At 45.9% G+C, this 70,850-nt stretch overlaps 3 protein-coding genes across 5 annotated transcripts; 2 read left to right on the forward strand and 1 right to left on the reverse strand.

The window, feature by feature from the left end:
• Positions 1-4,191: 4,191 nt before the first annotated feature.
• Positions 4,192-45,086, reverse strand: LOC101425597 (nmrA-like family domain-containing protein 1). Of its 3 annotated transcripts, XM_071217423.1 has the most exons (7): positions 44,839-45,086; positions 13,904-13,982; positions 12,291-12,334; positions 11,821-12,059; positions 8,115-8,364; positions 6,354-6,544; positions 4,192-4,886 (listed from the first exon to the last, which is right to left on the reverse strand). In XM_071217423.1, exons 3-7 carry the CDS (start codon positions 12,328-12,330, stop codon positions 4,707-4,709), a joined length of 900 nt encoding a protein of 299 aa, XP_071073524.1. In that variant the 5' UTR covers positions 12,331-12,334; positions 13,904-13,982; positions 44,839-45,086; the 3' UTR covers positions 4,192-4,706. The 3 variants fall into 3 exon arrangements, with proteins under 3 accessions (XP_071073524.1, XP_058157224.1, XP_004469734.2); XM_058301241.2 differs by lacking the exon at positions 13,904-13,982; XM_004469677.4 differs by lacking the exons at positions 13,904-13,982; positions 44,839-45,086 and having other exon boundaries at positions 12,291-12,425.
• LOC131279275 (MORF4 family associated protein 1 like 2) lies at positions 21,262-22,085 on the forward strand. Its single transcript, XM_058301246.2, has one exon. It carries the CDS (start codon positions 21,490-21,492, stop codon positions 22,054-22,056), a length of 567 nt encoding a protein of 188 aa, XP_058157229.1. The 5' UTR covers positions 21,262-21,489; the 3' UTR covers positions 22,057-22,085.
• A 19,535-nt stretch (positions 45,087-64,621) lies between the features above and the next one.
• On the forward strand, positions 64,622-70,137 carry LOC101445656 (MORF4 family associated protein 1 like 2-like). The gene is made up of 2 exons (XM_004465203.5): positions 64,622-65,220; positions 65,702-70,137. The coding sequence occupies exon 1, from the start codon at positions 64,846-64,848 to the stop codon at positions 65,203-65,205; it is 360 nt and encodes a 119-aa protein (XP_004465260.1). The 5' UTR covers positions 64,622-64,845; the 3' UTR covers positions 65,206-65,220; positions 65,702-70,137.
• Positions 70,138-70,850: the final 713 nt, after the last annotated feature.

The following is a 70,850-nucleotide window of genomic DNA, read 5'->3' on the forward strand; positions in this document are numbered from 1 at the left end:
AATTCAAAATAAAGGAATTTTCAAACTGTTCAACTTAATGATCCATTCCTTTAATGCTGGACATTTAGCTTATTTCCATTTTTTTGCTCTCATGAGCAACGCTCCCATAAATTCCTCAAAATTTTATTTTTATCTATATTTGCATTCATTTGCTTAAGATAGTTTCCTATAACTAGCATTGCCAAGTGAAAAGGTGTGCACATTTTTAATCCTCTGGCATCATTCAGCTCAACAGTCCTTCAGAAATGCTGTAATAGTTTACACTCCAGGTGTTTTATTAAGCTCTCGTATTTCGTGTGTTTAACAATTGAGGAGGAATAAGTTTTGCACACATTTTTTTCCACATTAAAAAATTGTGCAGTAAACATTTTGTTTCGTTTTGTTTTTTTCTCTTAACTTTCTTTTAAATGTTACATTCAAAAAATTTAAGAGGTTCCCACATACCCCACTCCTCCCACATCATCAACCTCTTCCATCATCGTGGCACATTCACTGCATTTGGTGAACACATCTTGGAGCACTGCTGCACCCCATGGATAGTGGTTTACATTGTAGTTTACACTCTCCCCCAGTCCACCCAGTGGGCCATGGCAGGACACACCATGTCCAGCATCTGTCCCTGCAGCACCACCCAGGGCAACTCCAAGTCCTGAAGATGCCCCCACATCATATCTCTTCTTCCCTCTCCCTGCCCTCAGCAGCTACCGTGGCCACTTTCTCCACATCAGTTCTACAATTTCTTCCATTACTAATCACAAGAGTATCACAGCAGAACAGCAGTTAAGTCCACTCTCATCCACACTCTATTCCTCCATCCTGTGGACCCTGGGATGGTGATGTCCACTCCATCTCTATATCCAGAGGGAGCTTAGGTTCCACATGGCTGCTGGATGCACTTCTCCTGCTTGCAGCTGTGGGCACTCTTGGCTCCCTGGTGTGGTGGTTGACCTTCTTCACCTCCCGTTAGCTGGCCGGGGCAAGTCCAATAAACCAGAGAGTAGGACTTGCAGGCCTGCTGCGGCTCAGGGCCTGGCTGTCACATGACAGTCCAGAGATTCCGGTCTCCTGTGTTTTAAAATCCATGCCATCGCCTTCCTGCACGCTTTTGCAAGGAGCCTAGGAGTTGATGTCCTTGCCGGGTAGCCGCCGCTTTGGAGCAGGGCTTTTGCTTGTTGGGGGCTGCTGGGCCTGCGTCTCCCCATTTCCTCCTCCTCCGAGCGCCCCGCTGCCTGCCGGGCCGGCCTTCTCCTCGAGCAGCCTCGACGCGCGTCCGCGCTGGAGCGAGGCTGGCGGCGGCCCGGCGGGGGCAGGCGCGGGAGAGCGGGCCGGCCCGCGCCCTGGGCTCGGCCTCCTCCGCCTCCGCGGGCCGCGGCTGGCCCTGGGCCCCCCTCTCCTGCCTGGGGCCGCCGGGGCTGGCCGAGGGGACGCCCGCGCGTTGGCTGAAGGGCCCGGCAGGGCGGCCCAGGGGCTGCGAGCCCGGTGGGCGGGCCGGAGGCGGCGGGAAGGCCCGGGGCCGGGCGCCCCCTGGCGGCGGCGGGAAGGCGCGGGGCCGGGCGCCCCCTGGCGGCGGCGGGTGAAGGCGCGGGGCCGGGCGCCCCCTGGCGGCGGCGGGTGAAGGCGCGGGGCCGGGCGCCCCCTGGCGGCGGCGGGTGAAGGCGGCGCCGGCTGCTCCCCGGGCCTAGCAAGGCCAGCAGGCAGCGCCCTCGGTGACACGGCCACCGGCCCTGAGCACCCACCGCCTGCGGAAGGGCGCCCCCAGCCAGCCCGCAGCGGAGGAAAGCCAAGGCCAGAGGAGTCAGCGGCGGGCCGGGGCCCAAGCCTGGGAAGATCTGACTTCCGGGCTCGGGTTTCTGGGAGCATGTCTAGGGCACAGAGAGAAGTCGGCATCCCTCCTGGTCCTTCCCCTCATCCCCCGTCCCCATCCTACCCGTCCCCGGGCCACCGGGGGCTGGGTTTGTGCCCTGCAGCGCGCACCCCTCTTCCGCTTCCTGGCCCTGGGATGGAGGGGAGGGAGTGGGACAGCCTCCTTTGTCCACTGTCAGCAAATACCACTGGTTTAGACCCGCTGTCACAGTTCATTTCACCTATGGTTGTGTGAGGAGGACAGACCAACTAGGCCCCAAAAAGGCACCTCTCATTTCAGATCTGCCACTGTAACGTCGGCTTCTGAACCCAGAAAGGGCTTCTGCTTTCCAGGAACCAGAGCCCAGGCTGGCCCAGGGCTAGCCCAGCTTGTCCCAGGGCCTGAAAGCACCTGCCTGCCACCCTAGCAAACACAACAGCTGCTTCCACCAAGGGAAGGCTGAGGTTTATTTGGGGACCAGTAGTCGTCCTTCCTGCCTGATCTCCCCAAAGGAGTAGTGGTAAACCATCTACTTTAAGTTCAGTGTTTTGTTTTTCTTTTCCTATTTCAGAAATTTATCCAGACCCATTTCTCAGTGTTGAGCGCTGGAGTTGCATGACGTTTACTGCTAAGGAGTTTTGCACTTGAAAAAAGGGAATAGTCCTCGAGTGCGGTTTGACTGTAATTAACTCTCAAGAATAAAAATTTGTCTGCAATAATTTCAACATCATTCATTCAACAAATACTCCATGCCTTAAAGGACCAAAAAGGCTGGCGTTTGGCGTCACCAAGCTCCTCCTCCGAGCTGGATGGAGACCCCTACCTCCTTTCGCCCTTCCCCTGCTCAGTCACTCCCAGCACTCCTCACTGCCTGCCCCCGGGCTGCAGAGCTCCTCTCCTCTCCCACAATTTGGCCACCTCGCACCCTTTGGGTATCAGCTGTTGTTTCTTACCGCTTCCCAGCACAGGTGCAGGTTTATTTCCCTTTCTTATAATCATGTGATCACTCATTTAGTTCATCAGCATTTATTGATCACAAATTATGTGCCACGCACTGGTATAAAGAGAGTTCAGGGAAGTGGATCTGGCTCAAGCGATTTGGCTCCTATCTACCATATGGGAGGTCCCGGGTTCGGTTCCTGGAGCCTCTAGGTGAAGGTGAGCTGGCCCGTGCGGAGAGCCGGCCCGCAGGGCGAGCTGACGCAACAAAAAAGACACAGGAAAGACAGTGAGAGATACAACAAACCAAGGAGCTGAGGTGGCTCAAGCAATTGGGTGCCTCTCTCCCAAGTTGGAAGGTCCCAGGATCAGTTCCTGGTGCCTCCTAAAGAGAAAACAAGAAGAGAAGACAAATAGACACAGAAGAACATGCAGCAAATGGACACAGACAGGAGAGAGAGAGCACAAGCAGCAAAGGGGGTGGGGGAATAAATAATCTTTAAAAATAAAAAAGCGAGTTCAGGTTGCTCTCAGCCAGGAGGAAGCCTAGTAAAGAGTCAAGCACAGCATGGTATGGAAAGTGCTAAGAGATGCACAAGGGGGCTCAGACTTCACCTTCTCTTTCCACCTCCCACCCCCTCCCCAGCCCTGGCCTCCAGCCCGCTGGCCTTCGCCCACTGCAAAGCCACAGGCAGCCCTTGAGGCTCAGTGGTTGGATGGACTCCCTTGCCCTGGAATAACACAAACCCCACGCTGGCCAGGGAGCGGGGGCAGCCAGTAGTGGGTCAGACGGTGCCCCCCTCAAATCCACGGCCACCCAGGCCCTCAGAAACGGTCTTTCCAGATGCAGTGGGCCAAGATGAAGCCCTACTAGGCATGCTAGGAATAGGGCAGACCCTAAAGCAAATGACTGGTGTCCTTATCAGAAGAGGACAGCAGAGAAGAAGGCCGGGGCGGGAGAGATGCAGCCAAGGAGCCCCGGGGGCGCCGGGAGCCACCGGTTGCTGCAAGAGGCCGGGGGCCCTGCCCACGCCCGGATCCCTGGCCTCCAGGGGGGGAGAGGACACATTTCTGTTGTTTAAAGCTACCACGTTGGCGGCAATTTGTCCTGGCAGCACGAGGAAGCAGTGACCAGCCCTTGGAGAGTAGACAACTCCAGCAAGAAGATGCAGAGAAAGGGAGAGGAGAAGCCACAAAGGCCCCGCAAGAGCTGGCACCACAAAGAAGGTCGTGGAATGGACAAATAAAGGATCGATGAATGAAAGCCCTGACCAGATGAAGAACTGAACGATGGACTCAGATGATTGAACGGATGACTTAGAGAATGAACTTGAGCTCTTACAGGAAAACTAAATCTGAGAGTTTCCAACTCCCGTATTTGTTCTTTGAATACCAGGTTCCTTAGAAAATTCTTGACACATTTTTATTTAAGAAATTAATATTTCTGAGTTCACTGAGAATTTTGCAATGCACCTGAGGAAACTGGAACTGCCTAGAGGAGTTTCAGAGACAGGACTCAAAATGACTCATCCAAGAGTTGAATATATCTTGATAAAACTGCTTTAAAAAAAAAAAAGATTAAGCTGACACCCCCTCCCCCCACATTCCAGTGCATGTTAGGAGAGAAGCCCCCAGGTGCCTGGGGCCAGAGCCCTTGAAGTGACCTGGCTGTTGGGGGACAGAGACTCGGGGCTCCTCACTTAACCAAACAGGTGTCCCACCCTTATCACCTGCTGGAAAATTAGGCGAGGAACAAATGCTTGTGTCAAACCACCAATGGAGTATTTCCTGCTGAAAAACGGACTGCAGAGAAACATTAGGTGTCACTGACAATTGCATCCTAACATATCTGTTCTGGAATCGTAGATACTGGGCTGTGAAGAAGAGGCTGAGAGGTCAGGGACCTCGCTGAATGGCTGAGTTTTTACATGCCCTTCAAGGCTCCTTGGTTCTCCGAGATAAACTGGCTGAAGCTTTTGACTTTGGGGTTCAGTCGGTGGGTGAGCTTCACATCACGCTCTGGCCTCGTGTGATAGAAACGACACATGTCAGCGATTTCCTTCGCTTCCGGGAATCCCAACTTCTCATAAGCTTCCGGGCTGATCTTTCAAGAAGAAATGAAAAGGCAGGAAGTGTTAGAGCCCCCATTTAAAATACTTTGAAAAGGAACCATTCACCTCTATCGTGAGACAGGTCCCCAGTTCTTTAGCCTAACTCCAAAATCCAAGAAACTTGGAACATTTTCTCATAGGCCATTTGGCAGTAAACGCTGACTTTCTGGATTAATTTGGTGGCAAAACCTGACCTGAACTTGGGTGACTCTATTTGGAGTCTTTAATTATCCCACTCAGTGGAAGTATTCGTATATTTTTTCTGCAGCAGTATTGATGTGTTCAGTAACAGATGCTTGCCCCAGCCCAGTCGGCGATGTTAGATAATTCGTGTCAATCATAACCTACCTAAAAGCTGTAAGATTCTGAAATCGGAATTGTTTCAGACCCCAAGGGTTTGGGATGAGACACTGTTCCTCCCTTCACCTGGACAGCACGTCTCGGTGTTTCATAGACATTTCCTCGTGGGAGTTTCCCAGCAGCCCCCTGAGAAAGTCTGTCCACCAGGCCCTCCGTGCAGCACCAAGGCCACCCGAATCTGGCCCTCTGTCCTTCCGCATGGCTGATGTTCCTTCCATCACACCTTCCCCCTTGGTTAGAGATGAGCTTGTGCCTTCACCACCCCGGCCTCTGCCTGGGCCGGGCCCAAAGAGACACACCCTGTTCCATACCTACCGAGCCACCTCCTGCCGTCGTCCTCCCCACCACTGCTTGAATCCATTCTGCTAACTACATCAATAGTTCTCCCTAGGGAACTACCAAAGACTATTTCTAACCTTCAAGCCCAATGGAATCTGTCTTTAGCTCCCAGAGATCAACGCTGACCTAGCGATTCCACTTGGCTTTAGGGAAATGTCACTAACGTAAGTGACTTAGGTCAAAGCAATTATTGTCACAATGCCATTTATAATTGTGAAAGATCAACAACCTATCTGCCCAACAAAAGAGGAATGTTACGATAAATTGTGGCACATCCATTCTAAAAACAGTGTGCAGCTATTAGAAGTAATGTTTTTGAAAATTTTTTGTGCCACACATTAAGCTAGGCCCTTCAGATATATTCTCCCCAACTTTCACTAAAACACCCCAGGTAGATCCCCACTTTACAGAGGAGAACTGAGGCTGCTAGAAGCTCATGCCTTCCCCGTGTCAGCTAGCCCTGGGGGACTTCAGTGATCGGCACTGAGTGCTCGTGGGAGGAGCTGGTACCACGTGTCTGAAAAAGTACGTTGGACGTCAGATTCTAAATTCTCTCCACTGAAAAGTAAATTTACTCTAGCAAGCTGATAAACCTTAAGCCGAAGAAATAAAGCCGTAAGGTGGGATTCAGATGCTCCAACGGGTGACGGCACCTCTGTGGATCCAGAATCCTCCTCCATTTCCTCCGACATCCGAAATTCAGCCCTCCCCAAACCTGAGGCAGCCTCTTACCACGGCCTTTGTGTCTCCTAAGAACTCACCTTTGCATCTCGGACTTCTTTCCCCAAACCCTTGGATAAAACCTCAGCATACTGCTGGACCGTTAGAGCCTCTGCGCTGAGACCCACGGCCTTGCCTAAAAACTCCCCCGGAGAATTAAAAACGCTAGAGACGGCAGCTCCCACGTCGGCCACGGAGATTCCATCCATGGGGATGTCCCCCATGGGCAGGGCTAGTGTAAAAGAGAAAAGAAACATAGCAAATTGCTTCACAACCTTGGCGGGTCCCCTCACCTGAATTAATCGACTGCTTAAACAAAACAGAAGGAACACACAATCGATGTACAATTATAAAAAGTCTAGTTTGAGGAAGTACCATGGTGCCCCAGAAAGGAGCCATTTGCTAAGCATGTGCTGTGTGCAAAATATGATCAATTATCTCTCCATCCCAGGCAGCTCGGCTAAATTCCAGACTCCCACGGCCAACTCGCTACCCAACAGCCTTACCTGAGGATTTAACAGACATTTTTTTAACTCAGTATTCCCAATCCCCTGATTCAGGGCTTGCGAAATGTTAGGTGAGCAGGCTTCTGAAAGTCAGTGGGAACAAGGAAGGAGGACGGGGGCTCGTGAGGAGATGGTCACATTCGTTCATTTAGTTTATCAACCCTGAGCTACTGCCCAAGTAGCCTGTGACGTACGGCAGACACGCCTGGCTGTGGCCGGGGTCTCCTGGCATGACCTGTAGCAGTTTGATCTAATTGATGAATTTCAAAAAGAAATACTGGATTATGCTTGTAATCTGATCTGTACCTGGGCATGACTGAGTTATGATTAGGATGTTGAATCTCCCCTCCTTGGAGGGTGGGGACTCACAGATAAAAGGCATGGCAGAGGACAGAGTGGAGGGCTTTTAATGTTAGAGTTTTGATGTTGGAGTTTGATGCTGAAGATTTAAACTGGAGCCCTGAGAAGTCAGCACACAGAGGAAAGAGAAGCCAGCCCCAGGAAGGAAGGAAGCTTGAACCCAGAGAAAAGCAAGCCCCAGGAACAGAGGAACCCAGGAAGCCTGAGCCCTCGCAGACGTCGGCAGCCGTCTTGCTCCAACACGTGGAAACAGACTCTGGTGAGGGAAGTAACTCGTGCTTTATGGCCTGGTAACTGTAAGCTCCTACCCCAAATAAATACCCTTTATAAAAACCAACCGATTTCTGGTATTTTTGCATCAGCGCCCCTCTGACTGACTAATACGGGGCTCCTGGTGAATCTTAATCACGTTTCAAGGCAGAAAGACTGAGTTGCTGCCATTGACACCCCCACCCTCCCCCCACTCCACAGAGGCCTCCCCTGACTGTGGCCAAAGGAAGTGTCCCCAGAGGGCAGCGCTGGAGTCAGCCAGGCTTCCCACCCCAACCCAGGCCCCTGGACCAGGCTCCCAGCGGCTCGGGGTTCCTCTAGAACTCTAATTCCGACCAGGGGACCCAGGTGAGGAGGAAGGACAGAAGGTCAAATGCACACGCTAGAAGGGACCTTAGACGTCATCCTGCCAACTGCCCCGTGACAGGTGAGGAAACTGAGGCTTGAAGTCACAGAACACGAAAGCGCCTATTTTAAGACTGGACCTGGAATCCCTTGGTTTTTTATCAAAATCCAGTTCCCAGCCCGCCCTCTAGAGTGTAACTGCCCCGGGAGAATTTAGGACGACTTAGCAGCCCTCTCCTCTGAACCTGGCTCAAGTCATGACGGGGAGGGAGGGCAGGAGAGGGAGCATCTGGCGGAATCCCACTACAGCCCCCCATTTACCCAACGTGTAGTAATCGCCATCAGGGGCTTTCACCGGCTTCCACATGGTGACAAAGTTTTCAAAGTAAGCTGCCACGCGGACGCTGGTCATGGGAACGCCGATGGCCCAGAAATACTCCTCCACCTCCCCCTTGCCGTCGAAGTGCGGCACGGCCAGCCTGCCGCCGCTCAGCCGCTGCACGTTCTCCAGGCCGCTGTACACCACGTGCTGCAGGCCCAGGCGCCGGGCCGCATCGGCCACCAGCTTTCCCTAGAAGCCAAGAATGCGTTCTTCAGACAGGATTTGCATATATGCATATGTATTTGCATGACATTAGAGGGCAGGTAGCTAGTCCTCCTCCCTAGTGGAGAGCTGGCTCTGCCAGCATCAAAATATATTCCACAGGAAGCGGACTTGGCCCAGTGGTTAGGGCATCCGTCTACCACATGGGAGGTCTGCGGTTCAAACCCCGGGCCTCCTTGACCCATGTGGAGCTGACCCATGCGCAGTGCTGATGCGCGCAAGGAGTGCCCTGCCACGCAGGGGTGTCCCCTGCGTAGGGGAGACCCACGTGCAAGGAATGTGCCCTGTAAGGAGAGGCGCCCAGTGCGAAAGAAAGTGCAGCCTACCCAAGAATGGCGCCGCACACACGGAGAGCTGACACAACGAGATGACGCAACAAAAAGAAACACAGATTCCCAGTGCTGCTGATAAGGATGGAAGTGGTCACAGAAGAACACACAGCAAATGGACACAGAGCAGACAATGGGGGGCGGGCAGGGGAAGGGGAGAGAAATAAAAATATATATATATATATTCCAGTTAAAAAAAAAATTCAAGTTACATTATGAGAGGCCACCAGCAAGCATGCTGTCTCTCATTTTGTTTTTTAAACACTTATTATTTATTTCTCTCCCCTTCCTCCCACCCCTAGTTGTCTCCTCTCTGTATCCAACCACTGCCTGTTCTTCTGTGTCCACTTATATTCTTGTCAGCAGCACCGGGAATCTGTGTCTCTTTTTGTGGCATCATCTTGTTGTGTCAGCTCTCCGTGTGTGTGGCGCCACTTCCGGGCAGGCTGTACTTTTTTCGCACTGGGTGGCTCTCCTTAGGGGGGCGTGCTCCTTGTGCGATGGGCTCCCCTACACAGGGACACCCCTGCGTGGCACAGGACTCCTTGCACACATTCGCACTGCCCGTGGGCCCGCTCACCACACGGGTCAGGAGGCCCTGGGTTTGAACCCTGGACCTCCTATGTGGTAGGCGGATGCTCTATCCATTGAGCCAAATCTGCTTCCCATCTCTCATTTTAATTTAAAGATTTTTAAGGATTCAGAACATAAAATATCCCCAAAGCATGATATTTCCATTCAAGATTATGGGAATTACAGAAAGGGAGCAGAAAGATGCAAAAATATGTGAACATTAAAGGAGTAACAAAATGAATTCAAGACACAGTAAGAAATGAAAGGGGAGCCCCTGTCAGGGGACAGTCAACTGTCTGAGCCGTTTCTATGGCCTGGCTGTGTGGCTCTGAAGTCATCATCACATTTCGCTGTATCCTTTGAAATGAGTTAAGTTTGTGCCTCTTCTCTGTCCCCATACCTTTAATGGGTAGGCTGCCAAGTGTCCAAGCCTCCCAATCATCCCCTCCGATTCCTTCACCTCATACCTGCTGCCAAACGGAATTATTTGCTAATTCCTAAACACACTCAAGTTTTCCAGTCTCACTGCCATTGGTCAAACCGGTTATTCCATCTCGGCTCCCCAACCCTCCCCTCTACCTCTGCCTGACGTAAATCCTCTTCACATGTTTGTGGGTGTGTCTGTGTATACACCTTCTCTTTTTTGGAGCTTTTAGTTTCTAAATTTTCCAAAGTACCCTCAAATCCCTCCCTCCCTTCTCACTGTTTCTTTCCTTCTTTTCCGGCATTCAGCAGGAAAGGAAGACCTAACTAATCTGGCTTAACAGATGCAGAAAGTGAAGCAGGGGCTATGGGTGACCCCAGGCTCTGTGGTGAGTGAGTATCAGACTTAGAACCCAACTCCTCCTAAGAAGCCCTGCTGGAGCCAAAAGACAGGCTCTCAAGAGTCTAAGAGCTCGAGGGACATTTACAGAGCCCTCAGGGCGGACACAGTGATCTAGGCTGGACAGACAGGAAAATGACCAGGCGTCATTGGCGTTGGCATTGTCAAGAAGCCTGCGGCCTGGTGGAGAAGGCAGATGCAGAAACAGATCCTCCCAAGCCAGATGAGGACGTATGCACGGGGTAACGTGCGAGTCCAAAGGAGAGGGGCCTTAACCCAGAGGAAGGAGGAACGAAGTCAGGCAGGCTTCCTGGAGGAGGTGATGCCTGGGCGGACACCACCTATGCAGGCAAAGGGGATCAGCAGTATGGCCTGAGCCAAGGCCCCGGGGCCAAGAGCAGCTGAGCTCAGCCCTCTGGTTCCTGCTTCCGTTGGGGAGAAAAAGAATGAAAGGATTAGGGAAGGCCAGGAAGAAACCTAGAGTTTGGTGTCCATCCTGGGAGTGTGAGGGCAAGAAACTGCACCCCCCTACGTTGTAGTCATTTATACATTCAGGTTGCACGCCAGGCACTGCACCAGGCTCCCAACAGCCTCAAGAGGGAGGCCCTGGCTGCTCCATATTTCATTCGTAGCAACAGACATTTAAGTAATTTGCCAAGTGCAGTCGCACTGCTAGCAAATGGAATCCTCCCAACAGTTAAGATAAAATGAATTGCCTTTGAGACAGAAGGGCCCTTTTATAGTGCTTTCAGCCAAGCCTTGGATTAGCACAGAGTGTTTTTTTATTTAGCCTCATACCATTGATTAGCTCTTTTCCTCCAGGAAGTGCAGCCAGCTCACTGTGTTTGGATGCTGCGTAGCCATGAAATGGCTCAATTCCACTCACCACTTTCGGAATTCTGCCATTTCTTCAAGTGGTGGATCTTATCTATTATATATTTTTTAAATGTAATCTACATTTTCTTCCCAATTTATACATAGACGTAGTTTAAATTTTCAAATAGTGCTGTCGTGGGTGGGGGAAGTAGGCTGGATAATGGAAAAGAAGTTCCCTGCCCCCATGCTAATTACGTTCATCTCCTTTAGCTGTTTATTTCACACACACAGTCCACCCCCACCCCCATCACAATAGATAGAATTCCCCTTTTTATTTTCCTCCAAATACCATAATTTTGTACTAGCTCAATTTTCAGCTAAGCCATATGACATCCAATGGTTAAATTTACTTTTTCTACAAACTTTCATTTTCCCTGGAGCTAAGAAGTGTGACTTTGCTTCTCTGCTTGCTTCCTCAGTCTCTGTGCTCATCACTAATCCATCACTAAATTCTCTGCCGGAAGTATGAATATACCCATTACTTGTTTATTCTCCTCATTTCACTCTCAGAGCAACCTTCAGTTGTGGGGTACCCTAGCTGCCTCCCCCAAAGGCCGCCTACCAACAAATGGAGAGAACTGGAGCATCTAATGACTGGGTCCATTAAACAGTCGCTCCTGAGCAGCCAAGGTCCTGAGCTCTAGGCAGGTGCCCCGATAACAAAAACTCAGACACCTCTCACAAGTACTTCAAGTTCATATATTTCATAAACGCCAGAGAGGCGGACCCTGGAGAGGCTATTTCTGCCCAGGCTGAAGACTCACAGGAGTGGCCAGGGAGGGCCGGGGGCAAGGGCTCAGGGTGGAAGAGTTTGGGTCGCACCTGCTGCACTTCCTTCTCCTTGCTGAGATGGTCCCAGAAGCTGGTCACCACGAAGGCCCCGTAGGCCCCTTTCAAGACGGCCTCCACCGACGCCTCCTCGTTCAGGTCGCCCTTCGCCAGCTCGGCGCCCAGCTCCTGGAGGGCCAGGGCGTTGGCTCGCGTCACGTCCCTGGTCACAGCTCTCACCGCAAAATTCTTGTCCTTCAAAATGGCCCTGGCCACAGAGCCACCCTGAGCTCCTGCAGGGGGGCAGGGGAGAGAAGACACCCAAGAAAGATGAGGAAGGAGGTTCGCTGAGAGCAGGTAGGCAGGAAGTCCCGCTATCCAGGGGGGCGCTGCTGGAGGGAGCCCCGCTGCCCGCAGATGCACCTGCAGGCTCTGGCGTTCGAAACGGGAAGCCAGGACAGCAGCCACGTTGGCACGCGCGTCTAGACTTGGGACATGGGTTTGGTTTGGTTTAGTTTTTTTACCTGTTGCGCCAAAAACTGCAATGATTTTCTTGCCGGTCATGGTTCTGGGTGAAAAGAAAAAGAGTTTCCTCCTTGTAGCCACAGCCGCTGAAATGCAGCTTCCTTTCTTCAGCACAAATTATAAAGCAAGTGTGATTGCCACACCCTTCACCTGGCCCCTCCCTTGTCAAGTTGTGATTGTAACCCCCAGCCAGCTCACTCACAGTGACAAGGCAATTTTGAGGAATGAGGGTTTACTCACTGACTCGCTCGCTTGTACAGCTAATGGGCATCGAGTGCCTTTTGTAGGCTGGGCAGAGAATGGAAGGCTCTGGTGGCCTGGCTCTTGTAAGGGAGAGAAACTAGTAAATGCAAAGTCCAGTCCAAAGGGATGGTGGAGGGACGTTGAGGCGATGTAGGCTATGGGGCGAGGGGGGCTGTTCATCTCTTCGTAGATAACCTGATCTGTATGTTTCCTGAGCTGTGCTTTTGGGACAGTGAGAACTGCAGTCCTGCCCTTGGTAACCACGACAACAACTCCAGGCCTGGAGAAACAGTTTAGCAATCCAGACTCTACAAACTTTAAATATTCAGGGAAAATGTGCTAAAAGCTCATCTAGAATGTATGAAGTCCATGCTAAGAGCTTACCTAGGAGGTGGAAGATACATGCTAACTCAAGCCTATTGAGCACTGAAACAGAGAACCATTTGGCCCTTCCTCGGTATAAAAGGAACTCAGAAATCTTGTTCAGCACTCGGATTTTGGAATGAGAAGCTCCGAGTCCGGCTGTTTGTAAATAAATCATTTTCCCTTCCCAAAAATTATTCCTGAGTCCTGGCCTTTCTATACACAAATAATTGAACATCTCGACTTCTACAACAGAGGGTCCTGGGGCACAGGGCCGGCCTGGAGACCACCGTGAAGGAGGGGCCACTGCAGGTGGAGGAATCACATGGAGCCAAGTTCAAAGGCAGGGCCGTCGGGACACATGGCTCGCGAGGGCTGCAGCTATGCTGGGGGAGAGGAGGAAAGTAAGAGTGTGGAGACAGGCAGTGCCAGGCCACAGAGGGCCCTGCAGGCATGTTAGATCCATCCTGACGGGGACGGGCTTATGTGACCCTCTGGTGACAGAGAAGAGGCTGGGTCGGAAAAAAAAAATAGACTAGACCGGAAGCAGGGACCCTCCTAGGAGGCTGAAGAAGTACAGTAAGCAATAAGGAAGGCTTGTGCAGAGGCAGTGTCAGTGGGGCGAAGTGAGAGATGTTCAGGAGGCAAACGGAGGACTCTGTGAGCGACTGGATGTGGGGGAGGAAAGAAAGCGTTACCACCCAAGCGGGCCCATTTGCCCAATATGCACAGAAGCCAATTCTGAGTCACCAGGATTTCAAGAAAATAAAGAGTTTACTGCATAGTCGACCAGCAAGGAGACCAGAGGCTAACCTCAGATCAGTCTCCCCAAACAAAATGGGAGCTGGAGTTTTATACCATCTGGCAAAAGCAGGCTTAAGGGAGGGGCCAAGGATGGGGTGAGATGACACAGGCCAATCCATTTTGGGAAAGGTACCTCGGTGTCATGGTTAAGGATGCTGTCGGGGGAAGTGGATGTGGCTCAAGTGATTGAGCTCCCACCTACCATATGGGAGGTCCTTGGTTCAGTTCCTGGTGCCTCCTAAAGAAGACAGCAAGCTGGCACGACAGGCAGGCACAGTAAGCTGATGCAACAAGACACACAAGGAGAAAAACATAATGAGAGACACTACAAAGCAGCAAGTGGAGGTGGCTCCGGTGATTAGGTGCCTCCCTCCCGCATCAGATACCAGGTTCAGCTCTCGGTGCCTCCAAAAGAAACAAGGAAGATGAACAGACACAGCAAGTACAAACAAGGGGGTGGGGAGAAATTAATAAATAAAATAAATCTCAAAAAAAAGGATGATGTGGGCCAACCCAGTTTGGGATAGGCAGGATTAACCAGATCATGCCCAGTTGCAAGTTAGGCTTGGTCTTAAGAAGGAGGAAGGCCTGGCGTGCTCAGGAGCTAGAACCAGCTTTTTAGCAGGTCAGTAAAGGGGAAAAGAAAGAGTAACTTATCTTGAGAGGCAGCAGTACTTCTGTGAATAAACATGAGGAGGTGGGCATTTGAATGAAAGGGAAGTAGAAAATTCTATAATTTAGGGTATGGAGAGAAATAAATAAATCTTAAAAAAGAAAAAGAAAAAAAGACCAAGTTATGATAATGCTCTTCAAAGTATAGCTTAAAAACAAAACAAAACAAAAAACCTGGGGGAAGCCGATGCGGCTCAAGTGGTTGAGCACCTGCTTCCACATGGGGGGTCCCAGGTTTGGTTCCCCGTGCCTCCTAAAAACAATAACAGACAGCAAGCAAATAAACAAGAAAACCAACTCAGGGAGGCCACTGTCGCTCAGTGGTTGAGCACCAGCTTCCCACTTATGAGATTCCGGGTTCAATCCCCAGTCCTGGTTCCTAAAAAAAAAAAGTTACTTGAGCCCCTCTGCCCATTAGCTATTCATGTGGACACAAAGCAGGGAGCAGATCATGGATCTGCAGTGCCTCTGCCCCTCTCCTTCCCTTTGCCTCCTCTCTCCCACTCACATTACCTGTTCTGGCCTGATTGTGTTTGCAGGACAAAGAAATTCTCCTAACTGCTCCACTCCACAGTGTAACCCACAATGAATCAGAGGTAAACTCTGTGGATTTGTAAAAACCGGAAGAGTCAGTTGTGCACATCTGTCCATTTCTTGAGAATAAAAGTGCAGCAGCTGAGCTGAACAAGCTACATTTACAATGGCTCAGGTAAGTGAGAACTGTATGTTATCATTTCTAAGATAATCAGATATGTCACAAGAAAGATACACAAGGCCTCTGCCACCTAAACTACACACAATCCTACATCAACCATCCTGAGAATTCCCAGGACCATTCCAAGAAGAGGCACAAAAGAGACATTATATTCAAGCTGGTTTAGCAATAGCATAATTTGTATTAAAAATAATAGCATTATTTGTATTAAAAATAACCCTAATTATCCACAATGAGGGGATGAGTTAAGTAAATAATTTCATAGCCATAAGACAAAATGGTATACTTCCATTAAAAATTATTACACTTTTCTAAGAATTTCTATAATGTGGGTACAGCTCACAATATAAAAGTATGAAATCAGTAATACAGAGGACACTACCCACATAGTGTTGTCAACCAAGAAATAGCAAACCGAGCTGCAAGGCAGCAAGGTGCTTGCTTATTGGGATCTTAGAGTTGCAATTCAGGGAGCACATATTCAGGTTGTAATCCAAATCGTGTCCCATTCTGGTGCTTCCAGGCAAAGATTTATAAAGAAAAAGAAGAAGATTAAATAAATTGCTTGTGATTCGTGCATATTTGGGGTGCTCCAAATGTCCTTCAGGTTAGATAGTTTACTGAGAGCTTTATCTTGTGGTTTGTTTCTGATGTCCTTAAGGTTTTGAGGAACAACTCAAAGTGTTGCCAGAGACTTTGCATACTTTGGCTTTTTTGTGTGTATGATATCTGGCTGAGACATACATAAGAGTTATCGCTAGGATAACCCCCAACTCCATTTGAAATCTCTTAGCCATAGAAACTCTATTTCTTTTAACATTTCTCCCTTTTGGTTAGTATTTTTCTCTGAAAACATTGTTGATCAACATTCCAGGCTTATCCCCGGAAATCATGTCCCACACAGAAGGGAAGGTACTGAATTTTTTACAGAATTTGGCTTAGAGAGGGCCATTTGAGCAACAAGGAGGTTTTTAGGGATTGACTCTTAGACATTAATTACAACTAGGCTTAGTTTCGTCATTACAGCATTATAGAAATAAGTTTCATAAGTGCAAGCTTCAAGATTCAGGACTTAGCACATTAGTATGACTTGGGAGGTACTTCCCAGTGCCTCCTAAAACAAACAAAAATACAAAAATACAAGCCAATGAACAAACCAACTTGGGAAAACCAATGTGGCTCAGTGGTTGAATGCTGGTTTACCACATACAAGGACCCAGTTTCAGTCCCCAGACCCAGTACCTCAAAACAACAACAACACATATTTAGGGGAGCATATGTAGCTCAAGTGGTTGAACACTGCTTCCCGTGAACAAGGTCCTGGGTTCAATCCCTGGTACCCCCAAAAACCATCAACAAAAGATATTTATATCCTTGGGGTGGGTGTAATTGAATAAAACTCAATTGCTAAATTTTAAAAGGTACAGTTGATAAGGGAAAATGTCCTTGAGAGCAATGGAGAGGTTTCCCTGTATTATGTCTGGGACAAATTAAATAAATGTGATATATTTTCATTGCTGTTTTAGGGGGCGGCTTCCAGAAATATTGCTCTCCCCAGCTTACCATTTTATCAGTATTCCAGTGAGTCATGTTATGAATAATTTCCAACACTATGTCCTGGAGGCATTTACAGAGGATTAGTTTACCACTGGGCTGAACCATGAATTAACTGCAAGCTCATAAATGCAACTTGTGCTTTTCCATTTTTCTATCTCCTGTGGAGGAACATTTTCCTGAGCCTCAAGGAGTAATTTTTTTATGTTTCCAATAGAGTTATTTGGTTCAAAAGTCAATAGAGGAACAGAATAGGATTACAATTTGTGGCTGCCCTTTTTGTAGCTCTATCTGCCATGTGGTTGCCAGATACAGCTTTCCTCTGTATTTGCCCAAGAATGACCAGGAAACTTGGACAAGCAGGCATCTCTGTAACGTAAGATATTTTTGGGGTTTTTTCCCCTCCAATATGGCTAAAGACCTCTGTTTCCATAACATCACCAAATCATGAGCAATCCCAAAGGTATACCGGCTATCAGAGTATGTAGTTGATGTCTTCCTTTCTACAACTATACAGGCTTTTGTGAGCCCACTGGGCTGACCTGGCATTAGATAAGGACTTTGCTTCTATTATTTCATGGTTAGAGGTATTGGCACATCTGACCAGATAGATTCCTGAGTTATTTTTAAGGGAGGAACCAGCTGTGTACCAGATAACATTTGCATTATCAATCAGGGGGTAGCAATTGGTAAGTTAAAGCTGTGCAGTCATGAGGAGTTCACTCAGGAGTAGGGAGTAAAGGAGCAGATTAAGATTGTGACAACAAACAAAGGAGACTCTGGGAGAAAGGAGAAGTAAGAGAATTTTGTAAGAAGTTAATCTATTGCTAGAAAGGGCTTCAACAGAATGAGAAGTATAAATAGTTAAGGGAGATCCCATAATTAATTCTTCAATTGATGCAAAGTTTTGTCTTCATAGCACTGGACCTCACGCAAGGGGAGAGTCCCTTGACTATGGCACCCAATTGCTGGCTATGATATCCTAGAGATCTACAGTGGTCTCTGGCATTTGTGTAAGGACACCTAAGGTATTCCCTTCTTGTTAGTGGACAAAGAAGAAAAAGGGGTAATTTGTAATTAGGGTGTCATAGAATGGAAGTGTTGAACAAACCATGATTTATTTCCTTAAAGGAATTTTGACTAGTTTCATCCCAAGTAAGGGTACAATTCATTCAGATTTAGCAAAGCACATGAAGGTTGAGCCAAATAAAAATTAGGACTCCAACTTCTACAATATTCTGCAAGGCCTAGAAATCCTCTTAATTGATGTTTGGTCTTAGGAGGGAAAGTTGAAATGCTTTGGATTTGGTCAAGGTCTAGGAGGAGGCCCTGCAGGCAGGGATAGATGGGGCAGAAAGAATGGGGCCAATATCAATAGGTGATGGGGACCATAAATGAGTTGGAATAGAATCTAAAAGAGGGTGGTGTTTAATTTTATTTTTTAACTGGAAAGACAGGAACACAAGTATGGGGCTTAATTCCTAATCCTAGTCTACTGAATCTGATTCTAAGAGTTCCAAATTAATTTCCCCATTTTAAGAGAAGATATGTGTTTAGAATAATCCAAGGAAATCCCTTCCAAGAAGGTAAATTGGGGCAGAGAGGACTAATAAAAATTGCTGAGAGGGGAGTGAATATGGTTCAAGCAGATAAGCGCTTGTGTCCCACATGGGAGGTCTTGGGTTCTGTTCTGGGTGCCTCCTAAAAACAAAACAAAACAAAACAAAACAAACAAATGAAAAAACCCTGCATGGGACAGGAGTCCCAGTGGTGAGCCTCCCTGGCACCAAGGGATTACTACCAAGCACCAGCTGGTGATGCAAGTAGATATTGGATTATGTTTGTAAACTGGTCTATCCCTCCAGGCATATTAGATTATATTGGATTCAGAGGTTTCACTTTTACTTTATTAAATAATGATTAAAGCTTTGATTGGGCCATGTCAGTAGGACATTGCATCCCCGCTCCCTTGGTAGGTGGGGACTCATAAAGAAAAACAACATGGCAGAAGAGTTAGTGGAGTTTTGAGCTGGAGCCTGGGAAGTAAACACATGGGAGAATACAGAGCAGCTGAGCCAGAGAGAATCAAGTCCTGGGGAGAAAGACAGAGCCATTCACCTGATAGTCTACAGCTGGCCTTGTGGAGAGAGCAGGGCAGCTGAGCCCAGAAAGAAACAAGTCCTGGGAAGAGAGGACCCAGGAACCCTGAACTCTTGGCAGATGTCTGCAACCATCTTGCTCCATCACGTGGTGTGGGAGAAGATGGACCCAAGAGTATCGGGAATGAAAGATAAAGAAAGACTGGGTTCAGGGGATCTGCGAGCATTGAAGCCTCAAGTTCATCAGACAAGTTTATTAATCTCAGGGGCTTCTTTATATACCCCAAGCAATTGTGAGAACCAGCAACTATTCTAGCTAACTATTCCCATTACCTCATTCTAAATAACACAGTGCACAGTGGATAAGATAGTTACTAAAACTCATAATGTTCTATTATATTATTAAAACAAATATACTCATTAATCTTGTTGCCCAGGTTACTTGAAATATCAAGTCTGGGTTCTGCTGGAATGTTATGTTTCCCAGAGAGATTAGCCACCTGCACGTACATCTCCAGGGACAGCATGACCCAGTGGTCAGAAAGTAACTTGCTTCCATGGAAACAATATGCCTTTGTTTCCCACAACGTGGCAACAGACTTTGGTGAGGGAAGTAATTTATGCTTTATGGCCTGGTAACTGTAATCTCCTACTCCCAGTGAATACCCTTTATAAAAGCCAACAGATTTCTGGTACTTTGCATCAGCACCCCTTTGGCTAATACACAAGACAACAAAGGGATTTCTGTGGGGTCTTCGAATTGCAGTTGAGGGAGCACAGATTCAGGGAGCAAACCAAACCATGTCCTGCCTTGGCACTTCCAGGCAAGGGTTTTTAAAGAAAAGGATTACATAAATTGTGATTGGTGGCTAGCCCTGGTGCTTCAAAAGCCCTTCAGCTTGGGTAGCTTCCTGAGTTCTTTCTCCTGTGGCTGGTTTCTGGTGTCTGGATGCCCTCGGGGTTTTGAGGAACTCTGTTGCTTGAGCCTTTGCATACTTGGGCAGTTTGTGACATCTGGCTCAGCCATGCATAAGAGTAACCTCCAGAATGAGCTCCCAACTCCCTTGGAAATCTCTTAGCCATAGAAACTATTTTGTTTTATGTCTTTTCACACTAACAACAACAATAATAATAATGCCACTTACACCTGCCTGGTGCTTTAGCAAGTTTACAACACACTTTCACACTCATTTTCTCACATTTTCCTCTCAATAATCCCGACAGGCATTCAGAACTGGTACTACTGTTTCCATTTAATACACAGGAAAACTGAAGCTCCAATCTGCAGCACTTGGACAAGCAGATGCCCCAATATTTACAGGTAGTGTGTCTGTGGGGCCCACTATCCTTCCGGGGTGGTAGACCTTCCTAAGCCGCTGCTGGGTGCCAGAGGTCAGGATTCCACCTGCAAAGAGCTCTCCTGGTGTTGCAGCAAAGCCAGGAGCACTGAACTGTAGAAGAAACCCACGACCGGCACTCCCGAGAGATGGATGAACTATTTTATTACGTGCAGGCCCAGAGGAGAGTCAATCTCAAAATTCTGAGCCCCATTTTTCAGTTTTCATAGGTTTATACAGGATTTCAGGTAGGATCAGCATAACTTTCGCTCACTGGCTAACGCGTTGCTAGGTGAAATTTTGCAAGCAGCGGGTTACAGAGGCAGAATGCAGCTGCAAGGCTGTGCTTTTGCAGGCTGATTTACAGATGCGGGGCCAGGAATTACTTGTTAGGTATCTTCCTGCTCCTCTCTTGTTTTCACGTGCTGATTTACAGAAGTGGGGGCAGGAGTGACTTGTTAGGTATTTTGTAAGGTTATGCATTTTATTTCTCAACACTGGGAAACACAAGATTACAGTTTGGCAAAGGTTTTGTCATTTTAACAAACCTCCCTGAGTGAGGCGGGCTAGTCTAGGGAAAGAGGGAAGGCAGGTGGAACCGGCAGAGAACTTGGCCATGAGGACCCATCCGGAACTCTTTCTGGGGTCAAAGTGAAGCCCCAGACAACTCCAAAAGGCCTCCCTTTGGGCCCCTGAGAGCCGACAGCGACAGCGGGGACTGTAAGGCCGTCAGAACAGCCGCCGGGTCCCTCCCCCACTCTGGGGAGGCTTCCGAGGCCTCAGCCCGGCGCTCCCGGGCGTCACCCTGCGCCGCGCCGCAGCGCACGTGGCAGTGGTGCGCTCTTCCCTCGGCTCCTAATAAACTCCCCGCCCTCTTGCCCGCCCTGGGGCGCGTCCTGAAATTCTTTTGTGCGACAGAGGCAAGAGCCAGAGGCCCGGAACCGGCGCTCCGCTAACCTAAGGCCCCGCCCCGTGCCAGGCGGGCCTCGGGGAGGCAGGCGCAGCCAAACGCAGCCCTGCCCTTCTCTTGGCGGCGCTCCGGGGCGGTGGGGAAGGCGGTGCGGCGTCGCCGCGGATTTCACAACCCTTTGGGCCCCGTACTGGGTGTAACCATTACCCGGGTGAGAAAAACCCTTTCGTAACTCCGTGTTTAAATCCCAAGCCCTAGAAACTCGCTAAGTGGCTACGCCACAGGCCTGTCCCTGGAGCGGGGCGGGAGGATGGGCTGGAGAGAGGGGCCCCGCGCCGGGCGCCCCTCGGGTTTCCACCAGGGGGTGGCCGTAAGGGTCGGGTCTGTCCTGGGGGTAGGAGGGTGGGCTGCAGAAAGGTTTTAAAGAAATGAAAAAAAGAGTTTTAAATAAATAGTTTTTTAAACCTTCGAGGACCAGTTGCTGGGATATTGCCAGGGGTGATGGCGCGTCGGGCCCGGCGCAGCCCCGTGTGCGCTGGCAGGGGACCCACCGGGCTCCCGGCGCGGGGACGAGGACGCAGGTGGCCGCAGGGGCAGCGCGTGGACGTGGACGAGGTGCGAGAAGCCGAGGAGGATTTCGAGAGGCTCCTGAACCCCGTCCTCGATGCCTTCCGGGAGGACATCGCTTCCCTGGAGCGCGAGCACGTCAGGGCGCACCTGAGGGCCAGGAGGAAGCTGATGGAGATCGAGAGCCTGCTGGACGAGATCAAAAGCGAGGTGGAGGCCTCGGAGGAGAGCGCCATGGGCCCCGCCCGAAGCCCGGGAGGTGAGGCCGAGGAGCGAGTGATGAAGCTGTGCGAGAAGGTGGAGAAGAAGGCCATCGAGGCGGCGCTGATGGGGAAGAGGATAGTGGAGATTCACCAGCAGATCGACCGCTACGAATGCTGCTGCAGGAGAGGAGCGTGGGGAAGGCCGGAGGAAAGGCGCAGCCGGGGGCCTGGCCACCAGGAGAGCTGGACTGCTGGGAGAGTCCTTTGTAACATCCCGCTCTGCGTCTCCAGTTTCTAAGGGTGGGTTTCAGAGGAAGAGGGGGAAAGGGGAAGATAACTTAGCCAAGTTTTTAGCTTAGTGGATGCATTTTCCTTCTTTATGTTGGAAATTAGAGAAAATAATTTAAATTTGAAAAAAATAATACTTAAACAGAGCAGCAGAGTAAGGAGCTCCTGCAGTCAGCTCCTGCTACAGGGCAGTTAGTAAACACCCAGAGCCATCTAAAGCATCTGTTTGGGGGCCCAGGAGACCAAAAGAGCGTCCTGCAACATCCTGGAAGGAATGGAAGGCGGAGACTGCCCATCTGCAGAGAGATCTGTGAGTAGAGCGCTGTGCCACGAGGCCAGTGCCGACGGCGCAAGCTGCCTCGGGAGCTGCTCTGCGGCTGGAACTGGAAGACACATTTCCTAAAAACAGGGAAGGAGGACACAGTTGGGCACCGACTTCAGCTACTGATGAGTAAATTTGGCGGGCTAAAGTGTAATCCTAAGAACAGCTGAAGTTTAAACCTGTCCAAGTCAGAAAGTGGCTGCTAGTGGCCTTTTTAACCTCACCCCCAGCACGAGGGGAAGTGGGTGGCCTGAAAATCACAGTGCTGGTGGGGACCGCTTCTTTCCACCAAGATCAGCTCCCAGCCCTAGCTCCACTTCCGGCAGGGAGGAAGCTGGGAGGACCTGCACCGGCTTCTCCGGGTAACTTCAGGCATTTTCAGCTGGCACCGACTGAATAGTCAGACACCTGGGGCTGTATCCCAGCACCCCAATAGGATAGGAGGGGAGCTGTGTTTCCTCGGCCTCTCCGGGCAATGGCAGGCACTTTTGGCCTACATGGCGGAACTGTTGAGCACCTGTGGATCCACCCTCACCACCCAGGAGGACGGGAGGAGGCGGTGTTTCCTCAGCCTCGCTGGGTAACGGCAGGCACTCTTGGCCTACACAGACTGGACTGTTGGATGTCAGTGGTTCTGCTCCCAACCCCTAAAGGGCACAAAGGACAGTACTTCCTCAGCTTCTCAGGGCAAATGCAGGTGTATTCGGCCCACATGGACTAGCTTGTTGGGCACTCCAGAGGGTCCATTCCCACCCCCAGTGGGGGCAGTGCAGTGCTGCATCAGCCTATCCGGGCAGCTGCAGTCATTTTGAACCTGCATGGCATAGATCGCTAGCCACACCTGCAGCTCCATCCCACGCACAGGTAGGGAAGGAAGAGGTGTGACGCTTCATCAGTCTCCCTGGGCAACTGCAGACAGTCTTGTCCAGTGTCACTTGGATTATTACACACGGCTGCCACTCTGTCCCTACCCCTGGCAGAGGAGAAAGGTGGGAGAAGCGTCATCAGTTACTGGGGCAACGTGGGCAGCTTCAGCCTCCACAGCTTACAGCACCAACTACATCTCGGCTTTACTACACAACCAGCAAGGGAGAAGAGGCAAGAAAGCCCTTGACCAAAGAGAGAAACTCTGCCCAGAATGAATACAGCTTGTAAACCAGATGTCAAGACACCAACAAAAAATTACAATCCATACCAAGAAACAGGAAGGTATGGCCCAGTTAAAGGAACAAGATGAGCCTCCAGATGACATAAAGGAGTTGAGAAAAATAATCATAGATGTTCAAACAAATCTCCTTAGTAAATTCAATGAGACGGCTAGAGAGATTAAGAATATTAAGAAGACACTGCGTGAGCACAAAGAATAATTTGAAAGCAACATAGAAAAATATCAGATCTTATGGGAAGGAAAGGCTCAATAAATGAAGTTAAAAATACACTTGAGGCATATAACAGCAGATTTGAGGAAGCAGTGTGCGAAAAAAGCACAGCCCACCCAGGAGTGGCTCTGCACACATGGAGAGCTGATGCAGCACAATGATGCAACAACATCAACAAAAAAACAACACAGTTTCCCAGTGCTGCATGACAAGAATGCAAGTAGACCAGAAGAACACACAGCAAATGGACACAGAGAGCAGGCAGACAACAGTGGGGGAAGGAGAGAGAAATAAATCTAAAAAAAAAAAAGTAAGAAAAGCAAGATTTTAAAAAATTATTTATCATGATCAGGTGGGTTTTATACTAGGCATGCAAGCATGGTTCAACACAAGAAAATCAGTGTAATACACACATTAATAAAGAAGAAAAATCACATGATCTATTGATTGATACAGAAAGGGCATTTCACAAAAATAGCATCCTTTCTTGATTAAAAAATATTTACAAAAGATAGGAATTGAAGGAGACTTTCTCAACATGATAGTGGCCATATATGAAATACCCACAGCTCAGCTTGTACTCAGTGGTGAAAGAATGCAAGCTGTCCTGTTGAGATCAGGAACACAACAAGAATGTCACCACTGTTGTTCAGTACAGTGCTAGAGGTTCTAGCTAGAGCAGTCAGGCAAGGAAAAGAGATAAAAGGCATCCACATCAGAAAGGAAGAAGTAAAACTTTCGCTGTTTGCACATGATATGATCCTATGTCTAGAAAGCCCAAAAAAATCTACAACAAAGCTGCTAGAGCTAATACACTATTTCAGTAGAGTGTCAGGATACAAGATCAATATGCAAGTATCTGTGGTGTTTCTATACAACTGTAATGTGCAATTTGAGGAGGAAGTCAGAGAAAAAATTCCATTCACAATAGCAACTAAAAGAATCAAATAATTTAGGAATAAACTTAACCAAGGATGTAAAACACTTGTGTTCTGAAAACTACAATGCATTGTTAAAAGAAATTGAAAAAGACCTAAATAGTTGAAAGAACATTCCATGCACATGCATTGGAAGACTAGCTATCGTTAAGATGTCAGTTCTACCCAGATTGATACACAGATTCAATGCAATCCCAATAAATATCCACAAGCTTTTTTTTAAACAAATGGAAAACACAATTATCAAATTTATTTGGAAGGATAAGTGGCCCTGAATAACCAGAAACCTCTTAAAAAGGAAAAATCAAAGCTGGAGGACTCTCATTTCTGCACTTTAAATCATATTACATAGCTACAGTAGTAAAAACGGCATGGTGTTGGTATAGATAGACAGGCTTACCAATGGAACTGAATTGATGGTTCAGAAATAGACCCTGACATCTGTGGTCAAGTGATTTTTGGCAAGCCTGTCAAACCCACCCAGCTGGGCCAGAACAGTCAATTCAACAAATGCTGCTGGGAGAACTGGATATCCATAGCCAGAAGAAAGAAAGAGCATCCCTGTCTCACACTTTATACAAAAATTAAATCAAAGACTTAAATAAAAAGCATGAACCTTAAAGTTCTTACAAGAAAATGTAGGAAAACACCTTCAAGAACTGGTGGTAGGTGGTGCATTCTTCAACCTTACATCAAAAGCACAAGCAATGAGCAATGAAAGAAAACATGGATAAATAGTTCCTCCTCAAACTTAAACACTTTTGTGATTCAAAGGACTTTGTCAAGGTGAAAAGGCAGCCCATTCAATGGGAGAAAATATTTGGAAACCACATCAAACTGACAAGATTTTATTTCCATTCTATATAAAGAGATCATGCAACTCAACAATAAAAGAGCAAGCAACCCAATTTAAAAATGGGCAAAAGATTTAAATAGATATTTTTTCCAAAGAAGAAATACAAATGGCCAAAAAGTACATGAAAAAATGTTCCATATCACTAGCTATTCGGGAAATGCAAATCAAAATGACAATGAGATATCATCTCACATTGCATAGAATGGGCAATATTTTTTAAAAAAACAGAAACAATAAGTGCTGGAGAAGATGTGGAGAAATAGGAATACTCCTTCACTATTGGTAGGGTTATAAAATGGTATGGCCTCTGTGGAAGAAAGTTTGGAGTTTCCTCAGGAAGCTAAATATAGAAATGCCATACGATTCAGCAGTTCCTCTACTAGGAATATATCCAGATGAACTAAAAACTGTGACATGAATAGACATTTGCACACCAGTGTTCACAGTGGCATTATTCACAATTGCTAAAAGATAGAAACAACCAAGTGTCCATCAACAAATGAATGGATAAACAAAATGTAGCATAGTATGGAATACTATGCTGCAGTAAGAAGAAATGGAATTGGGACACATATGATAACATGGAGGGATCTTGAAAACATATGCTAAGTGAAGTAATCCAGACACATAAGGACAAATATTGCATGGTCTCATTAATATGAACTAGATGTGAAGAATAAAGACATGGAGTTAAAACCTAGAGTATAGGTTATTAGGAGATAAGAGGAGGGTTGAGAAGAACTACTGATGCTTGATCAGTATGTAGAAGCTTTAATTAACTTGACTGTAAAAGTGTGGAAATGGGTAGAGTTGATGGTAACACATTATAGAGAGTAGCAGCTGGTTCATAAGTGGGATTGTGACTGAAAAGGTTAGTCTAAGGATGTAAATATCAATTGAAAGAAAGCTGGAGAATAATCTAGGGACTGAATAACACAGTGAACCCAGAGGGGGATGAGAATTGTGGTTGGTGGTCCAGATGCAAGAGTGTCCTTCTGTGAGCTAGAGCAGATGTATATCACTATTGCAGGGTGGTGGGAATGTGGAGAAGCATGGGAAAAATATAGCTGGTGTGACCTATGGATTGTGGTTAACCATGATATTGTAATATTCTTGCATCAATGCCAATTATGTACTGTGGTAATAATGGGGGAATATGGAAAAAGTGTGCCAAATGTACACTATGGACCATAGTTGGTGGTAAGAGTATGATGATATTATTTCATAATCTGTAACAAATATTCCACTATGGTGTGGTGAGTTGGTGAAGGGGTGTTGTATTGGAATTCTACACACATGCATGATTGTTTTGTAAGTTCACAACCTCTATAATAAAAATACATTTAAAAAATATAATAGGATGGGTTGGGGGGGGGGGAAATAGACCAAATGTGAGATATGAACTATAGTTAATAGTAAGGCTTTGACAATGCTCTTGCATAGTTTATGACAAATGTTTCCCAATAATGAAAGTTGTCAGTGGATGGGTGATGTATGGGACCCCTGTATGATGGTATACATGTTTACTTTGTAACTTCACAACTTTATACTATACACTTATTGTTTATGTTCATGTATGAATTATATACTTCAATAAAAAACATATTTTTTAAAAATCAATATGATGCCCCCCCCCAAAAAAAAATTCTTAAAGGTCATTAATGGAAGAAGAATAAGGAGGGGGGCGTAGATCTGTCAAATTGCTAAGGGGGTTAACCCAAAGAAAACCCTAGGTCATCAAACAAAATGCAGAGGGAAAAGAGCAAGATTTATAAAAACGTAAGGAGAAGGCCATTGTTGAAAATTCTAAACTTTGCTAGGAGGTTGGAGCTTCTCACTTGACTCTTTCTGCAAAACATAGCATTTCTGCAGGGGCAACTGCAGATTTTACCCCAGGACTAGGAACTCTGACTCACAGGTAACCTCTTGATAGTAAATTTCTCCCAATTGCTAGGTTCACCTCTCACCTGTTACACTGTACCTGCTGGTGTTCAGTTAACCTGTTTCCCTTGGGAAAAATCTGTTTCCCTAGAAATCATAACTGCTGACTACAAGGTTTTCATTACAAATGTTACTTTCATTTGCTTCTGTTCCTTTACTTCTTATGTTTTACAACATTGTTGTAACTGGTAACTATATATTTGTCAAGCGGGCTTTTGTCAATCTTAGTTTCCTTGCTTGCTACCTTGTGTGGATTGAACTCTTTTTTTTCTGTCTCTATTTATTTTTTCAATGTTACATTCAAAAAATATGAGGTCCCCATATAAACCCCACCCCCCTCACCCCACTCCTCCCCCCATAACAACAACCTCCTCTATCATCATGAGACATTCATTGCACTTGGTGAATACATCTCTGAGCACTGCTGCACCTCATGGTCAGTGGTCCACACCATAGCCCACACTCTCCCACAGTCCACCCAGTGGGCCATGGGAGGACATACAATGTCCAGCAACTGTCCCTGCAGCACCACCCAGGACAACTCCAAGTCCCGAAAACGCCCCCATGTCACATCTCTTCCTCCCACTCCCTACCCCCAGCAGCCACCATGGCCACTTTCTCCACACCAATGCCACATTTTCTTGGATTACTAATCACAATAGTTCATGAATAGAATATCAGTAAGTCCACTCTAAACCACACTCTATTCCTCCATCCTGTGGACCCTAGAATGGTTGTGTCCACTCCTGTAAGTAACCCTAAGTATTGCCTCAGCTGGGCTTTGTCAGTTCTTAATGGTCTCATTAGTTTAGCCTACTTCATTTCTTTGCTTGTCATCTTATGTTAAGTAAGAGATTTACAACCATGTGTGCCCTGTAACCAATGCTTACCCCAGCTGGCTCTTGTCAGTCTTCTAGAGCAGCTTTTAGTCCTGCTTACACACTTCCAATTTAGCAAATCAACCAGTACCTCCCAAGGTCACGATCTCCACCTCCCTTTGTTTGAATCTCATTAAAATCTCAGTTTCTCTAATTTGGGGAGACAGGTCGGAGGCTTGGCTTTTGCCTCCTGTTTCTTTACACAGCACTCTAATAAAGCTCTTTCTCTCTTTGAAACCCCGGTGTCACAGATTCTCTTTTGTGCACATCTGGTAGTGAAACTGATTCAGAGACCCAACTCCGGTACAAACAGTTCAACTAACACCCTGGAAAAGCTGAAACCAGAATCTTTTCTTCTCACCCTTCTGTTTTCCTTTATATGTCCTTTCTCCAAACAGCACTACATCCTTATATGGTCTATGTGATGACCAATATATGGATTTAAATTGTCACACTATTCAGTTCTGGAAAGAAAGTCTATTTTGGGTAAGTCTTTTAAGGGAATTTGAGTCTAGACTGTAAATTTACGAAGTGGCCACATATTTTTTTCCTGGGACTTCTCATTATTTTCAAATCTTATTATCTCATAGTTGACTTAATGACTTCTGGAAACTTTGGAACTAAACAAGTGTCGATCTTCAAACAATGGAGTTGTTGAAAGAGTTCTACCAGTGTAGACCTGCGATATTGACCAGACTCAGACTTTGAGTAAAGTTCCAATTGAGAGCTTTATTAGCCGCGCGGCGACAGCCTCATCCTACGCAGAGGAGAGAGCAGCCCCGTGTCTAAGGGAAGGGGTGGTTTTACAGCCTTTCAGGAGGGGGGGTCTACGAGTAAATGAGCAAGCGAGCAGGCACAGAAGCGCAACACTGCGCTTAGCTGAAGACAGCATATCTATTTTTTCTTTTTTAAAAGCCCTTTCTTGGGAGCAGCCCTAAGTTATTTATTTATCTGAAGGCACTTGCAGTTCTTATTTTTTATTTATTTATTTATTTTAAGATTTATTTATTTATTTCTCTCCCCTCCCCCCAACCCTGGTTGTCTGTTCTCTGTGTCTATTTGCTGCGTCTTCTTTGTCCGCTTCTGTTGTCGTCAGCGGCACGGGAATCTGTGTTTCTTTTTGTTGTGTCATCTTGCTGTGTCAGCTCTCCGTGTGTGCGGCGCCATTCCTGGGCAGGCTGCACTTTCTTTCACACTGCGCGGCTCTCCTTACGGGGCGCACTCCTTGCGTGGGGCTCCCCTGTGCGGGGGACACCCCTGTGTGGCAGGGCACTCCTTGCGCACATCAGCACTGTGCATGGGCCAGCTCCACATGGGTCAAGGAGGCCCGGGATTTGAACCGTGGACCTCCCGTGTGGTAGATGGACGCCCTATCCTCTGGGCCAAGTCCGCCACCGCAATTCTTATTTTTTAATGTACTTCTATTTCTATTTTCCCAATACGGCCTTACCCTTAGACCAGTTTCACTGGGAGATGTACTGGAAAGAGGGGATGGAAGATGATTTTATATGCAGTGTAGAACTTTCATTTCTCTGTGAACACAAATGAGATTCAATCCACATACCCCAAATTAAGTCATATTATTTGGTCTACATCATGTGGCCTCTTGGGTGAATTTGGACAACCTAACTAGGTCTAATTTGACTTGAAACTAGAATATGGTTGGGTTCCTTTTATATTGTTGATTCAGGGGTCAGCTTCATGGACCCTCATCATCTCTGGCCCTGCAGGGAATGAAAGAAGCAAAATCTGCAAAGGACATGAGGGCTGGGGAAGGAACCCGGGAGCTGGCCACTTTGGACCTAAATTGCTTCTTCACATGTTCAGAAATTGTCCAGTTAAGTTTATTTGAGTAGCTGAACTGACAGAGACCTGAGGTTAAAACAGTATATATGATAAGTGTTCATTTGCCTAGGAAAATGTAAGACCTAAAAACCCACATGTTACATTGTCGTAGAAGTCGAGAGAGAGGTTCAATTATTTGCATATAGAAACTCAGGTATGATGTTGAGAAGTTAAAAATGATTTATTGACGGCCAGCCAGACTCAGGAGCTTTCTATTTCAAACCCGAGCCCCCACCCCCAAACAAATCTTTGAGTTCCTTTTATACAGAGAGGAAGGGCCAAATGGTCCTTTTGTTTCAGTGCTCAAGAGGCTTGAATTAGCATATATCTTCCACATCCTAGGTAAGCTTTAGCATGGACTTTATTACATTCCAGAAAAGCTTTTAGCACATTTGGTTTGCATTTTCCCTGAATATTTAAAGTTTATAGAGTTTGCACTGCTAAACTGTTTCCCAGGACTGGGGTCGTTGCCATGGTCACCAAGGGCAGGGCTGCAGCCTCTCACTGTCCCACACCCACAGGTCAGGACAGACAGCTTAGGTTATCTAGGAAGAGACAAACAGCCTCCCACCCATAGCCCACATCAGCATATCTTTATCCAAATAAACCAAAGCCCTTTAACTTTGTCAGGGAAAAAAGATAGTAAAAACTGCTTCTCAGGATCATGGTGTCTGCTTTTTGGCGTCATCATCAAGCACGGTAAGCTGCTTGTGGTTTATAGACACTCAGGAAGCCTGAAACTGGAAAGGACAACTAAACCCCAGGCAGCGCAAGGGGATTGGGGCAAGCGATGAGTAGGCACGATTCTTAAAACAGGAAAGGAATCCTTGCAGCAGGGAAGGTCCTCACAGTCTCCTCTGGGCCAGGCTTCTGGCTTCAGAAGCTGGAGTACATGTGACCAAACTCATTGGCCACATAACGTGCTCCGGACTCCGGGGTACGAACACAGAAATGAGACCTGGTGAAGACATGTCAGAAAATAATTCTAATACGTGTACCAAGTGGCACACATGTAAGCCTCAACTATTGAGGGCATACTGTGTGCCAGTTATAGTTCTGAAATAAAACAGACTCTCTGCTCTAATGAAATTTGCATTTTAGCTTGGGGAAAGAGAAAACTATATAACATGTCAGAAGGTGACGTGCTCTATGGGTAAAAAACCAATGCACAATGCTGGTTGGCATGTACGATTCCGGATGATGGTGGGCAGCGGGGGTGCTCTGGGCCAGGCTGCTTGTGATTGGACCCCAGCTCCACTGCTGAGCACCCGTGTAACCTTAAGCAGGTCTCCACCTTGCTATACCTCATCCCTAGAATGGGTACACTTCCAGTATCTGCTGATAGGGTTACTATGAGAATTAAATGAGTCGCCATGCTGTAAAGCACTTAGTGCCTGACACAGAGTAAGTACAATTTCAGTATTGTCTGTTATTGGAAGTAGAGTACAAGAGAGGACTCACCAAGGACTTGAAGGTTTTTCGCCTTAGCAACTGTACGTGCCATGTCTTTTGTGGGTTTTTTGTTGTTGTTGTTGTTTTAAAGATTTACTTTTATTTCTTTCTCTCTCCTTCCCTGCTCCCCTCCCCACCAGTTATCTGCTCTCTGTGTCCATTCGCTGTGTGTTCTTCTGTGTCTGCTTCTATTGTTGTCAGCAGCACCAGGAATCTGGGTCTCTTTTTGTTGCATCATCTTGCTGTGTCGGCTCTCCGTGTGTGCAGCGCCACTCCTAGGCAGGCTGCACTTTCTTTTGTGCTGGGCAGCTCTGTTTACAGGGCACACTCCTTGTGCATGGAACTCCCCTACATGGGAGACACCCCTGTGTGGCACAGCACTCCTTGTGTGCATCAGCACTGCAATGGACCAGCTCATCACACAGGTCAGGAGACCCTGGGTTTGAACCGTGGACCTCCCATGTGTAGGTGGACACTCTATCCATTAAGCCAAGTCCACTTCCCCATGCCCATGTCTTTTGGAAGTACTGAGGAGCATGTTGGCTGTGTGGGGGTATAATCATCTGGGAAGGCTTGTCAGAACAAGCACTTCTTGAAATGGACTCCTGAAGGATGAACAGAGTTTCCCAAGGTGGAGAAAAGGGTTTCTAGGCATAGCAAACAGCAGTAGAAAGACCAAGGGTTCAGAGCTGGTGTGAGTTTCTGCAGTGGGGAGGGGAAGCCGGATAGAAAGATAGGGAATCAATAGATGAATCTGGAACTTGGCAAGAAGTCCACGTGGACATCAATAACCCCAGATGGCTGCTGGAAGACCTTCCCCAAGATTCTGCCACACCGTACAAGAATTCCTCCGGAAGCCAGGAGAAGCCCCAGCCATTCCCCGTTGGGAATATCATTGGGCCCTCCTGGGGGATTGATGGGTGGGGTGATCAATCAAAACAGCGAACAGCAGGGACTCCTCCCCTGCCATTAGCAAAGAGGTGGAATAACTAATGGTTCAAAAAGCAGGCACAAGGCCTGAACTCACTTTTGCCTTTGGACCCCTGTTGCTGCCTTCCAAGCCCTGCTCTTGCTGTTTTTCCTCTGCCATGATGGCCACACAAGTAACACCTGGGCATTTATAATCTATAATGGGAACTGTAGTCCATAAATCAGTCTGCTTTACCACTTTTCAGCCCCTTCCTCTTCACCTGGGACCTATCCCAAGGTCTGTTATTTTCTCCCATTTCTCTTCCCTCCCTACCTGAATAAATAACTGGCCTAACTCACCCAACATGCTCTTGAAATCCATTTCTGCAGCATAGTCAAGAACCTAGACAAAATCCAGTAACAGGAAGCTGGTGGTTGGATCATAAACCACCAAAATACAAAGATTTATTATTTGTAGTGACTATTGGCTGTGCCCTGTCCCCCAGAATGTTTGTTTTAAGTTCTTCTGTCATTAAAATTATTTGATGGAAAAGTGCTACAAGCACAGACATTAGGCTACATGGAAAGGTTTTGAGCTGAAAAATGGTATATTCCCATCTGTGTAGCCCTTTGGGGCAGTAGCTCTATGTGAGTGTCTTCTATTAGAACAGACTCAGCATACTTTTTCCACAAAGGGCCAGAAGGTTAAATATCTTGGGCTTTTAGGCCATAAGGTCTCTATCATAACTATTCAGCTCCACCATTATAGTTCAAAAGCATCCATAGACAATATGTGAACAAATGGGCATGGCTCTGTTTCTAATAAAATTATTTACAATAACTGGAAATGGGCTGGGTTTGGCTCATGGGACGGGCCATAGTTTACTGGCCTCTGTATTAGACAGCTGTTGCAGCAAAGCTTTCTCTGAGATGTCTGTTGGTCAGCAGGAGGCTTACTAATGAGCGCTCTTGGGATCAACACCTGTCGAAGGAAGGGACAGAGCAAAGTTGGGCACAAGTCTTCCTGTGATGCAGACTCAACCACAGCCTTAGCCTGCTCTAGGGAGTTCTGAAGACAGTGTGGCAGGATCCCCTAAGATGGCCCTTAGTGATTTCTGCTCCTTGCATTTACACCTTTGTGTAATCCTTTCATTTTCAGTGTAGGCTAGACATAACAACTCAGTTCTGATGTATAGAATTCCACAGAAGTGGTGGAATGTTGCCTCTAAGTTTGAGTTATGAAAAACCATGACTTCTACCTTGGGTGCCCTCTCTTCCTCTAGGATTGCTTGTCCTGGGGGAAGCTGTTGCCAAGTTGTGAGTTGGCTCCAGACAGAGGCCCGTGTGGTAAAGGACCAGAGCCTGGCAACAACCAGGAGCTTGGAAGCAGATCCACCCCTGTGCCCCAGCTGAACCTTCGGATGAGACTGCTGCAGCCCTGGTCACCTGCATGACTGCAAGCTTGTGAGAGGCCTTTAGCTAGAGGCAGCCAGCAAAGCCATGCCCAGACTCCTGACCCACAAACTGTGTGATAGTAGATGTTTATTGTTTCAAGAATCTACATTTTGTGTTAAATAACTAATACAGATTTGATGGTCCTTCAGAGCCCCAGTTGGGCCCAACTCTTAAAACATCTCAGACTTGTGCTCTGCCTTGTCTGCTAACATTCCATTGGCCAAAGCAAGACACAAGGCAATGGACATGGATACAGGGAGGAATGGAGAATTGGGATCGTTTATACAAACTACCATAATTGGTCACATAGCCACAATTTTTTGTGTGCCTCCCATTTGCAAAATTTGCTTGCCACCATCTAAGCACACACACCCCTTCTCAGATTTCTTCCAAACATAGTATCAGGCTAAAAGTTCAAGATATTGTGATCCACATCAGTTCCGTATGTGGCTTACCTTGGTCCTGAGACCTGTGTAATAAAAACACAAATCAACTGCCCATACAAACCCAATGTACAGTGGTGAGAGGGGGGGTAGATATGACAATACCTGTTTGAAAAGGGAAGAGTGAGAGACATAGCAGTCACTGGATTATAACAATTTTGATGTTCTTTAGAGATAGGGACTTTTCCTTGATTAGGGCTCTATTATAAAAGGGAGGTTATCTGGATGGGCCTAATCTAATTATAGGAGCCCTTTCAAAGAAGAGAGTTTTTTTTGGCAGGGAGCAGAAGAGAATGTCAGAGAGATTGGAAGGATGAAAAGAATGTTGTACATTCTTGCTGGCTTTAAAGACAGCAGGAGCTGTATGCAAGGGCTGGGGAGTGGCCTGTAGGAGCTGAGAGTGATCTCTAGCCAACCAGCATGGAAACAGAACCTCAGTCCTACAGCCACAAGGAACTCTGCCAACAACCAGAATGACCTTGGAAGTGGATTCTTCCCTAGATCCTCTGCTAAGTACAGCCTGGTAGACACCTTGATTTGGCTTTGTGAGACCCTAAGCAGAGAACCCAGTTGAGCCTGCCTAAGCTTCCGACCTACAGAACTGTGATATAACATTGTTGAATGGGTGTTGTTTTAGGCAGCTAAGTTTGCAGTAATTTGTCATGCAGCAATAGAAAACAGAGCCCTTTGGTTCAGGGGAGATGATCTACTTAGGCACCAGATTAATTCTTTCATATGTCTTAACAAAAGGTCTGAACAGCCACAGCCTTTTTGGTCTTGGCCCTAAGGCCACATTTTATGGGTGTCAAGAACTATTCACGGTCTGAGATTTTATCTGACTTTCGAGGTAACTAATTAGCCTATAATTATTTCACGAATGCTGGCAGAAGACATGAGATTCCTGGGTCAGAGACAAAGGACCTTATTACTCACAGCAAAAGCAATAACCAGAGCTTCATGCTCATGTCAGCTCCCCAAGCCTTACAAATCCCACAGGGGTGATGCAAGGGCCCATCATAGATGCCTACACACGTGGAGGGTTGCGTTCCAGAAGAGCACTGAGCTTGGGGGACACAACACTGTTACCATTAGTGAAAGCAAACCTGCTCTGTGTCTCGTGGGAGATGTTACCTTGTCCCGCAAGATAACTCACTGAAAGCACAATTCTAAGGAATGACCTGAGTAAAGAACAGTTAGACCTTGCTTTCTTGGCATACGCAAGAAGAACATGCAAGGATACTCAGAGCCCACACAAGATTGCCTCTCCCAACAACCAACAGCACCCTGCGTTTGATCTTTGCTCCCAGACTGTATTTTAATTTGAAAACCTTTTCTGACTGGAACAACTGGCAATGAGAAACTTAACATTTTACATCTTCAGCAAATTTGGGACTCTGTTTTTGGTGGTTTTAAAATACTTATTTCCACATATTATTTGGCATGCCCCCATTGAAAAGCGAGTATCTAATTTCCTATGAATATGTGGGTTTTACTTTCCTAGGCTGCCCAAGCAAATACCTGGAAATGGTTCGGTAATTTATTCATTCATGGTTTTGAGGCTGGGTGTTCTAGTTTGCTTTGCTGCTGAAAAAAGATACCATAAAAGGCTTTAACTATGGTAATTTATTAGCTTACAAGCTTACAGTTTAGAAGCCATGAAAATGTCCAAATCTAGGCATCACCAAGGTGATGCCTTCTTCCTGAAGCCAGCGATCCTGGACTCCTCTGCAGCATGGCAAAACACGTACAGGGGTCGGCTGGTCTCTCCCTTGTCTTCCAGGCTTCATTCAGGTTCCTCGCTCTCTCTCTGTCTCTCTGTCTCTGTCTCTCTCTCTGTGCACGTGTATTCATCCTGTTTATAAAGGACTCTCATAAGAAGATTAAGACCCACCTTGGCCACACCTCACCTGAAGGAAGCTATTCAAAAGCTCTTACTTAGAATAGGTTCACACCCACAGGAAGCGATTAGCTTCATGAATATGATTTTCTGGGGGTTCATATAGTTCCAAACAACTACCACACACTAGGAAAATGTCTAAATCAAGGCATCATCCAGCCATTACACTCTCCCACAATGACTCTTGTGTTCTGGGGTGGCTGCCAGTGACCCTTGGCTCCTCTTTCACAAGGCAAGGCATTTGGTGGTGTCTCCTGGTCTCTCTTCTCTTCCAGGTTCCATTCAAGCTTCTTGCTTCCTGTGGCTTTCTCTCCCTTTGTCTGAATTTCATTCTCTTGTAAAGGACTCCAGTAAGAGGCGTAAGCCCCATCCTGGCTGAGGTGGACCACATCTCATCACAAGGTGCTACTTGCAATGGGCTCATACCACAGGAACGAATTAAGTTCAAGAACACGTTTTTCTGGGGTATATACAGTTCCAAACCATCACAGCAGGCTGCACTTAGTGACTCACTGGTAACAGAATGCAGTAGAAGTGACATATGCATGTTACCATCTTCCTTTTATAAATGAAAACACCAAGATGTGCAAAATGTTAACCTAACCCAAGATAAAACATCCAGCAAATCCAACCCTGACTATCTGAATCAGGTGCCCACACTCTTCTACGATGCACATCCTCCCTACATGTGGTCCAAGACATCATCATCAAATTTTCTCCTTGAGGAAAAAGCAAGCAGACATCTTTAATCAGTTTGCCGGTACCCAATTTGGTGTGTGTCCATGTGTGTGTGCACAGACTGACTCCTGAGCTTCATGGGCTGCCCTTGGAATGAGCACCGTATTGTGTATCACCTGAAAAATCTCAGTGGGTACTATGTTCTTTGAATGTGAGAAGAAAGAACGATTTCATCAAATCCAATGTTTTAGAGGGCTCCCATAAGTTTGGCTTTTTTCCCCCTCAGTCACAGAATTTTTTATTGCAAAAAAATCATTATCACCTACTGATTATACAATGCTTAGACCTGAGGTTCTAAGGATTCAGTGGTAAACAACAGAGTAAACTAGTCCCATCACGTCATTTCCTAATAAGAGTTGAAGTCCACAGAGGCTGAGCACCCTGCCAGAAGTCACACAGCTAGGTAACATCTTTCAATTAGCCCATGCCGATATTTGAAGGTCCACACAGTGTCTGAGATGGCTCCCAGGGTGATGAGATTGTAGGAAAGGTGGTTGAAGGCCAGAGGTATCTGAGCTCCTGAAGTCCGTTCCTGGGGCTCGAATCCAACCATCGTGGCAGAGGCAGGTCCTACTTCCCTCCTAAATCCACGTGAGCTATGGCTATTTGCTCTTCTACGAAGTGTCCCACCCCAGTGGTCCTGAACCGACAGAACGCTGGAGGTGGACAAGGTGCCCCCGAGGGGGCTGTCAGTTGCCTTGGCGATTCTCCATGGCTCCTGTGCCCCGCAGCAGTGTGCAGGGGTGGGCTGGAGTCCTAGTGCCAGCTCAGTAGTGCCCGCTGTGCACGGCTCTTCCCAGCTCCACCTTCATGACGCCAGATCGATAGCACAACATCAGCCAGGGCAGGAGCACTTACACCACGGAAAATGACCAAGGCTGCATGTTAGGGCTTTCCTCACCCCCCCCCCCCCCAAATAAAAGCCAGTTGTTAAACATCTACAGCCATGCCACTGGTCATGGGTGACGGAGTCAGAAGGTCTGAGATTTTGGCCCTCAGAGAGCAGAAACAGAACCTGTGCTCGTACTTCTCTGTCAAAGGAACAGCAGTGTATACTGCACAAATGGGTACTCACTGCTCTATAAAGAAACCCTTTACATTTTCCATAGTGCTTCAAGGTTTCAGAGTTTCTGATTTGTTTTGTGGAAAAAGCAAATAATTGTTCGTGTGGGCCCTGAATCTCATCTATTTCTACATCCCCAAAGGCTTCCCTCCGCATAACTTAACCCCTGCTTCTTGGCTGGCATTCTTTCGGTGAATACCCATTCCTAAGAATCACCCGCCTTTTTCTTATTATTTGTATGAAGACCCTCTCGACCTTCAGAGCCAACTGTTTTCAAACTCGCTCATATCCTTCACCTCCACTCGAGCTTCCCCCACTCCTTACCACCCACGCCGGCGGTCCTAAGGTCGCAGTTGGCAGAAGACCCCAATCAGCGGGCAGCTCAGCCCTCCTCTGACCTGATGACACTCCCTCTCTGTAACCGCCCGGGCAATCTGGATTCCACCCCCGTGGTTCGCCTGCCCCTTCTCACACATGGGGCTCTTCTTCCCATCAAATATATTTATGTAAATGCAGAGAAGCGTCCACTTTAGATACCTCTGGAGAGTCAAGTAGTACCGGGGTGTGAACAAGGATACCCCTTTTATTCTGTAAAACTTATATGTTGTTTGACTGTTCCATAAAAATGTACTAATGGATTACTTACCGAATTAAAAGAAAAAGTAAGGGTTCCCCAAAGTTGCGTTCTGCTCTTCAAAACAACCCACACCTACACACAAAATCGCAACCTTCATCGTGATGATGGACATTGGCTCACAGGCCTCTAGCTGCTCTGGCAGGCTGACGTCCCCCAGGACTGATCTAGGCCAGGCAACTCCAGTGAGCTCCAGGTGTGACTCCCCAGCGGCCTATCAGCCACGTCCACCTGCCTCTCCCCACACACCTCCAACTCGGTACCTCACCCCACACCGCCCCTGTCCTCCTGCCCTCTTGGCGCAGGGCACCGTCAGCACACAGGCACAAATCAAATCCCCAAGACATCCTAGACTTTTCCTTAAATCCTACACCTAGTCAGTCGTGTTGCCTTTATGGCCAAATCCCTCAAGTCTAATCTTGATCTCCAAAGCTACTTCTTTCATTCAGGCCCCCATTTCTTACCTAAGTTAGAGCAAAAATCTAATTGCTCCCCTGAGTTTAATCTCTCTTCCCCTCCAAGTTACCCCCTAAACTATAACCCTAAAATTCTTACTGAAATAAAAACTGGAACACATCACCCTTCCAACTAACTCTCCCTTAAGTCATCACAGCATCGAAGATAAAATTCCATCAGAATTCAGAGCCGTTTGTGATCTTCCTGCACCCTCAGCTCCCTCCTCCAGTCAAGCTAAATCATCTGAAGTTCCCAGAATGCATCCTGTCTCGCTCAGCTTGTCAGAGGTCACCTTTTCTAAGTAGCTGTCTTGGAATGGATCTCTTCTCCCTGAAGGCTGGGCATGGATGTCCTTTCTGTTTTCTTTGTAAGACACCAACCTAGGCATGGCACTCATCACCCTACTACCATAGTCAGCTTGTCTGTGTAATAAACTTCTAAAGGCAAAATGCCTCGTTTCTGTACCTGTGCTGTTTATTCTATTTTTTTACACCTGCGCTATCTGATGCTCGGGGAGGTGGAATAAATATTAATACACTCTCAGTCTTGATCTCAGAATTAATTCTGCTTCTTTCCCCAACCCTCGATCCTCTGTCTATCATCCCCAGTAAGCACCTTACCAGGTGACCTCCTAGCCTCTTGAACACCCCTGTGATGGGGAAATCACTTATTGAACACGACACCAAGGCCTCGTGCTGACATTTTACACGCTGAATGCATACGTTCCCCTGGACGCAGCTCACACGCTCTTCCTCGGCACCTTATTGGGCAAGGAGACCAAGTCCTTACTGTGTCATGGTTGGAAGTTGTTGACTTCCAGATTACACAAGTCTAAGACACGAACGGCAGAGGAACACTGATGGGCTGTCATCTAGGAAGGAGCTTTGGGAAGAAGAGCCCTTCCACAGGCAGGAAAGAGACAGGCTGGCCTAAGTTTAACACCCACAAGTTAACTGACACTGAGGGGGCCATATTCAACCAAACAGGGAGGAAAAATCCACTAAAATGAAAATCTTAAGCAAAGATGTGATTTTATCAATGTTAATTAAAATGTTAACCTTTTAAAAAACAGCTCTTTAAAAACAATAAAGTTTGTGGAAAGCAGATTTGGTTCAACTGATAGAGCGTTCACCTACCACATGGAAGGTCCAGGGTTCAAACCCCGGGCCTCCTTGACCCGTGTGGAGCTGGCCCATGCACAGTGCTGATGTGTGCAAGGAGTGCCCTGCCACACAGGGGTGTCCCCGTGTAGAGGAGCACCATGCACAAGGAGTGCACCCCACAAGGAGAGCCACCCCGTGTGAAGAAAGTGCAGCCCACCCAGGAGTGGCGCCACACACGGAGAGCTGATGTAGCAAGATGATGCAACAAAAGGAGACACAGATTCCTGGTGCTGCTGACAAGAATGCAAGCAGACACAGAAGAACACACAGTGAATGGACACAGAGAGCAGACAATGTGTGTGGGGGGCGGGGAATAAATAAAAATAAATAAATAAAAACAATAAAGTTTGGGAAGCAGATGGGGCTCAAGTAGTTGGGTACCTGCCTACCACATGGGAGGTCCCAGGTTCAGTTCCTGGTGCCTCCTAGAGAAGACAAGCAAGACAGCAAGCTGATGCAATGGGCTGGTGTGGCAAGCTGACACGACAAAATGATGCAGCACGATGATGCAATGAGGAGACACAATGAGGAAACACAATGAGAGACATAACAAGCAGGGAGCCTCAAGCAATTGGGCACCTCTCTCCCACATGGGAGGTCTTGGATTTGCTTCCTGGTGCCTCCTGAAAAGAAGATGAGCAGACAGGGAGAGCACACAACGAACAGACACAGAGAGGAGACAGCAAGTGCAAACAACAAGGGAGGGGAGAGAAATGAATAAGTCTTAAAAAAAAAAACAGCCAATAAAGTTAAAACATTTTCATGTAGTTAACATGGATGTGATTTCTCTACAATTCTTTTGCCTTAGCATGTGCCTTCAATTTTTTTTAAAGATTTATTTTCTTTATTTCTCTCCCCTTCCCCCGCCCCCACCCCAGTTGTCAGTTCTCTGTGTCCATTTGCTACGTGCTCTTCTTTTTGTCCGCTTCTATCCTTATCAGCGGCATGGGAATCTGTGTTTCTCTTTGTTGCATCATCTTGTTGCATCAGCTCTCCATGTGTGCAGTGCCATTCCTGGGCAGGCTGCACTTTCTTTCAAGCTGGGCGGCTCTCCTTACGGGCGCACTCCTTGTGCGTGGGGCTCCCCTACGCGGGGGACACCCCTGCGTGGCAGGGCACTCCTTGCGTGCATCAGCACTGTGCATGGGCCAGCTGCACACGGGTCAAGGAGGCCCGGGGTTTGAACTGTGGACCTCCCATGTGGTAGATGGACGTCCTAACCACTGGGCCAAGTCCGCTTCCCCCTGCCTTCAATTTTTAAGCTTCAGAATCATCACACTGTCATAAAGGGAAGCCTGATGGCACCATCTTGCCCCAATTCCAGGACAGAGAACTGGAGGAAATCTGATCCAAATACATCGTTTTATTGAGGGAGATAAGTTACTAGAGGTGAACTGGCTGCAAAAAAAGGGAAGGACCGTGTTGGGGGTCGGGTCTGATAGTAGGAAAGAGATGCTGCTGCTGCTACAGGCTCTGCCCCGCAGGAATCCAGGGCCCAGGGTCCCTATATTACTCCATGGTTCAAAACTGCATCCACTTTCAGGTCAAAGGATCATAGAGACCTACTAGGATTTTTCAGCTATCAACCAAGAACCTTTCGGTCTTCTCTCAGCCAAGGCATTCAGTGAGCATATAATTTATTTTTTAGATTCCTCTGGAGGATTAAAAAGTCTCTTTCACATCACATTGCCAATGCTCCCTGCTCTTGGTTCTCTTCGCTACACACTCATTCTTTAAGCATTTTCTCATCTCCCAATCAGGATCATTGCAATGATGAAAAATTTCAGCATGCTGTGATTTTTGCGACATTCCTTTAGCAAGTTAATCAAGATGTTTCATTCTTCAGTGTGCAAGTGTGGAGGTAAGTTGGGATGCATCTTTAGAAGAAGGTGGTGAATCACAGCAGAGCCACCCAACCTGCAGCCACCCTGGGATCTTTAATCTCTTAATGGACATTTAATGTCTGGTTTAACTGTGAAACTCCCAGGCAGGGCCATAAAATGAGGCTGCTTAATTAAAAAAGCCAGCCCCTTTTCCTAGAAAGAATCCCACAATCTGGGGGCTTCGGTTGGAGGGTAAAATCTCCCAGCATCTCCCACAAACGTCGGTCCGACACCCAGGTTCAAGCGTCTCTCAGGACCTAGTTCTGCCATAGGGACGCCCATTGGCACGGCTCCGAATCCTCAGGATGCTGGGATCAGAGCAGCTGCTCCAAACGTCTCCCAAAGCCTAGGCAACCCCTGAGCAGTCAGCATCTCCTAACTTCTTAGAGGGACAAGTATTTGGGGGGGGGGGCTTCAGTTTGGAGGGTAAGAGTTTAGTCAGACTTGGACTCTGGGATGCCAGAAGAGTTGACAAACTCATCTTCATTCTTCCTAGAGTAATGGGCATGGTGTCTAGCATTCCAGCAGATCCAGCCCCAGGGCTGTCTTCTGAGGAATCAGGACAACCTGCCTGCTGATGGTCGACATGGCCGCAGTATGGCTGAGAGTGGCCTTTGCATGGATGCGGAATTCCAGTTAAAGCCGTGTAAGAGAAAAGGAGAGGACAGGCAGATTTGAGAGCCAGAGACCACATGGTCATGCCCCCTTAAAGAGATAAGGAAATGCACTACCAAAGCCAGCGGATTTTAAATCAGCTCAAAGAGGGAAGCAGACTTGGCCCAGTGGTTAGGGCGTCCACCTACCACATGGGAGGTCCAAGGTTCAAACCCCGGGCCTCCTTGATCCATGTGGAGCTGGCCCACGTGCAGTGCTGATGCGCGCAAGGAGTGCCGCGCCACGCAGGAGCGTCCACCGTAGGGGAGCCCCATGCGAAAGGAGTGCGCCCCATAAGGACAGCTGCCCAGCATGAAAGAAAGTGCAGCCTGCCCAGGAGTGGTACCACATACAGAGAGAGCTGACACAGCAAGATGATGCATATAAAAGGAACACAGATTCCTGATGCCACTGATAAGGATAGAAGCGGTCACAGAAGAACACACAGCAAATGGACACAGAGAGCAGACAACTGGGGTGTGGGGAGAGAAGGGGAGAGAAATAAATTAAAAATAAATTGAAAATAAATAAATAAATCAGCTCAGAGAAATTACAGAGGCAGAACCTAGACATCTAGCCAGCCTGCCTCAGAAACCCATAAAAAGCTGTGGAAACTTTCTCTAGGCCCTCAGGCTGCCATTATCTCCCTTTTGGAAACAGCCTTCCCAGCTTTCAACAGTTGAAGCCATGCTGCCTAGTGTGGAGTGACAGGCATACGGCCCTGAAGCAGGCTCGCGTTTTCACACGGAGCCAGGTACTCATCCTAGCCCGCACTCCAGACTTTTCTAAACTCAGTTGTGCCTAACGGGAGTGAATGGAGATCAAGATCAAGCCCGTTGGCAGGGAAGTGGACTTGGCCCAGTGGATAGGGCGTCCGTCTACCACATGGGAGGTCCGCGGTTCAAACCCCGGGCCTCCTTGACCCGTGTGCAGCTGGCCCATGCGCAGTGCTGATGTGCACAAGGAGTGCCCTGCCACGCAGGGTGTTCCCCGCATAGGGGAGCCCCACGTGCAAGGAGTGTGCCCCGTAAGGAGAGCCGCCCAGCGCGAAAGAAGGTGCAGCCTGCCCAGGAATGGTGCTGCACACACGGAGCGCTGACGCAGCAAGATGACGCAGCAAAAAGAAACACAGATTCCTGTGCTGCTCACAACACCAGAAGTGGACAAAGAAGAACATGAAGCAAATAGACAGAGATGGGGGGGCAGGGGGGAAGGGGAGAGAAATAATAAAAGGAAAGAAAAGAAAAAGAAAAAAGAAAAAAAAAAGATCAAGGCCGTTGGCTAAACTTCTCTCCTGTAAAAAAAAAAAAAAGGAACCTCCTCATGTTCCATTAATTAAGACAAAAAAAGTTTCTAGAAAATGGCTTCCATCAGGTCTTCATCTATGCTAAGGGTATAAAATTCTCTCTTTGGTTCTAATCTGTGCTTAACTTTGTGTTTAGCTTTTAAATCTGTGTTTAACTTTGTCAGTCTGCCCATGCCTAGGAAATCAGATTTGGGGTTCGCCTGTTACAAATTGGATAACAGTGAAAGGTACCCTAAAAATGAGTCTTTAGATGTGACTACTGTCTTGCAATTGGATGTGATGTATAAGAGAAATCACATGAAGTTAGTTCAACTGCTGGAAAAACAATGTTGTTACTAGTAAAATCATTTTGGTTATTTAGTTAATAAATCAAAGTGCCCAATTTGCTTTAAAGTAAAAACTTACTGGAAACTGTAACTAAGGGTTAAAGATCATTATATAGATGGCAATGTTATAAAACAGGGGAAAGATAATATCTGAAATTGCTATAACTGGGTGAATTTAGCCTAGAACTTACTACAGTGATAATAATTGTAAACTGATTTGCCTTTGCGTATGGGTATTTCAGGGCAGGACTCACCTTTCGTGGTGACTCTTCTATTCCCCAGTTTGCAGCTTGTAGCCTGGCAGCTTCTGCCCACTATGACTTGAGACACCCCTATCTCCTGTCCTTCCCTTTGTGCCGATAACCCTGCTTTCTCTCATGACTCCAGGCATGAACTAAATTTCCGCCTGGTTGAATTCTCAAGCCTCAGTGCTGAACGTCTCCTCTTCCAGCCCAGCGGCCGCTGAAGTCCTGTTATCTCCAAGGACTGGGGAGTGGGGGGGGCGGGGCTCCCACCTCGAGTGTTGACGTTCCTTAAAGCAACAATTCATGAGAAACCGGTTTCCCTGAGGCTTCAGTGACCTCAGTGAGTATATACTAGAATTAGTGTTTTTTTTTTTTATCAAAGGTCTGCCAAAGCCAAAATGGGAAATAAGCAAAGTTCTGGAGTAAAGGAAAATTGTATTTTAAAGCATTGGGAACATTTTGGTTATAAGCCAATAATTAAAGAACAAAATTCTTGTGCAAAATTGCGTGGTCCCAGTGTAGATTAAATTTAAATAGCCTTCGAAGAGATCTTTTAAATGTTGTGTTACAGTTAAACTTATTTTGTAAGAGAATGAAAGTTATAAGGAACATTAGTGAGTTCAATTTTTGTGTCTAACTCTCTATTTTCGAGTGCCTATATCTTCATACATCGGATGGTAATATCAAATTAACGAATGAAAATTCATAAAAGAGCTCTATTCAAGTTGTAAAATTAAATGTGCTTATATATGTGAATAAGTATTCCAAATTAGGTTAAGCAGGATGCAAAGGTCATATAGAAATCAGGATGTGGAAACCATTGAGAATGGAAAGTTTTTCCTAAGCTCTTTGACCTACCCAGCCCCACTGTCTTCTTTTTTCAAAGAGCTATAGGGGGAGAGGGGAGGTGTGACAGATTAAAACTCTATCTTCTAGGCTGGTGAATTAAGAATCATCGCTTGTCCCATAATTTCCCAATTTAAAACTTTTAACAGCCTTAAAATGAGGTTGGTTAATAATCCAATTGTCAAATTTCAGTAAGTAAAGGAAAAGCCCTTGAAAGCTATGGAAAGATCTTTTCTAAATTATAATTCAAACAAATTAAACAATTATAATATATATTCCAGAACCTAGCAGTCAGTGTGCTTTTAAAATTATTCACAGTTTTAGAATTTTATTATGGAGATTTTATTTTATTTTTTTTGTTTTTTTTATTTTATTTTATTTTTTTATTCATTTTGTAAAAATATTACATTCAAAAAATATGAGGTCCCATTCAACCCCACCACCCCCACTCCCCACTACCCCCCCCGGCAACACTCTCTCTCATCATCATGACATATCCATTGCATTTGGTAAGTATATCTCTGGGCATCACTGCACCTCATGGTCAATGGTCCACATCATAGCCCATACTCTCCCACGTTCCATCCAGTGGGCCCTGGGGGGATCTACAATGTCCAGTAATTGTCCCTGAAGCACCACCCAGGACAACTCCAAGTCCCGAAAACGCCTCCGCATCTCATCTCTTACTCCCATTCCCTGCATCCAGCAGCCACCATGGCCATTTTTCCCACACCAATGCCACCTTTTAACTGTGGACCTTGGATTGGTTGTGTCCATTGCACATCTATGTCAAGAGGAGGCTTAGATTCCACATGGATACTGGATGCAATCCTCCTGCTTTCAGTTGTAGACACTCTAGGCTCCATGGTGTGGTGGTTGACATTCTTCAACTCTGTGTTAGCTGAGTGGGGTAAGTCCAATAAATCAGAGTGTAGGAGTTGAAGTCTATTGAGGCTCAGGGCCTGGCTATCATATTGTCAGTCCAGAGATTCAAATCCCCTAGATATATCTTAAACCCCCGCACCAACAACAATTCCAGTAAAGTGGCATGAAAGCCTTGTGAAAAGAGATCCCATCTGAGTCCAGCTCCATCACGCAGAAACACCAGCTCCAAAGAAGGGCCAACTGACATGGCAGTGAACTCCATCTGCCATGACCATAGAACCTGTGGGTCTCTTTAGCCCTCAAAAGAACCAATACCTGGGGTTGTATCTACTTTATCTGTCTCTGAGACTCTGCTCAGGTGTGCATAAGGGCAATCCTGACATCCTCCAGACTCTTTTTTAGAGACTCATAGCCATATAAACTCATTTGTCCCTTCCATTTCCCCCTTAATTTAGGTCAAACAGCATTTTTATATTATGGAGATTTTAGCCTCCTTTGTAAAGGAAGGAAACAGAGCATTCCTTACATAAAATATAATTCTTTCAATTTTATTTAGCTTGGTGTAATATCCCTAGGTTTATATACTAATAAAATAAATCAACATTATATGTATTAAATCCTTAAGAAAGTTGTAAGTTCATGTCTACTGTAATTAAGTTAAAGAAAGAAATGTAGATCTGCCCTCTCAAGTGGATAAAGTAAATTTCATTGGTTGCTAACTGTAATTTAAGAAGCTTATTTTCAAGTAAAGTAACCAGTCACTGTGATTATAGTTAATTATAAGGAGTTTGTAAAAGCATTGTCTAAACTGACGCATTTAAATGACTAATTCCAGGAAGCCATTATTAATTAAAAACCTAAATTGATGGTAATAATGAAAAGTACTTTCATAATAGGGAAACCTGTTAGAGGTCACTCAATCTGCATATTAAAGTAATGAGTCTAACTCTTTTACATTGGGGAGCATATATTCCAAGTAAGACCCACTGCAGGGTGCCGAATTCCTGAGATTGCCTGCCCTACCCACAGTGTCTAGATGTCTCTAGAGCCCTCGGGAGCCCCACTATTCGAGGCACTATTTACTGTGGCAGTCGGTGAGATCCTTCTGAGACGTGCATAAGCATAACCTCTGGAATGACCTTCTGACTCAATTTGAAATCTCTTAGCCATAAAAACTCATTTGTGTGGGAAAATAGCTTGAATTTGAATGTGGGAACCTGGCTTGAAGTTGAAACGTTTCCATAATGCAGATAACAAGTGTGGGCTTAGGAACACCGGCCTTCACTAGATGGAACACTGTCTGGTCAGCACGAAAACCGTTTGCGTGTGGAGACGTTTGACGTTTGTATGGCCTGCTCCCTAGCATTGCCAGTGCTACAGTTTTAATAACAAGCAGTCTGGAAAGTAAACATAGATAACTGCTGCTTTATAATTTCTAATAAATACAATGTGGAAATTAGGGTCGAGGCTCTCAGTTCCAGAAGCTGTGAGTCCCCTGGTCCCATCTTTATTTCCTCTCTTGTGTCTTTCTGTCCTTTTATTTCTTCAGTTCTGCATCATCTTCCCTTCATGCAAACCTAGTGCTGAGCTGGTCTCAGCAACTGACATCCGAACAGGGACTCGAGGGGAAGAAGAATCGCTTCGAGCGAAACTGAAGGTGTCACGGCGCAGGGTCCCGAGTGGTTTAGCAGGCCTCCCAAGTCCTGGGTGAGTAAGGACACTCTCGGACATTCTAGCAGGGTTACGATGGGAAACGGAGACAGTTCACCCATATGTCTGTCTCCTAAAACAACTCCTCAAGGCAAGAGGAGCCAAGGCCAGTGAGCCTTGTATTTTAGAACTCTTACAGATTATAGAAAAATATTGCTCACAGTTCCCAGCAATAGGAAGTTTAGAATTAGGAGATTAGGAAAGAGTAGAAAAAAGAGTTTAAAAATTACATGTACAAGGTGTACTGCTCCCTCTAACTATTTGGCCCACTTGGACTATTATTAAATCTGTTTTGATACTAAATCTAAAGTTTTGCCTTCAGCTCCTTCATTAACTGACTTTAGAAAGTCACTTTCCCCTCCACTGACGCCTCCTCCCCCTCCTATACCCGGAGACACTCAGTCAAAGTTGTCAGCTCTACAACAGGGCATCTTGCAGGCTAGAACGGAGGGAAATCATGTGCAGCCGCTTGTGCAAGGAGAGGTTAACTCACAAATACAATGTCCTGTGCAGGCAAAAGTGCTAAATAAGGCTCTTGTTAGTGAAATCACTAACTTGAGCTTGTAAGAAAGTTCTCTGTTAAAGTGTTGACTAAGGTAAGGAGAATATTCTGGCAGCAAATGGCCCCCTGCTGCCTACCTGATAATGTGGCTGTGGGCTAGTGGGGGTTAATAGAATTAAGTTGCTAGAAGAGGAGGAAAATATGTCAACATTGGTGTTCTGTTTTATTTCTGATGGGCCTATTTAGCCAAATTAATAAAATTTGTATAAAATTTTTATCAAGGTGTTCAAAGGAATTTTTGGTTTTGAATCAATAGCTTACTACTGAAATTCAAGTCTTAGTGTAGTCTTCAAGAGTAGTAATCCAAAAAATGTGTGTTAACTGTCTAAACTGCTGAATAAGAGCTTAACTGTATTTATGCTGCTCAAGTTATCCTGATTGCTGATTACTAATAAAAGTGTTTCCAAGAACAAGCTTGCATGTTACAGGCAACATGGATTCCAAAAGAAATCTTAAAAGCAGTATAATCTAAGAGGTGAAATGATGAAGAACTTAAAAAACAACTATACCATAAAAGTAAGAATTATGAGTTAAATTGTAAACTTTATGTTTCTGTTGGTGTGTTGTAATTGTTTTTGTGTTTGTCTGTTCAATGTTAGTGTATATTTTGATACCTCCAGATGGTAATATAAATTAATAAATAAAAATTTCTAGAAGAGCTCTATTCAAATGGCCAAAAATTAAATAAGCACTTACAGTAACACATAAGTTTAAATGTTAATAAGATCTCTACAATGATAAAAATTGTAAGTCTTGATTAACAAAATTACTATGTCTTCATAAAAAAATAATTCTTGCCTAAATTGAAATGAATAGTTTATTTTTCTTCACAGGATAAAATGAAGGATGTAAAACTTAAATGAATAATAAAGAAGGTAAAAAGTTTGTGGGAGTGCTGATTGAAATTTAATAAGTTTGTTCAAAAAAGTGTGTTTTATCCTAAAATAAGATGGCTGGTTTTCATAAAATCAGAATGAACATATGCAGGACTGCGACGGTTTGCTCGGTCGGTAGAGGTGGGGTCTGGCTGCGGATGAGGGGTCGGTCCAGCTCTGGACGAGGGGTCGGCCCGCTTGGGACGAGGGGTCAGTCCGGCAGCAGACGAGGGATCGGTCTCACAAGGGATTGCGCGGTTCGGCTGACGGGGTCGCCCGGCGAAGCCGGCGACGAAGGGGTCGCCTGGAGAAGCAGGCGACGAACTGGGGACAAGGGAGGCCAGGCCCTTGTCGGGGGCTCTCAGGACTGGAGGGCGCACGGCAGAAGAACTACTGCGGAGACAAGGTAAACACGCAAGTCCACTTTATTGAGGGAGAGGCAACAGTTTTATAGGGTCTGGGGAAGGCTGATTGGTTGAAGCCACGCCCTGTTCTGATTGGTTGCCGGTGAAAGGTCAGTGGGCGGTACTGGACGGGGGAGGGGTGGTGGTTAGGGATTGGCTGTCGCTGTTGCTGGGGGAAGGGGCAGGGTTTAGGGATTGGTGGCTGCTGTTGCTGGGGTGGAGGGCAGACTTGAGTTTCCCGCCCACGCCTGGCTGTTGCTGCTGTGGGGGGGGGGGAGGGAAAAGGGCAGACTGGATTTTTCCGCCCACGCCTGGCTGTTGCTGCTGTCGGGGGAGGGGAAAAGGGCAGACTGGAATTTTCCGCCCTGCGCCTGCGCAGGGAGAAAGAAGAAGAAGGGTGCCACCCCACAGGCATCGTGTGGCGCCATCCGGGAGGAGGGGCGGCCGCGGAAGCATGGCTGCCGAGAAGGGGAGACCCGAGGGCACTCTGCGCCCATGCCGAGCTCCCTTCAGGGGTGGCAGTGAGTCCGATCAGCCACCCTATTATGGGGGCAGCGGCTTGGCCTGCCGCGGCTGCTCCCCCGCCAGGCCAGCAAACCACACTTCAGCCCGAGGGGTGACCGCACAGGACAGGACTTGAATGCATATGGCAAGTTGCAGAAGGTATTGTGGTAACATTAAGTAAGGGAATGTAGTCTGTGAAGGTGAAATTTGTCTTAAAATAATTATAGTCTATACGGTTATAAATAATTATAAGAAGTTTGTAAAAGCATTGTTTGAATTACAGTGTTTAAATGGCTAATTCCAGTAAGTCATTCTAAAAGACTGCTTTTAGTATTGCATGCTACTAGGTATTTGCAATAGAGAAAAGTTATATTTGCATATAACCAAACTGAATTATTATTTTAACAAGTTTGTTTAGTGTTGATGGTAATTGTATGTTGTAAGAGGTTTGGAGACAGTTTCCAAAATCATTTTGGTAACTTATGTATGTAGGATGTATAGAATGTGTTTTTATTATTAAGGAAACAAAAAATAATTTTGTCCTACGATGAAATGATTGGTTATTAAGAAAGAGTAAAATGTGTGACAAATCCTGAATGAATACTAAAAGTGCAGAAGGTTTGTGGAAAAGGAATTTTTATGGTTAAAGTTGAGTAAGATTTGATGGGTCTATCTATAAAGTTTTAAAAGCTTTAGTATCAAATAGTATATTGATGCAAAGTTAAAATTTTGTTCTTTCTCAAAGTTTCTCAAGTTATTAGTCTGTATTAGTAAAAGTTTATAAAGAGTTTTTCTCCTGAATAATCAGTATACAAAGAAAGTCTGTTTTATCAAAATAGCTTCTTGTACTTTAACCTTAACATTTCCTTGGTTTTTTAAGAAGAAGCAAGTCTCATCACTTTTAAAGGAGCATAATGTTCAAAACTGCTTTCTCAAAGTCAGATCCTGAAAAGCATCTTTTTATTTCAAACTATTGCAAAAAATGTGTTCTTTTACCTAAAAATAAAGTAATAAAATAGTTAAGTTCTTGTAAGTTGAATGGAAAGTGTTTAAAAGTGTTACAAATTTAAAAGGATTCTTTAACCCTCTGTTAATTAAAGTTGTAGGAGTAAAAAATTCATATGAATACGTAGAGTGTATAAAATTCCTGGAAATTTACCGATGTTTCAGTGTAATATTAGATAAAAGTACAATGTGGTTAATCATGGTTTTAATTATTAAAAATAGTATGTGTCACAGAAACAACCTCTTACCGTAAATTAAAGGAACACCATTGTAGTATGCAGCAGTCCCAAATATTGGTAGTTTGTTGCAAGAAATTTTTTTTTTAAAGATTTATTTATTTATTTAATTTCCCCCCCTCCCCTGGTTGTCTGTTCTTGGTGTCTATTTGCTGTGTCTTGTTTCTTTGTCCGCTTCTGTTGTCGTCAGCGGCACGGGAAGTGTGGGCGGCGCCATTCCTGGGCAGGCTGCTCTTTCTTTTCACGCTGGGCGGGCTCTCCTCACGGGCGCACTCCTTGCACGTGGGGCTCCCCCACGCGGGGGACACCCTTGCCTGGCACGGCACTCCTTGCGCGCATCAGCACTGTGCATGGCCAGCTCCACACGGGTCAAGGAGGCCCAGGGTTTGAACCGCGGACCTCCCATATGGTAGACGGACGCCCTAACCACTGGGCCAAAGTCCGTTTCCCTGTTGCAAGAAATTAATATCCAGTTGTGTCACTATCAGTTTGTTTTAAAATTTGTTAAGACTTTCTTTAGTATTTCCTTAGGCAAGTCAAGCCAGCCTGCATTCTCCTACCTGTAGAAAAGTCAACAGTGGGCTTTTGCAGTGCCTCCCCAAGGCTGTGTGCACAGCCCAACCATCTGCCCTGGCCGGTGGCAAAGAATCTGGCTGCTAGAAAACATCTGTGGCTGAAACCCTACTGATGACGTTCTGTTGACCAGGAATCCTTTTTTCAGAATTAAAAGAAACATCAGAGACAATAGTATCTTATCTTAAGAGCCTGAAAATAGGCAAACAATTGGGGCAGGCTGCCAGGTCCCTGCTCTCTATCAAATTCTTAAATGCTGTTTGGTTGGGTAAGACAAAACTATACCCTCTGCTGTAATTGATAAAGTACAATGTTTTCTCATGTTAATATAGTTTGTAATATTGTTGGAATACTAAAAATCTTACATCTCTCACTTAGCTCAAATATTAATCCCACTGTATGTGCTAATTAGGCTAGGTCCTTCATGGGAGGAGGAGGACCTCCAGCAGGCTGCTTTAAAAAATTAAAAAAAAAAGAAGGTGGACAATGACTTAGCCTGTGGATTGGATGTGGCCAGCCCAATATTGGCTTTGGGTGGCAAAGGAAGCATTCTAAACAAGTACCCCTTGGGTTTTAGTCACATTTCTGGAAGGGGCCAAAAGTACAATATAAAAAAGCAATTGTGTGCAGCATAGGAAATCCTGCTGAAAGTGAAAGATTTAACCCACTACTGTCTGGTCACTCTGAAGACTGCCATCCCTAACTAGGGATGGACTGCAAATACAAAAAACAAGACAGAAACATGGACTGTTGTGACTCACTGTCTATGGCGGAGAGATCTGTGGAAGAACATCTGAGACACCGGCCAGCAGTGACAGGTAGCTGGCTGTCATGTCCCTGCCCACTCTTCTAACACCCCTTTCAGGACTATTGAGGCAGATGCCTTCTTGAAGATCCAGAGCCATTGAGACCTGAGAAGAAGCAGGCGGCTCCACCGGAAAGACGAATGTCTTGAGTACCAGGCCTTGTGGTGCCCAGCCCAGCAGTTCCGGCTGCCTGTTCCTTGCCAACAGCTCATGGACTTCACCCGTGAGTGTCCACTGCGCTCACTCCAATGACTGTGACATGGGTCCCCTCCTGCTCTTGGGAGGGACGAGGTATGCTTTCACTGCTGCAGACACTGCATCGGGACTCTTATAACAAGGCAGTTACTATTTTCTGACTAGAAAATGAATCCTCACAACAATGAGCTAAGTTTAAATTCAACACTGAGTTGTGGTTCCAGGGCCAGCGAAGATGCTAAGAGCAGGACCAATGAAAGCATTGAAATTATGAGATAAACTTCCGGCTGCCCCACAGCCCAAAAATGGGGGAGTAACAATAATCCATCACTGCCTGTGCCTTAAACTATACAAACTGGGGAAAATGAGGTCATTTTTGATCGCGTACTGGCCTATATATAGCCTTGCTGGTTGGGAATCTTAAGCCCATGAGAAATGAAAGTCTATTCATTAAATGTCTGCTAGTTGGAAGTCTTATTGTTTGTCATTGTATAATCTACTGCAGTTTTAGATTATGTATAAAATGCAGCTTTGAGCTTGGTAGAAGAATTACAAACTGTAAATATGTGCTTATGCCTACAGTGTGATTGGAATATATCTAGTTTTTGTGTGACCTCCTACGTATATAATAGCAGTGATATTCCTTAGAAATCAGTGAAACATCATTTGCGTGGTCATAAAAACAACTTAAGCTTAGATATTTCTCAATTACAAGCCCAAGTAACAAGCATTCAACACGCTCATTTGCAACTGCTTCCTGCCACACAAACTATTTCAGGAATTGTGGATGGATTAAGACACCTGAGCCCTATGATATGGATTAAGAGTTGGGGACAGGGTCTTCTAGGAGGTATATTAATTATCTGTTCCTGTTCCTGTTCCTGTCTGTTTTGTATATATTTAGTTCTCAGATACACCCTACAAACCCTCCAGGGTATGAAGCAGCAAGAAATCTCCAAATCTGCCTTCACTGCTTTGCAAAAACAAAAAAGGGGGAGATGTAGGAAAACAGCTTGAATTTGAATGTGGGAACCTGGCTTGAAGTTGAAACATTGCCATAATGCAGATAACAAGTGTGGGCTTAGGAACACCGGCCTTGACTAGATGGAACGCTGTCTGGTCAGCATAAAAATTGTTTGCGTGTGGAGACGTTTGAACTTGGTTATGGCCTGCTCCCTAGCATTGCCAGTGCTACAGCTTTAATAACAAGCAGCCTGGAAAGTAAACATAGATAACCGCTGCTTTGTAATTTCTAATAAATATGATGTGGAAACAAGGGTCGAGGCTCTCAGTTCCAGAAGCTGTGAGTCCCCTGGTCCCATCTTTATTTTCTCTCTTGGGTCTTCCTTTCTGTCCTTTTATTTCTTCAGTTCTGCATCACCTTCCCTTCGTGCAAACCTATTGCTGAGCTGGTCTCAGCACATTTGTATTAATATTTTCCCCATTTGGTCAAGGTCTTTTTCCAAATGCATCGCTAGTTGGTGCCTGGTAATAATCCCTCCGTACCAGGGAGGCTTGTCCTAGTGGTTCCTTGATCTGGACACTTTCACAGCCTCAGAACTGTAAGCTTTAACCTAATAAATCCCCATTGCAAAAGCCAACCCAGTTCTGGTATATTGCTCCCAATAGCCTTTAGCAAACTGAAACATCAACCATTTCACAGTGACGCATAGCAGATGCTTAACATCTATTGAGAAATAATGTTCAAGCAACATTACTTGAGCTCCTGTTGTATGCCAAACCATGAGAGCTGTGAGGAAACAGGCAGACCAGTGTCTGCCATTGGGGCCTGTTATCTCATAGATGTGCTCAGAGTCCAGGAAAGAATTAATTCTTTCAGAGGAATTCCCTGAGGATATATGCAGTACCCCGAGACGCTGAGGCAGCAGTGCTGAATCAGACCTACACTTTCCACTGGGAGCTCTCAGTCTGTTTAAAACCAGACCCTAATTTATACTCAAAACCCAAGACAGAATGTAACTCACCATTTAAATCAAAATGGGGGGATCACACTTCCCAATTTTAAAACTTACTATCAAGACTACATTAATCAAGAGTGTGGTACTGCAGAAAGATAGACAAAACCAACGTAATAGAACTGAGATCCAGAAATGAACCCACACATCTATGACCATTTGATTTTTACAAGACTGCCAAGTCCTTTCAAAGGGAAAGGATAGTCTGACAAATGATGATGGGAAACTTGATTTCCACATGAAAAAGAATGAAAATAGACCCCTTCCACATACCATACACAAAAACTAACTCAAAATGGTTTGATGACCTAAATATAAAAGCAAAAACCATGAAACCAAGAAGAAAACATAAGGGGAAAATCTTCATAGCCTTGGAGTTAGCAATGGATTTTTAGATATGACAGCAAAAGCACAAGCACAGAAGAAACAAGATAAACTCAGCTTCATCAAAATTGAAAACTTTCATGCATCAGAAGATATTATTGGGAAGCAGATGTGGCTCATCTGATAGAGCATCCACCTACCATATAAGAGGCCTGTGCAGTGAGCTGGCCTATGCACAGTGCTGCCGTGCACAAGGAGTGCCATGCCACACAGGGGTGTTCCCAGTGTAGGGGAGCCCCAAGCACAAGGAGTGCGCCGCTCAAGGAGAGCTGCCCCCGCAAGAAAGAAAAGCTCAGCCCACCCAGGAGTGGCGACGCACACATAGAGAGCTGACATGGCAAGATTGTACAACAAAAAGAGGCACAGATTCCCGGTGCCACCGAGAATGCAAGCAGACACAGAACACACAGCGAATGGACACGAGAGCAGACAACAGGGGAGGGGGAGGGAGGAATAAATAAAATAAATCTTAAAAAAAAAAGATATTTAGCAAGAAAATGAAAAGACAAAATACAGAATAGTGGGAGAAAATATTTGGAAACCACACTTCTAATAAGGGTTCAATTTCCATAATATAAAAAGAACTACTAGAACTCAAAACAAAAAGAGAAACAACCCCAGTGACAAATGAGTCAAGGATTTAAATAGACATTTCTCCAAAGATTATATTCAAATGTCCAATAAGTTTGTGAAAAGATATGCAACAACATGAGCTGTTAAGAGAAATGCAAATTAAAATTACAATGAGATACCACTTCACACTCACAAGGATGGCTATTTTTTTTTCCATCTGGCTGCATCATTGTCTTTTTTTTTTTTTTTTTTTTTTTTTGGTACACCTCTCTGCCCCTCACAGGATGGGGAGGAGGGGCGCAATGCCTTTCTGTTTTTTTACCAGGAGGTCTCAGGGATTGAACCCGTGTCCTCCATATGGTAAATGGGAGCACAATTGCTTGAGCCAAAGATACATTAACAATAAGTGTATAGTAATAGTTGTGAACTTACAAAACAAACATATATAACATCATATGGGACTTTCGTACCTCACCCTACCACCAATACCTTACATTGTTAACCAATTTTAACTAATGATTAAAGAGAATTGTCAAAATATTACTACTAGCCAAAGTATTTTCCCCCAACCCACCTATTATTATTATCTTCATATCATTTATATATGAACATACATAAAAAATAAGTGTATAGTGAAAGTTGTGAACTTACAAAGCAAACATGCATAACATTATACCGGGGTCTCAAACATCAACCCTCCACCAACACCTTGCACTGTCGTGAGATGCTTGTTACAAACTATGAAATAATATTGTCAAAATCTTACTACTGGGAAGCGGAGGTGGCTCAAGTGATAGAGTTTCTGCCTACCTTATGGGAGGACCAGGGTTCGATTCCTGGGGCCTCCTGGTGAAAAAGAAGAAAAGAAAAAGCGTGCCTTTGCAGCAATCCAGTGCCCGTGTGAGTGCCCGTGTGGTGAGCCAGTGCTCAGGCAAGTGAGTTACGCAGCAAGTAGATGATGCATCAAAAGAGAGACAAGGGGAGAGTGAAGGTGAAGCACAGCAGAAACCAGGAACTGAGGTGGTGCAATTGACAGAGAACCTCTATCCGGATCAGCGGTCTCCAGGATTGAATCCTGGAGGGGAGAAAATGAGAAGACAACACAGACAGCAAAAACAGCAGGGTGGGAGGAAGGGAAGGGGGAAGAATAAATAAATTAATAAATCTTGAAAAAAAAAACTTACTACTAATTATAGTCCTTATCTTACATTTGGTGTATTTTTCCCCCAACCCACCCTATTATTATTTTTTTAATATATTTTATGACAGACATTGTAAACATATAATAACAATCATGCACATGTACAGAATTCCCAAACAACATCCCTCTATCAACATACCACACTGTGATGGCGCATTTGTTATAGCTAAGATAATGTCATCTGATTATTACAGCATCCATAGTGTATATTTGGCTCACATTTTCCATAATGTCCCATTATCAACACAGTACATCTGTGGCATAGATGCAAGAACATTATATTATTACTGCTAACCACAGTCCATTGGTCACTCCAGTTGTATTTTTTCCATGCTTCTCCACATTCCCACTACCCTGCAATAGTGACGAACATTTGCTCTAGCTTAAAAAGGACACTCTTGCATCTGTACCATCAACCATAATTCTCATCCACCTCTTGGTTTACTGTGCTATTCAGTTCCTAGATTATTCTCTTGCATTCTGTCAATTGGCATTTACATATCCAGACTACCATTTTCAGCCACATCCCCATTTATAAACTAGCACTGTGTGTTACCATCCACTCTATACATTTCCACACTTTTACAGTAAAGCTAATTAAAACTTCTACATATATTAAACATCACTAGTCCATCTCAGTCCTCCTCTTATCTCCTTTAAGAATCCACCACATACCACCAGGTCTTGAAGCTATTTCCCTACAATTTCTTCTAGAAGTTTTATGGTTCTTGCTTTTATTTTTAGTTTTTATGATCTATTTTGAGTTAATTTTTGGATAAGGTATGAGATAGGAGTCCTCTTTCCTTCTTTTGGGTCTTGACATTCAGTTCTTTCAGCACCATTTGTTGAATGGACTGTTCTGCCTGAGCTGTATGGGTTTGACAGACTAGTCAAAAATCACTTGACCGGGAAGCGGACTTGGCCCAGTGGTTAGAGCGTCCGTCTACCATATGGGAGGTCCACGGTTCAAACCCCAGGCCCCCTGACCCATGTGGAGCTGGCCCATGCACAGTGCTGATGTGCGCAAGGAGTGCTGTGCCACACAGGGGTGTCCCCACATAGGGGAGCCCCACGTGCAAGGAGTGCACCCCGTAAGGAGAGCCGCCCAGCACGAAAGAAAGTGCAGCCTGCCCAGGAATGGTGCTACCCACACGGAGAGCTGACACGACAAGATGACGCAACAAAAAGAAACACAGATTCCCGTGCTGCTGACAACAACAAAAGTGGACAAAGAAGAAGATGCAGCAAATAGACACAGAGAACAGACAACCGGGGTGGGGGGGGGCGGGGGGGGAAGGGAGAGAAATAAATAAGTAAATTAAAAAAAAAAAATCACTTGACCGTACATATGAGGGTTGGTTTCTGAACCATCAATTTGGTTCCATTGGTCTATGTGTCTGTTTTTATGCCAGTACCATGCTGTTTTTACCACTATAGCTAAGTAATATGATTTAAAGTCTGGAGATAAGAGTTTGCTTTTTCTTTTTAAATGTTTCTTGTTATTCAGGACCCCTTACCCTTCCAAATGTATTTGATAATCTTGTTTTCAATTTTTTAAAAAAATGTTGGGGAAGAGGACTTGGATCAATGGATGAAGCATCCGCCTGCCACATGGGAGGTCTGCAGTTCAAACCCAGGACCTCCCTGACCCGTGTGGAGCTGGCCCACCTGCAGTGCTGATGTGCCCAAGGAGGGCCGTGCCCAGCAGGGGTGTCCCCCGTGTAGGGGAGCCCCACACACAAGGAGTGCACCCCATAAAGAGAGCTGCCCAGTATGAAAGAAAGTCCAGCCTGCCCAGGAGTGGTGCCGCACACATGGAGAACTGATGCAGCAAGATGATGCAACAAAAAGAGACACAGATTCCGGGTGCTGCTGACAAGAATAGAAGCAGACATGGAAGAACACACAGCAAATGGACACAGAGAGCAAATAACTGGGGGGAGGGGGGAAGGGGGGAAAATTAAATAAATAAATAAATTGTTGGTGGAATTTTTATCAGAATTGCATTGAATCTGTATATTAATTTGAGTAGAATTGACATCTTAATGATATTCAGTCTTCCAATCCTTGAGCATGGAATGTCCTTCCAGTTATTTAGGGCTTTTTATTTCTTTTAACATTGAGTTGCAGTTTTCTGAATACAAGTGCTTTACATCGTTAGTTAAGTTTATTCCTGACTATTTGAGTTTTATCTGTCATATTTTATTTTCATCACTCTTTTGGCACTTTGTTACTTTTATTAATGTAATCTTCATTTCTAGACTCTCTTCCAGGCCTCTCTCTCCTGTCTTTTCTTTTCAGGCTCTAGCACACTCTTTAGTATTTCCTGAAAATTCAGTCTCTTGGTAAGAAATTCTCTCAGTTTCTGTTTATCTGTGAATATTCTAATCTTGCCATCATTTTTGAAAGACAATCTTGCTGGATATAAGATTCTTGGCTGGAAGTTTTTCTCTTGTAGTATCTTAAATATATCACACCACTGTCTTCTTGCCTCCATGGTTTCTGGTGAAAAATCAGCACTTAATCTTATTGGGTATCCCTTATATGTTATGTCTTGCTTTTCTCTTGCTGTCCTCAGAATTCTCTCTTTGTCTTTGGCATTTGACATTCTGATGAGTACGTGTCTTGGAGTTGGTCTATTTGGATTTTTTTCAGATGGGAGTACGTTGTGCTTCTTGGACATGGATATCGATGTCCTTCAATAGGCTTGGAAATTTTTCTACCATTATTTCTTCAAATATTCCTTCTGCCCCTTTTCCCTTCTCTTCTCCTTCTGGGACACCCATGACATGTAGGTTTGCACATCTTTTGCTGTCATTTAGTTCCCTAGACCTTCTTCAATTTTTTCCATTTTTTCTTCATCTGTTCTTTTGTATGTTCACTTTCAGAGGCCATTTCTTCATGCTCACCAATCCTTCTTCTGCCTCCTCAAATCTGCTATTATATGATTCCAATTTTTTTTTTAAAAATCCATTTATTGCACCTTTCCTTCCATAAGATCTGCTATTTCAAATTCTTCTTTGTGTTTATCCAATGTCTTTTTTTTTTAAGATTTATTTATTTCTCTCCCCTTCCCCCCCCAGTTGTCTTCTTTCTGTGTCCATTCACTGTGTGTTCTTCTGTGTCTGCTTTTATTCTTGTCAGTGGCACCAGGAATCTGTGTTTGTTTTTGTTGCGTCATCTTGCTGCATCAGCTCTCCATGTGTGCAGTGCCACTCATGGGCAGGCGCTGGGTGGCTCTCCTTATGGGGTACACTCCTTGTGCATGGGGCTCCCCTACACGAGGGACACCCCTGCGTGGCATGGCACTCCTTGTGTGCATCAGCACTGCATGTAGGCCAGCTCATCACATGGGTCAGGAGGCCCTGGGTTTGAACCTTGGACCTCCCATGTGGTAGGCAGATGCTCTATCCTTTGAGCCAAATCTGCTTCCCTATCCAATGTCTTCTTTTCTTTTTTAAGATTTATTTTTTTATTTAGTTCTCCCTCCTTACCCCCCCCCCCCAAGTTGTCTGCTCTCTCTGTCCATTTGCTGTGTGTTCTTCTGTGACCACTTTACCCTTACCAGCAGCCTGGGAATCTGTGTTTCTTTTTCTTGCATCATCTTGCTGTGTCAGCTCTCCGTGTGTGCAGTACCATTCTTGGGCAGGCTGCACTTTCTTTTGCACTGGGCAGCTCTCCTTATGGGGTGCAGTCCTTGGATGTGGGGCTCCCCTACGCAGGGAACACCCCTGTGTGGTAAGGCCTTCCTTGCACACATCAGCACTGCGCATGGGCCAGCTCCACACAGATCAAGGAGGCCCAGTGTTTGAACCACAGACCTCCCATGTGGTAGACAGATGCCCTAACCACTGGGCCAAGTCCGCTTCCACCTATATCTTCTAATATTCTTAATCTCTTTAGCTGTCTCATTGAATTTATTAAGATTTGTTTGAACATCTATGATTAGTTATCTCAATTCTTTCATGTCATCTAGAGGCTTATCTTTTTCCTTTAACTGGGCCATATCTTCCTGTTTCTTGGTGTGGATTGTAATTTTTTGCTGGTTTCTTGGCATCTGGCTTACTAGAGTATTTATTTTGGGTACAGTTTTTCTCTTCAGTTTAGGGCTTCCTGGTTGTGCAGCAGGAGCTAAGCCATGGAGGCTCAAGCTGCTCTCATTGCCCAAGGGACTGATGACACTTCTCCCAACTTTCTCCTTTGCCAGGGGTAGGGACAGAGTTACAGCTGTGTGGAATAATCCAAGTCATGCAGGCCTAGACTCTAGTTGCCCAGAGAGACTGATGAAGCTTCAAGCCCCTTTCTCCCCTGCAGGTGTGGACAGCAATCTATGCAGTGCGGGTCAAGATGATCGCAGTTGCCCCAGTAGAGTTCCAGTTATTCAGTCTGTGCCAGCCAAATGTACCTGCAGTTAACTGGATAGGCTGGTGCAGGACCTGCCAGCCTCCTCCCTGCCAGAGATGGGGCTGAAGCCTAGGCTAGGGCTGCAGGTCAGTCTGGGTGAAAGAAACCAGTTCTTACCGTCACTGTGGTTTTTGGTCAGCTGGGCATCCCCGCATGCTAGGGGCGCAGTCTAAATGGTGGCCACCGGCTTTGTTCTGACTTGGACAGGTTCAAATTTTAGCTGTTCTTGGGGTTATACTTTAGCCAGTCGAATTTACTAATCAGTAGCTCTAATTGGTGGCCAACCGTCTCTTCCTCCTATTTTTGGGAAATGGAGCTGCAAATTTCAGTCACAGAATAGATCCTAGAGGGGCTTGCGCTGCCAAAGTAGGATAATCACCAGCCTCCATGGCTTGGCCATTAATTTCTGGCTGATGTAGGTTCCCCCAGCTTCCTCCCTGCTGGAAGTGGGGCTGGGTTTATGCTAGAGCTGCAATCTGATCTGGATGGAAAGAAGCCGGTCCCCACCAGCACTGTGATTTTCAGTCTGCCCCACTTCCCTTCTGCCAGGTGTGGAGTTAGGATGGCAGCTACCAGCCTCTTTCTGACTTGGACAGTTTCAAACTTTAGCTGTTCTTAGGATTATATTTTAGCCTGCCAAATGTACTCATCAGTAGCTGAAGTTGGTGCCCAACCATCTTTTTCTCCCCTGTTTGGGGAAGTGGAGCTTTCAATTCCAGCGGCAGAACAGCTCCCAAGGTGGCTCGTGTCTCCAGAGGAGGATGGGCACTAGCGTCTGGGACGGGAAGCACTCTACCTATGAATTTTCTCTGCAGATGGGCAGTCTCCTCCTTTCATTCCTTCAAGGATGTTGCAGAATGCTCTACTGGTCTCCTGGAGCCCCCAAACAGTTGTTTCAGCTAGCTGAAGATAGCCCTGGGTGATTACTAACTGCCCTGTAGCAGGAGCTGACTCTAGGAGCTCCTTACTCTGCTGCCATCTTGCTGGTTGTTCCCTATTATTATTTTTTTTTAATGAAAATAATAAGTGTTGGCAAGGATGTGAAGCAATAAGAACACTTGTACATTTTTGGGAATTAAAACAGTGCAGCCACTTTGAAATATAGTTTGGCAGTTCCTCAAAGAACTGAACATAGGGCTGTCAACAAATAGAGTTCTGGTAGACAGTTAGGAATCCATTTGGATGCCATTTTTACTGCAAACAAAAAAAAAGTGAAACTATTGTTATGTAAGTATAGAATTGCCATTCCATTCCTAGTAATTCCCAAATATTAAAAGCAAGGAATGGAAAGCTGATTTGGCCCAACGGATAGGGTGTCCACCTACCACACGGGAGGTCCAAGGCTCAAACCCAGGGCCTCCTGACCCATGTGATGAGCTGGCCCACGCACAGTGCTGATGCACGCAAGGAGTGCCCTGCCACGCAGAGTGTTCCCTGCATAGGAGAGCCTCACGTACAAGGAGTGCACCATGTAAGGAGAGCTGCCCAGTGCAAAAAAAGTGCAGCCTGCCCAGGAATGGCACCACACACATGGAGAGCTGACATCAGCAAGATGACACAACCAAAAGGGACACAGATTCTGGGTGTCACTGACAAGAATAGAAGTGGACACAGAAGAACACACAGCGAATGGACACAGAGAGGAGACGGTGGGAGGCGGGGGAGGGGGGAAGGGGAGAGAAATAAATAAATAAATCTTAAAAAATTTTTTCCAAGATATTAGATTCTCTTAAAAAAAAAAAAAAAGCAAGGACTCGGTCAGATATTTGTAAACCAGTGTTCACTGCAGCATTTTTCACAATAGCCAAAAGATGGAAGCTACCCAAGTGTGAATGGATAAACAAAATGTGACATATTCATACAATGGAATATTATTCAGCATAAAAAGAAGTGAAGTGCTGGACATGCTACAACATGGATGACTCTTGAAGACATCATATTGAGGGAAATAAGCCAGACAAACAAGGACAAATATGGATAAAATGGCAACATTTTATATATATATATATATATATATACACACGATAATCAAATGAGTTAATGTATTTGAATAAATATAAAAAGTCAATGGTAAAAAAAACTTTTTAAAAGTAGGGGTGCAGGGTAATTACTACCTGCTCTGAGACATCACACCTCTCAATTGTTTGCAGAATGCATCTGCCCAAGAGGTCTGTGGTCAAGAGCACGGCAATGGCCTTGGCCTAAAAATCCTGACTGGGTAGTCCCCTAGTTTCTCCGTGCTTAGTTCCCCCGGGCGTTAAAAGAAAATTTTAACAGTACCACCTTAGTTTATCTATGATTTAGCATATGATTTAGCAGGGACTTAGAGCAGTCCTTGACACTGTAAACGCTGTGCGTACTAAGCTATTTTATTATACTAGCGCAGAAGAATATATTTTAAAACTTATGAAACGTTAAAATTTCAGCCCTAGTAAACCCTCGAGGGCGCTAAGGCTTCACTGAGAGGAACGAACCAGCCGTGGACCAGCATACTTAAGTATGCGCCTGCGCATCTAAATGTATGAGTACGCTTGTGCGCGTGCGTGTGCACGGCCGCAGGGAGCTGGCGACGCCCTCTTTACGACGGGCGCCGGAACTTTTTTCCTACCAACTATGTGGCCGTAAAGGAGCCAGGAACGTCGTGAAAGGGCCGCAAACCAACAGAGCCCTGGTAGGCGGCTGGGAATCCATTTTGGAATCCGTCTTTGCTGCGAAAAGTTGGGAGGACCTGTTGCTAGTGGTATCTCCAGGGGCAGTGACGCCTCCGACCGAGCGCAGCCCCGCGGTCGCTCGCAGTGGACCGACCGGCCTCTCGGGCGCGGGGACGAGGACGCGGGTGGCCGCGGGGTGGCGAAGGGGCGGTGGGCGAGCGGCGCGATGCGGCCCGTGGACGTGGACGAGGTGCGAGAAGCCGAGGAGGATTTCGAGAGGCTCCTGAACCCCGTCCTCGATGCCTTCCGGGAGGACATCGCCTCCCTGGAGCGCGAGCACGTCAGGGCGCACCTGAGGGCCAGGAGGAAGCTGATGGAGATCGAGAGCCTGCTGGACGAGATCAAAAGCGAGGTGGAGGCCTCGGAGGAGAGCGCCATGGACCCCGCCCGAAGCCCGGGAGGTGAGGCCGAGGAGCGAGTGATGAAGCTGTGCGAGAAGGTGGAGAAGAAGGCCATCGAGGCGGCGCTGATGGGGAAGAGGATAGTGGAGATTCACCAGCAGATCGACCGCTACGAATGCTACTGAAGGACTCGAGAGCGGGTAAGTTACGGTCCGAGAGGATTAGCGGAGAGCCTGGCCACGGGGGAGAGCTGGATTGCTGGGAGAGTCGTTTCCAGTTTAGTGCAAGACCGGGTTTGGGAGGAAGGCAGGGGGAAAGGGGAAGATGACCTAGCCATGTTTTTAGCTTAGATAACGTTTTGTTATTTTTTAACGTAATGAGAAGAAAATATTTTTTTGGTTTTTTTTTGTTAAACGAAAAGACCATTTTGGTAAAATATTTGCAGAATGTATTCACTAAGGAGCGAAAACCTCGCTATAGGAGGATGGGAGAGAAATAGAGCGTGTGAAACAAGTACATTATGGACATTTGTAAAGGTTCTTATGAGATTGGAACAGTTCAGATAACCCTTCTGCAAGTGGTGGCATTTTGTACAGGTAGCTGGGTTGGTTTGACTCCAGGATGTGGGAATCTTAGACTCCCAACTTACAATGTCGTGAATTTCCCCCACTTGTGCTCTAGGTTCCAGACTGATGAACTCTGTTCAGCTGGTAAGGAGAACTGACTTCTTGGAGAGGCTGAACCCAGAGAGCCTTTTGTTTTCTCACCTCTGTTTTTTTCACCATCTTAAGCACTAAGTCTTCAGCACCATCCTGTTGGATAACATCAGCATTAGATTATCAGATTCAGCTTTAGATTAACAAGCACCTTCATTTCTGAAAGGACAGCCTTTAATTAAATGCTCTTGCATAAAGAAATGAGGTCCTAGATTCCTAGGCAGTAAACGGCTGCCGTGGTTATATTTGTTACTGTGATTTTATTGTTTTGTTTTTTGTTTTTTTTAAACTTGGGAAGTATACCCTTGTGCTTTGCTGTTTTTTGTTGTTGTTGTTGTTTATGTTTCCTGGAATTTGGGGACCCATGAGAGACTTGAAGTCAGAGTTCTCCAAGAGAGAAGACACTACTTGGCTGCAGCTGCTGAAGGAAGAACCCAAACTCCAGTCAAGGGTGTAGATGCCACTACTCTGGATGAGATTGAGAAGGCCCAGAGGACGGTTGGGCATGGAAAGTGATAGTGTATGAATTTGGGGACTCTGCAGTCATCAAATCAAAGAAGAGCTGGTTTTTGTTTTTTGTTTTTTTCTTCCGGAAATGTAATTTGTCTGTGGCATGTTAACTGGTGCACATCATGTAACCTGTCTGGTGAGTAACCTAGAATAGGGGGCAAGTTCTAGGTATGTGTATGTGCTGACTTTGGGGTAAACTTCTTTGATATAATACAGTCATGCATTACGGGGGCTTCTCTTTAAAAATGCATGTGATCTGCAGGGGCCTGGAGGGGAGGAAGGGAAGTGTAGGGCTGGCCATGGTGGGCCCCAAACTGCTAGGCAAGAGGCATGCATCCTTGAGGCTTAGATGATGTCCAGCCTATGTCACCCCGAGCCCAGGCCTCACAGGGATGGAGGGTAGAGCTGAAGCTTGTTAGGTAAAGCTCATTTGCCTAGAAAGACAAAAGCAGAAAGACAATTTTCAGAATCTTTGTGCCAATGACCAAAGCCATTGACTTGGCCAGGAAAAGGTGAGGTAAATAAATTTTTTTCAGAATAGAAGTTTCTCCTTGATTGTCGTTTTTGTCAGTGGGGGCGAACTGCTTCTGATTTAGGAGGTGTTCAACCCTGGAGGTTCAACCTGCAGGCCCTGCAGTGGGGGTGGGGAGGAGGAAGAGCCTTTCATGAACAGGAAGGGCCTCGTGAAAGCCCTGGGTCTGGCCCTGCCTTCGGAGCTCAAGTTCAGTCAGTCACGTAACAAATGATCCTGTGCCCATGTGCTGCTCCAGACTCTATGCAGACACTAGGACTTTCAGGAAGAGACCCCCCTGTGGTGAGGTGAGACAGGTCTGTAGACACATAATTATAGCACAGTGTGCCAACTTTCAGGACATCCTGGGTGCCTGGGGAGGCTGAGGGTACATCAGGGAGTAGACATGGTGCTCATGCTTTTGGATCTGATGTTCATAAGATGCTTAGAATAGTACCTGACCGCAGTGAGAGCTACGTGAGGATCAGGAGTGTGAAGTGAGCCTGGAGGGGTCGCTGCTCATAGCACGGAAGGGAAATGAGGACCTGACTTAGCTTGGTTACCTCAACTCCCTTTGCCTGCTTGTGACGTCCATCAGTGTTGCATCTGCAGCAGCCAGTGTCATATCCCTCTCCCTCCGCTCCCCACGTCTACTCCTTTTTCATTATCATTCGAGGGCTCTTGTATCTTGTGCATGGCATGAGGAATGAGTAGCACTCAGGAGCCATCGTGGATAGCAGCCAGGGAGGGCTTGGGTTGCCAGGGTTGAGAATTGAGGGTTTGTACAGCTCTCTAGCAGCTCCAGTCTCTCTACCTGGGGGTACCCCAGAGGCTCGGCCATGGGAATTGTGCATCCATGTCAGGGGAGAAGAGGAGGAGGATAAAATGGGGGAAATCCTTTAGGAGTCTTTGCTTATGAATTTTGTGTTTCTGTTAAGGCAAGCATCTTTATATTAAAAGAAATGCATCTCTTAAAATGAAAATTGAGATCATTACATTGCTTTCAGCAAACCCATAAAGATGGAAATCAGTCTACAGAATGTAAACAGGATGAATAGGTCAATCCAATACCACTCAAGGAGCCCAAGAGAGAAGCAGTATGAGTTGATTCTGTTTTTTTCTGTCACCTCACAGTTGAAATCCTTTCACTCTGAGCAAATAATCAGGATATTGGGTACATGAATGAGAAAACAAAAGTCTGTGTTATAAGAATCTATTTGGGATTAGACACTTAGCATACCTCATCTCATTTATTTTTGCATATTTCAGAGGTCAATTTCTTATCCTCATTGTTTAAGTGAGGAAACTTGGGCGGGGGTGGGGGTGGGGTGGGGGCACTCAAAAACTGTGCCCAGGGCACCAAGCTGCTGCCAGCTCAACCTTATGTTGGCACCACTGTGGCATCTACCTCTTCTTCCAGCAACCAGGTCTTTGATGCTTTTCAAAATAATAGGTCAAATGCCGACCAAGAGGGAGGCAGCAGCAAGCAGAGTGAGTAAGTGTCTGGGCCTCCTAGGATGTTCCAACAAGGATTTACCCTCATTGACCATCTCCAGATGGGGGGAGAGATAGGAGGAGTCTCTTGGCTGGGTGAGATTAAGGAGCCTAAGGCCAGGCATCCGTCCTTCTGCTCACATCCCACATTCCAGATGTTTTCCACTGACCGGTGGATTTCATAGGATTCCATAGGATGGATTCACTTGTTTGCTCATTTATTCATTCAAGAAATATTTTACCAGCAACACCGAAGAGCAGTTGATTCCCTGGCAGTTGAGTCATTGATTTAAGAATCCTTTTTTGAATGAATACATTTGAAGACCTAAGCTCCAGACTAGACATTGTTACCCACAGCTGACATAGTGGTGCTTTAGGGGGCCTCCACCCTAGTGGATGAGATGGCCAGTTTGACAGACCCCACATGTGGGGTGTGGAGTACTGAGATGAAGGTAAGCCCGTGGGCTAAGGGAACACGGAGGTGGTTTTTAACTTAGCGGGGGGAGTTGGGGAAGGGTTCCCAGAGGAGTGGCAATGTGTTATATGGTTAAAGCAGTGTGGGGGGTGGGGTGGAGATCGGGCAGGGTGTGTAGAAGGTTCTGATCCAGCTGGCCCCGCCCTCTGTCAGTAGAGCACCCCCAAGGCCTAGGCCTCTGCCTCTGGGTGTTATCTAAGCTGACCCCTTGGATGGAGGCAGTTTGGATCTTGGGCACTATCATGGTAACTAGCCGTAGACAAGTTCATGAAATTTACCTCTTGGAAACGAGGGAAATACTTGCGTCTGAGTCCAGAGAAAGGAAAGATGCCCAGGGAGAAAGCTGATTCTGCTGAAGGTAACAACACAGGATGGCACACGGAGGGCAAGGTCAGGAGGGCTGGATTCCATTCCTGGCTCTGCTCCTCTCTCACTCTGTGACCCCGGCTGGGTAAATGGCAGTCTCTCTGGGCCACCAAAAAAATATGCTGTCTTGTCTCTGAGTTTCCATGGATCCTTACCGTTCCATTTGACTTGGTTTCATATAAAATAACCAACCACCTCTTAGACAGTTTTTACCTCTGCCTACCTTGAGGCAGCACTTTGAGGATAGGTGTCTCAGGCCCTTTCAGAGTCTTCTGGAATTTAATTATATGGCCCAGTTACACTAGGTCTTCTGAATAGTCTTGGCCAGCAGAAGATACCTGAGTTCCAGAGAGGCCCTGAGACACTCTAACTAGAAATAAGCTATTGAACAAACGAATTCTGTCTTTGATCTTCACCCATGGGCATCTGGTAAAATTCTTGGGTAGTCAGATGCATCCTGGCCTTGAGTCAGTGTATGGATCAGTCTTATCATTTACACCGTGTCCTCTAAGTCACACTATTTTCCTAGATTTTGTAGCTACCACAGCCGTAGTTGCATATGTACTCTGACTCGGAGGCATGAATGAAAAGTCCCCTCATGCGGTCCCTTAAATCATGGGTGTCTGACGAAGCAATCCTGTTATCTGCTTGATCTGTCAGTTATCCAGAGAGGCTTAATGAACTCTCCTGTGATGATGAATTTGCTGATTTCTTCTTGTAGTTCTCTGAATTTTTTATTTAGACAGTTTGAGGCTATGCCAATGTATGCATACAAGTTTAGAAATATACTGTCTTCCGGTTGAATTGAAACTTTCTTCTAATAATACTTTTTGTCTTAAAGTCTATTTTGTCTGCTTGTAAGATATGCACTCCTAGCTTTCCTCTGGTTAGTATTTGGTAAGTCTTTTTGCCATTATTTTATTTGCAACCTTTTTGTGCCCTTATAATGTAAGAGTCTCTCATAAACGACATACAGCTGGATTCACTTGGTTTTGTTTTTTTATACAGGTCAAAAATAAAAAATCTTTGTCTTGTAATGTGAAAATTTAATCCTTCTGCATTTATTGGAATTGCTTCTACCATGTTATTTTGACCTGTTTGCTCCCCTTTTTTCCATTTCCTTTTTTCTTCCTTCCTTACCATTTTATGGACTAGAGGTTTTAACTTCTTTTTTTTCTCTGCTAGTTTAAAAGTTGTATATTCTTTTTCTATTCCTTTAATAATTACCCTCAAAATGTTAGCATATAAAATTTTAGCTTCCCAAAAGTGGAAGTTTGTCAATACTCTTCCTAAAATATACAGGGATCTAAGAACTTCTTTTATGCTGTTTTGTTTTTTTTTTTAAGATTTATTTTTTATTTCGCTCCCCTTCCCCCCGTTGTCTGCGCTCTGTGTCCATTCGCTGTGTGTTCTTCTGTGACCACTTCTGTCCTTATCAGCGGCATGGCAATGTGTGTTTCTTTTTGTTGGGTCATCTTGTTGCATCAGCTCTCCATGTGTGCAGCGCCATTCTTGGGCAGGCTGCACTTTGCTTTCGCGCTGGGCGGCTCTCCTTACAGGGCGCACTCCTTGCATGTGGGGCTCCCCTAAGTGGGGGACACCCCTGCGTGGCAGGGCACTCCTTGCGCGCATCAGCACTGCGCATGGGCCAGCTCCACACGGGTCAAGGAGGCCCGGGGTTTGAACCATGGACCTGCCATGTGGTAGATGGACGCCCCATCCATTGGGACAAGTCCACTGCATATTAGGAGTGTTAAT

Source organism: Dasypus novemcinctus, chromosome 1 (assembly GCF_030445035.2).
Source record: "Dasypus novemcinctus isolate mDasNov1 chromosome 1, mDasNov1.1.hap2, whole genome shotgun sequence".
NCBI classification, from domain to species: domain Eukaryota; kingdom Metazoa; phylum Chordata; class Mammalia; order Cingulata; family Dasypodidae; genus Dasypus; species Dasypus novemcinctus.

Bases quoted from the DNA above. Each gene is read 5' to 3' on its own strand.
- LOC131279275 (XM_058301246.2), top strand. From the start codon at position 21,490: ATGGCGCGTCGGGCCCGGCGCAGCCCCGTGTGCGCTGGCAGGGGACCC.
- LOC101425597 (XM_058301241.2), bottom strand. From the start codon at position 12,330: ATGACCGGCAAGAAAATCATTGCAGTTTTTGGCGCAACAG. The intron at 12,060-12,290 runs GTAAAAAAACTA...GCCCCCCTGCAG, and splicing joins TGCAGTTTTTGGCGCAACAG to GAGCTCAGGGTGGCTCTGTG. The intron at 4,887-6,353 runs GTGAGTTCTTAG...TCTTCTTGAAAG, and splicing joins AAGAAGTCCGAGATGCAAAG to ATCAGCCCGGAAGCTTATGA.
- LOC101445656 (XM_004465203.5), top strand. From the start codon at position 64,846: ATGCGGCCCGTGGACGTGGACGAGGTGCGAGAAGCCGAGGAGGATTTC.